Source organism: Amblyomma maculatum, chromosome 3 (assembly GCF_055883805.1).
Source record: "Amblyomma maculatum isolate TAMU_Amacu chromosome 3, ASM5588380v1, whole genome shotgun sequence".
In the NCBI taxonomy this organism is placed as follows: Eukaryota; Metazoa; Arthropoda; class Arachnida; order Ixodida; family Ixodidae; genus Amblyomma; species Amblyomma maculatum.
Genome location: NC_139346.1, coordinates 50473942 through 50546030, shown reverse-complemented (window position 1 = coordinate 50546030; position 72089 = coordinate 50473942). Strand labels below are relative to the sequence as shown.

At 46.5% G+C, this 72089-nt stretch overlaps 1 protein-coding gene across 1 annotated transcript; it reads left to right on the top strand.

The window, feature by feature from the left end:
- Nucleotides 1-15932: 15932 nt before the first annotated feature.
- On the top strand, nt 15933-61656 carry LOC146194729 (uncharacterized). Its single transcript, XM_084596627.1, has 9 exons — nt 15933-16092; nt 28246-28385; nt 28982-29074; nt 30764-30902; nt 35762-35802; nt 48303-48372; nt 48747-48783; nt 49513-49576; nt 61483-61656. Exons 1-9 carry the CDS (start codon nt 16056-16058, stop codon nt 61654-61656), a joined length of 795 nt encoding a protein of 264 aa, XP_084452753.1. The 5' UTR covers nt 15933-16055.
- The last annotated feature ends 10433 nt before the right edge of the window (nt 61657-72089 follow it).

The following is a 72089-nucleotide window of genomic DNA, read 5'->3' as shown; positions in this document are numbered from 1 at the left end:
GTTGTCTTTCTTTCTAACGAGCACGACAGGAAATGCTCAGGGGCTGTTCGAAGGTTCGATGATATCGTTGCCCAACATCTTGTCGACCTCCTGCTGGATGACTTGGCGCTCAGAAAGGGACACACGATAAGGCCTCCGATGTACAGGCTTTTCATCGCCGGTGTCAATGCGGTGAGTCACAACTGATGTTTGGCCCAGAGAACGGGCAGCAAAGTCAAAAATGTTGGAGAAGGATAACAAAAGGTTGTGCAGGTCCTGAGCGTGTTCGGGGCTGAGGTCAGAGGCTATCATTGCGGAAATAGGGTCGGTAACTGTGGTGGAGAGTACGGGTGTTGGAAGGACGCTTGAATGTGGGCCAGGAGTGAGTGCACGAATGGTGCAGTCTGTGAGAGGGGACAAGGTAGCAAGGGATATTCATTCGGGGAGAACTTGGGGTGACAGACTGAAGTTCAGGATAGGAAGGTAGGTGCTGTTCTGTGTAACGCGTACGATGAGATGAGGAAGAACGACGTTGCGGTCAAGAAAGACCTCGGTGATAGGGCAAGCAAAATAGTCGCCGTCAGGCACAGGCGGGAAAGGTGACAGAGGTAGGTAAACAGCAGAGTCAGGGGGCAGGCAAGCGAACTCAGTGGAGCGAAGGCGGGGTGCAGATGGAGGACGTTCTGAGCAGACAGGTAGGTCTAAATGAAGAAGGCCGCTGGAGCAGTCGATAAGGGCAGAGTGGGCCGTTAAAAAGTCAAGGCCGAGGATCACATTGTGAGGGCACTGGTTGAGGACGGTGAACAAAACAGGGATGTGATGACCGGCAAGGGTGACTCGGGCAGTGCACTGCCCAGTGACGGCAGCAGTACTGCCATCGGCAACACGAACGGTGGGCGAAGCGGCGGGGGTCTGTACTTTCTTGAGGCGGCGGCAAAACGATGAGCTCATGGTCGAGACTTGGGCACCAGTGTCAATGAGGGCAGAGACGGGAACACCATACACGAAGAGGGAGAGGAGGTTACAGGGCGAAGAAATGGGCGAAGCAATGTACAAATGAAAGAAGATACACGGAAGGCTCATAACCAACCTTTGTGGGTCTAATGGAGAAATCGAATCCATAGACTATTTTTTCCTCTTCTGCCGGCGTTCGGATCTCTACGCAAAATTTGCCTAACGACTCCCCTTTCTAGATTAGGGCTTCCTCTAACCATTCCAGTTCTCCTCTCTAACGGGGCAAGCGTCACGGGATATCCCTTTGAAACCAGTGTGCAATCCTGTTCATGATTACATTGCTTCCTCAAGCAGATTCCTATACTAAATAAAATCTTAGCGCTTTTTCTTTTCCTGTTTATTTTTCAAAATTCTAGTTAATCTCCCATATTTATATACATACTCCAATCCTTGATCGTATATATTGTTACCTGATGACAAGCAAAGAGACGGCACAACATGGCGACAGGATTTAATGTCTGGTCTAGCGCGAGGGCTCATTTCGCACCACTGCCAATTTTCTTCTTCGCAAAACTTCCTGGGGCCACCGAGCGATCATCCCGATCGTTTCGTTGAAGTCGATGGTGACGTGATGGTGTAGATGTTTAGGAAAGGAGAAAAGAATGATGCTCTTTCCCAGAACTCTGTGCTCTCACCACTTTTTGTAATATATTATTGTGCGATATTCCGGTTCATCCTGATGTCATATTTATATGTATATGCACATGACATAACATTCTCGACCTCTGCAAAATATATTCATGACATCTTTCGTTCACTACAGGCTTACCTAAGTGCACTTGAGGTCTGGTTGGAGAAAATTAAATTAGTTTTAAATTTATGCAAAAGTAATGTGCTAGTTCTTAAAACCAAAACACCCTTATATGTTTCGTTAAACTACCGCTCAGATGTTATACCTCAAGTAGAATCTGCGCGGTATTTAGGCATTACGTATGATGCTAGTATGAACTGGAGGCCTCACATCAAGCCTAATGTTCGGAAACGTGAGCGTGCCTTTGGTAGGCTCATACGGATAATCAATAGGAAATTTGGTATGCGTCGAGATACTCTTCTACTTTTGTACAAAGTCTATGTGAGACCGATTCTGGAATTTGGCTGCATTCTTTTTTCTGGGTGTCCAAAATATAAGCTGCACCCTTTGCTGCTTTTAGAGAGACGTGCGCTGCGCCTCTGCCTAGGGCTTCCACAGTCAGTCTCTACCACTGTTTTGTACTTGGAGGCCCGCATTCCGGACCTTAACTACCGTTTCCGCTTTTTAACTGCTAGCTCATTCTTGCGGTCATTTGAGGCTGCTCCCGGTGTGGTTATACCTACTTTTGTGTCAAACCCAGCCCTCTGTCTCACTCACCAGTGGCCAATGTTCTGCATGCGCCATGTTCGTTTCACGCAGAGCATTTTAGCAAACATTGGTGTGGACCACGGACGGTTCTATATGTTCTATTGGTTGCTCAACGTCCTTTGTGAATATAAATTATGATTCTATATTTCCATCTAATGTGAAGCACTTACCTTCAAGTCTAATAACCAGTCTCCTATGTGATCACCTTGAGAAGTTCCCTGATCACACTGTAATTGGCCTTGATGCGTCTGTGACTGCGCAGAAAGCAGCGATAGGAATTTTTTCAGTCTTTTTCCTGGAGTTTTTCGGTGCGTGTCCCGGATTACACACCGATATTTTTAGCAGCGTTTATGGTAATTGGGCTAGCACTACTAAATGTTCCCTGCAGTCAATCAAAAATAATTTTTCTATCAGACTCTCTTTATGTTTTGTTGTCACTGGAGTCAGCACGGGATGCTCTTTTGAGCCGCTCAATAAAGTATTTCATACCGGGGTGGGTGAAAGAAATACGCTTCACCTAAGTGTCCTGGCTCCTCCTGGCTCAATCAGCTCTTGATGCATCTGTTTCATATGCAATCCCTAATATAACCATTTTTGGAATGTCCCGTTTCCAGCGATATCAATACCTAGCCGCTTCATGCAATGACCCCTTGCTATCTACAGCCGAATACCAACATCTCATATACTCATGAAAGGTTCGTTCATGTAAATCATGGTAGTGTGAGGTAACGATGACTCTCATGAGATGCAGGATTCCCAGCCTAAATCTTTATTTATGTAGATGCGAGATCAGCCCCACAAACCTTTGTGAGGCTTTAGAAGGGTGAAGGGTGTGAGGGTGCATTTAGAAACTCCAATTGCACGCTTGGGATTTACGTTTTCGGTCCCGCTTCCACTCTCCTTCGGTGAGAGTGCGAAATGATTTGCGTTGCCTCAAATTTGTCAGTACTTACATAACTACATCACAGCTACGGACAGATTCCCTTGCTAATTGTATTCCAAACTTACAAATGTTCTGCTTGGTAATTTTTTTTCAATCAATTTTGTGATCTTAAGCGGTATGTTTTTGTTTAGTTGACAATTACTTTAATGCACTAATTCAGTAAGTGTAGGACATGTTGCAGTCCGCACTGAACCCTGACCAAACCCCCTTCGTGGGTATGTGCCATATATCAAGGGAGAAGAAGAACAAGAAGAAAAAGAAGAACACGATGATGCTTGGGTGATCTGCCTCCCCCGGAGCTGTTCAACGATCCGCCACCAGAGTCCATGGGACCGACAGCTCGAGGTCGCGACGAGCGGCTGGACTGTGGTTGCGTGTACATGTCCGGTTCCTTTGGGTCCTTCGGGTTTTTCGAGTTCTTCGTCTCTGGTCTGGTTGGTCTGTCTATTCTGCTTGTCTTCAGATCCGTGCTGGGGGCTGGGCGGTGGTAGTTGGTCGAGTCGGGTCTGGGCAGGAAGGGCTAGGGCAAAGCTGCTCGACGATGTCCGAGGGCCCTCGGTCAATGGTCCCGGCTTACAGACGGCATCGATGCTCCAAGGCGAGGATGGGGATGACATACTCCGCATCCTTAACCAAAATGTTACGTTATGACAAGCAAAGAGACGACACAACATGGCGACAGGATGAACAGTGATTTAACGTCTGGCCTAGCGTGAGGGCACCTCTCGCTGCACTGCCGTATTTCTTCTTCGCAACAATATTTTGTATCTGCAATTTGTCCTGTATCTGCAATCCCCCACCGTGGGTATGTGCAATTTCGATAGAGGCCATCATCATGGACAGGAGCACTCGCTACGCCCAACAAAATTCATTTAAAGTCATTCCCCATCGCCATCGGTTATGTTCCGTTTTCCTGTTTTTACAGGCTTGCCGCCGCATAAAAGTATTAAAGGGTGAGCTACAAATTGATCTCACGGGTGTCTTTTAAGCAGGGTTAGAAGCTTCACCATTTTGAAAACGCTGAGCATATCTCTGGTAGGTGGCTATGATGATGACAATTAGCTCGAAACCTTCACCTGAAAGAAATATCGACAGCTACAGGAAATGGCACCTGATTAAAGTAATCAAAAATTAGATTGCCAGTACTTGACAAATGAATGTCAAACGAGCAAGAAACTTATCTAATGTTTTTTGAGAATATCGAAAGCATTCATTTTCCAAGCTCTAGAAAAGTAATGCTGTGTTGTATACGCAATGCTAAACTCATTGATAACCTTTGAATACTTTTTAGCGGTTGTTTGAAGGAGGCGTCAAAGGCAGCGCGGCAAAATCTAAGAATGCGAATAGAAGCGCTTCTTCATTAAAATTACATAAACACGGTAGCTTACTTCCACGTTGAAACTCATGTCATTCAACTCATGTCCAATGCGCATGCAAATGCGCATTCGATGGCTGTACATATGTGGACGGTGTATGTTTGGGAGGGACATCAGAAAGGTCAAATATTTTTGGAGTTTGCAGTTGTTTCATACGGTGGTTGAGGGAAACATTTGGAAGATGTTGGTAAGCGGCGGCTCGTAGGTTGCGCACGAAGGTTTACTATTAGGCGCCCCAACGCGAAACAATTTGCTACGCAAGTGGAGCCCCAAGACCGGAAGGGGGCGGATAATGACCTCCACTATATTCAGTCACTAGGTGCGCTTTGATAGAAGGTTCACACACAAGCACGCACGCACAGATATTGTGCGCACATGATTTTCATCGAAATAGTTCCACTGAAACAGTAAGGACCAATGACTACACCAAATGCTTGGTCAGTCGAACTATTCGTAGCGTCTATACATGCTCTGGCATGCAGACAGCATCAGGTTTGTTACATTTGGACGTGGTTGATTCGAACAGATTCTCCTTATGACTTGCAAATACACTTTTATCGAAATCGCACATGAATTCGAGTTGTATTCTAGGAACAGCGCTGGCGAATCTTGCTTCGAGGAATTTGTCAACGAGCGCAGCGTGAGTGCGCGCTTCTGCGTTGACGTCACAGGATGAGTGGGCTGTAGCCGAAAGGATGAACATAAGGCCCAAACTTATAGCAGCTTTGGCGTGTGTTAACCACAAAGTCTACCGATGCAGAAATTACCAGAACTTGCACCAGTGCCGAATTTGTGGACACTCGCACTACCATTGAAGGTGCCAGCATCTAAGGGTGTGTAATGTAAGTTTTAATTTTGAGAGCCTACTAGAGTGCTGCTTCGTGTTAACGGCTCTCGAAGTCGCTAGTACCGTATTTGGGCACTGAATGTAGACTGACACATTTATCTTGCATGTATGCGTAATGGTTGAAGAGCTAGACTTGCGCGAATAACAATGAACGTATAGTGCTAGCACTGGGTTGGGTGGTTCTAGCAGAAGTATTCCACCTTGTTTCTCTGGAGCACCTTCGCGGTTGCAGCTGTCCTACAAAGTATTGCTAGGAACCAAAAGTCAACGCCTCTGCTAAAATGTGACGTTTGAGGTGGACGTGATGTCGAAGTAGCTATCCACATGACAGACACTGTAAGACAGGTTCGCTATTACCAGTATTTCTGCGGCTTTAGTGCACTTCGGCACAGGGTGTGGTGAAGGCTTTTAGTCTGCGTTCGGAGAAAAAAGTCGGAAACATGTGCTCATAATTATTCCATGGTACCTACAAAGTATGCGCAGAATATGCCCCTTTGCTGAAAGATAGGATCCATCTTTCACAATATGTGCATCTCATTGTGTTCCTACTTCATTGATGAAGCTGTGAGAGAGGAACGGTTGAAAACGGAGCAAAGAGCACTCGTGTGAAACGTTGATGAGTAAAAACATCGTTGCAACGAAATTTACCGAGAGGTGAAGGTACATACTAAAGACACAATGGCTCTGGCTTTCAGAACATATGAAGGATGACATATCCGGAATGTTTTACTGTCTTTCTGCTGGATGACATTGGTCGCGGTTGAAAACTGAAGGGTTGCAAAAATGAAACAGCTGCGCACCTTGAATGAGAATTCTTATTGACGCTGGTGATGCTTTTACTCTCCGTGAGGCTCCAAATCTGTAGAATATGTGCGGACGTTAGTGCATTAGCCACTCTTCTGTCACCGCGGGCATGAAGTTGTGTACACGTGTGCCAAGGAAACCGCAGGTGACAGTGAGCATTGGGGAACCAGAGACAAAGAGATACGTTGCAAGGATTCAGAATAACTGAATATAGGGCCGTCAGGGCAGCGTCGATATCTGTTAGCTAAAATGACCTTAGATTCTTGGAAGCAATGTTTGGTTTGTATCTATCATTATCAAGTATATTTTAAGAACCTAGCCATAAAGCATGCGACCGCCTATATCGACGATGTCTTTCCGGTATTTGGCCTCCAGCAGGTTGTAGTTGACAAGAATTAAAGGCAGAACCTGAAATAAACTTGATAATACCTCCAGGGTTTTACTGTCAGTTGTTATTGTTGTTAGTTTCTTGAAACATGTCATATATGAAACGTGGCTTATAACTATATTTTAAACGTACAGAACAAGAGAATTAGTCATCGAAAACTCGGCTCAGTGAAACACGCAGACACATCAATGAGCGAAGATTTCTGCCAAGCAATACGCAAAATGAAGAAAAATTAATAGACTATGACAAATAAAAAACCACATCACTCCATACTAAGTTACAAAAAAAAATAAATTTTGGTGGAAAGAACTATGGGTACGGCGAGAGAAATGACACAATTTTTGTTTGGAATGCGCAGCTCTGAAAAAAAAAGAGAACATACCCAAGACATAATTTTTGGCTCTTGCGGTGTAGTATCGGTGACAATCAGGGACCACCTGAGAAGTGATGCCCTGAAAGTAAAAGCAAAGGAGTGCTCTATTCTTTTTACTAATATTCGTAGTTTTCTCTATAAAAATACGAACTTCTCACCATTGTTAACGATTGTAACACCGACATTATCGCCTTCAGAGAAATATGGCTTAACATCAAAATAACAAACCTTGAATTGGTCAAGTGCGAAAATCAATGTGCCCTTTTCCGAAGCGACTGAACAGGTAGAGTTGGCGGTGGTGTTCTGCTCGCAATCAATGATTCTATTGATTGTTTTACATTGCCTGTTAAAACGAATATAGAATTAATTTGGTATAAAGAGAATTCATTGAGTACATACATACATAAACGCATGTTACAGACCAAAACACTATAAAAAACACAATAAGATACATATACAAATTAAACTCGAAAACATGATTCCCCAGAGAGGGGAAAACAATAGAAGTGTGAATGAGGGGAGGGGGGGGGGGGAGTTCAACAAAGGACGAAAGGCATCGCAAATCTACTCCCCCATACAACATAGAAGCGCATGTGCCAGCGCCGCAGAAACCGCGTCTTGCCGTCCGTTTCTAACGGTTCAGACATACCTCCAGGTGACGAGGCGCAGCCTCTGCAAGGCTGGGTACATTGCGCTAGCGGGAGTGCGGCGCGCCTCAGCGAGGCAGCGACGACGCCACAACACAAACAGAACCGCAGTGAACACAAGGTGTTCAAAAGGGTTGCGCCGGCGCCTGACGCCAGGGTTCATGCGGACGTTAAACATGCTATATGTGAGCCGCCACATTGTTCTCGCAACTACACATTCGACAAAAGCATGTGAGAGGCTCTCGTGAGCACCACCGTTGGTCATTGGGTACAATACCCCATCTGGCGAGGCGCTGTCTCGTGGAGAGGACGTCCCAGCGCCTAAGCGAGTCAAAATATCCCACTTCATTTGGCAGCCGACCAGCTGCCCACGCTCGCCATTTGGGGACAGCGGTCTCTCGTTGCTCATCAGCTGAAAGCCTGCGAACGGCAACTAGTTCGCTGATGCGTACGGCTGGTAGGTCGCCTTCATTAACATCTGACAGGTATGCATCGAGAGTCGACTTTGTCTCTGTAATCTCGCGGTTAAAAGGCAGAGGTCTGTCTGCCGGTAAAGCTCAAATAAATATCTTAGTGCCTTGAAGTCAGCCAAATCATCTTTTTTTTTCAATTGTACACTTCCTAATCTACGAAAAATAACCGCATGAAATTTCGAAACACCGTACGAGGGATTACCAATAAGTCCGTAAAATCATTACTCACAAGCGCAGGGTAAGTCGTGGATGTCCATTCGTGTGCCAGAATGTTTAACGATGCATTCGCTCAATCATTTTCATCATTCTCAGGATCCCTGACTAGACGCCTACACCAGTTATCATCTCATGAATCCGATCATATTCGATATCATCACCATCAGCCTGACTATACCTACTGCAGGGCGAAGGCCTCTCCCATATTTCTCCAATAAATCCGGTTCTGTGCTAGCTGCATCCACTTGACCCTGTGAACGTCTTAAACTCATCCGCTCAACTAACAATCTACCACTCCCTGCTACGCTTTCCTTCCGTTGGAATCCAGTTTGTTACCATAAGCGACTATCGGTTATCCTGTCTTTGCCCTACATGTCCTGCCCATGCCCATTTCTTCTTCTTGATTTCCACGTCAGTAACTTGAGTTCTTTGACGCACTCTGCACGATTTCTATCTCTTAATGTTACCCCTACCATTTTTCGTTCCATGGCCCTCTGGGTTGTCCTCAACTTAAGTAGAACTCTCTTGGCTAGCCTCCATGTTTCAGCCCCATAGGTGAGTACAGGCAAGATGCAACTGTTGTATACTTTCCTCTTGAGCGATACCACTATGCTGCTAGCCATAATCTGCGAGTGCTTGCCAAATGCACTCCATCCCAATCTTATTCTTCTTGTTACTTCCTTTTCATGGTCCAAATCTGCGGTTATTACCTATCCTAAGTAGACATATTCACCTACTACTTCCAGTGATTCACCACCCAACATAAACTGCTGTTCCTTCCCGAGGCTGTTGAACATTACTTTAGTCTTCTGCATATTGATTTTCAAGCCTACCTTTCTACTTTTCCTGTCTAGGTCATCAATCATTATTTGCAGCTCATCCCCCGAGTTACTCAGCAAGGCAATGTCATCAACAAATCGCAGATTACTGAGGTATTCTCCATCTACCCTTACCCTAACTGCTCTCATTCTAAGTCTCTTAATACTTCCTCTGCGCAAACTGGATAACACTGGGGAGATCGTGTCTTCTTGTCTAGCACCTGTCGTTATAGGAATTTTTCTACCTTCTTTACGCAGAACTATGTTTGCTGTGCAGCCGCTACATAGTTTACCTTCCATTACTTTCACGTACGGCTCGTCCACACGTTTATTTCGCAATACCTTCAAGACCGCCGTTGTTTCTACTAAGTCAAATGCTTTTCCGTAATCAATGAATGCTATGTATATGGGCTGGTAATATTCGAAGCAATTTTTCTATCACCTGGTTGATGGTATAGATATGATGGATAATAGAGTACCCTTCCGAGACGCCGTAGTGGAGGACTCCAGAAAGTTCGACCACCTGGGGTTCTTTAACGTGCACTGACATCGCAATGAAAACGAGGTGTTAAAGGCTTTGAGGCAGATACTGCGTCTTCCTTTCGCCTGCCTACCTAAGCAAAAATATAAAGCTATGCAGGGAATGAAAATGGGATGTTAACTGCGATATTGTGTCTATCGGAACTATCAAGCGTCGCGTTAAATGACGCTTGATAGTCCCCTGAGTTTTTAAATTGTGGTCAGCAAGATAGTATGCAAGAAGAATAAGTTATAGGAAGCATGTCCACGCCCTAAGCTGCAATGAATCACTTGCGCTAGGTTTGAAACAATCTGAATAAATATTTTCGTGTATTTTGTGGTACATTCTTTTCGGCGTATTTTGAGGCGTTTCCACTTCTCGGGAGCAGTTAAAACTACTTGTACACTGATATTTTTCACACGTTTCTGCAATCCGTGCGCCACACTGTGGACGTATGCAGCCGAGGTAGTGAACTAGTGTTCTGGTTCATGAAATATGCTTACAAGGTTCTTGGGATGGAATATGAAAGCTATCTGTGAACAAAATTGTGCCCGACAACAAAACACTTGGACGGAGACAAGACTACCCTGCCGTGAAGAAGAAATTCCAGTACCCTGACTTCTTCTGGTGACACAGTTCCATAAAAGAAACCGCAATTTTGCTGACAAGTGATCTGGAAGAAATAAAAGATTCACATTCGTCATTGGATAATTACGCGAGATTTTGTTACGCTCCGCAATCCAGTCAGTGCATTTGTCAATAATATGCAGGTTAGTAAGGCGGCCTGCAGTATTACCGGAAATACGTTTCGCTTCTTAAATATCTGCTCTGGGTCATCCCGTTTATGCGTCCCATGACACAGCGCTTTGTTCCTTCTGCAGGCCTGCTATCTTGCGCAGCATGCAGGGTGCCTGCCACTGCTACAATGGGTATAGGCTATGCCATGGCTTGGCTTGCTTGTGAAACGTTTTATTTCCTGAATCAGAGGACGCGAGCCAGCGAAGATGGTGAACGCCTGCATCAGTTGGTCAGCAGCCCTAGTCCGGGACGCGGCAAGTGACAGCCGCCTCGCGAGCCTGAGGGGCAAGACCTTTTGGGCCCCGACCGACGAGCACCCGAGAAGGAAAGCCTCCCAAGCCTCTTCAGTGGGGCTGAGATGGGGAGGAAAATGGGCCTAGCAAGCGACTTGTTTTACGTTAAACGGTTGTGAAGAAGGCCTTAACCTCCCACCATCTACGTTAGTGTAAAACACGCAACATTTGTAGCTACATTGGGACATCATCGCAATATTAATTAAGGCGGATGTGCTTTACGCCCATGGGTATACGCAGAAAATGTCCGTCTAGAGAGGGTGTCACACCGTCCGTGTCGACGAATGACGTGATTTACGAGTAAAATGATGGTTGTATGAGATAGAAGGCGAAAAAATGTCTGCATATGCAAGATATTGTTGATGGGGAGTATTTCGTTAATTATAGCCAGAAAAGCCAATTTGATGTCGAAATACCACGGGCATCGAAGTCGCGCAAAATACGACAAAAGTGCGATAAAAAAGTGCAAAACCTTAGCAAAACTGTAAAAATAAACGATAAGAGAGACTCAAGAGAGAAAAAGTGGCAGATGAGTGCAAAGAGCAACAGAAAAGACTTTCGCCTTGTCGCACTTAAGAGAGATATAAGTGATATATGAGATATAAGTTCCGCCAGCAAGTTTTTAATGGTGGTGACCACGGCTTGATGACATTGTTTGCTCGTAAATGTGTGACGGTATCTCCCTGTTTGTGGTTTATGGAGACTGTCAAATAAAGTCTCCTCCGCGAATTTTTACTACAGTATATTAGGCTCCAAGTGCTGTAGAGAGGGTTTGACTGACTAGGACGGTGGACGTTAACTATTTACAGTCAGATAGCAGGTTGTTCCTGATTTTATGGCTGATCATGAAGGTCACTAAGACAGACGCATGTTGTAAAGTGGCCGTTTTCTTTAAACAATGAGCTCTGTTGTAATACTGATCTTTACTCTTCCGCAAAAAAAAAAATATATAGAAAACATTTCAGTGCAAGAAAGCTAGGACCTCAAACTCGGCTAGAGAACTCCCGGCAAGTTGGACGGGTAAAGATGATGAAGCCACACGAAATCACGTTTGCGTAAACCTGACGCTTATGACGCTTCTCTCTAAGGCTGGCTTGGTTAATTCACTCTTCTAGGAACTAATATCACAGAAGGCAAATTTTCATATCAATTACACGGCTGTATCACTGAAGCTTCTTGTAACCTAGTAGATGGTCTACTTAAATGAAGCCAAACATGGAAATTGCCTAGTAAAAGCACCGCCCACCTATACAGTCACACGAAGAGCAAAGTTAGCACGCGTAATTTTTAAAGTGCGTAGAACGCTATCTTACGTTTAGTGTACTCACCAAAATTATGACCCTAATTATATTTTAATGTTGGAACGCCAGTCAGTGAAAACAATGCGCGAGATATAGTATTGCCTCAAAACAGGGCTTGTTAACGAAGTAGCAATATTCGCTCAGATGTACACGACTGTTCGCAACAATGAAATTATTGCTGAGTGCTTTGTCATGCTGAGTTTAGGCAAACATGCACTGTTTTTCACTTATGCATAACATTTAGACTAAAACGAATACAGCTCTCTTAGAAATAAAAGCATTTTGGAAAGACGAGACAACGCTCTAAATTGGTAGAGTTTAATGTTCACCTATATAATTAAAACTGCAAACTGATTTTTCGAGAATGCGCCTGTATACCTTTAGGTAGCCTGAGAGTAGAATGCGGTACATAATTAAACCCAATGTTGCTGTTCTAGCTTTATTTTATTGCAGCGAGAGGGGCTGACTGTCACTTGGTTAAGTTTTCATTACTTCACCATTTATACGTGGTTGTAGATGCAACCTACAACGACTACTTTCCGTATTTTGCGAAACTTGGTATTGGCACGTGCCCCTTGGTGTCAGGTGCTTCGGCGACTAATCAACTTAATCGAGTGATTCAAAAGCAGTAGCATTGAATTGAACCTAGTCTTGAATAAGTCAAAGCTAATGTTTAGAATCAAGAATAACTCTCGTAGTAACTTGTGAAAGCTTCCATACATCGGCTGTCCATCCTATTTGACCCACATGTGAAATTATTGTGGGGATTTAAGATAGGCTTGAATCTAGTGATAGAGCATCAGCTTTTCAATCCGCAGGGCTTTCATATTATCATTAAAATTAGGGTTTTTGGGAAAAGGAAGGATAATAATAATAATAATAATAATAATAATAATAATAATAATAATAATAATAATAATAATAATAATAATAATAATAATATTAATAATAATAATAATAATAATAATAATAATAATAATAATAATAATAATAATAATAATAATAATAATAATAATAATAATAATAATAATAATAATAATAATTGGTTCACAGGAAAGGAAATGTGCTGCCCCGCCGGGGTGGTGCAGTGGTAAGACGCCCGACTACTGTCCGGAGTTCCCGGGTTCGATCCCGACCTCGGTGGCTGCGTTTCGATGGAGGCGAAACGAAGAGGCGTCCGTGTGCTGTGCGATGTCAGCGCAAGTTAAAGATCCCCAGGTGGTCGAAATTACTCCGAAGCCCTCCACTGCGGATCCTCTTTCTCTCTATCCACTTTCACCCCCACCTTCCTCCCTTCCCTTACAGCGCGGTTCAGGTGTCCACAGCTGCAAGTGTGACAGATACTGCGCCTTTCCCTTCCTATGAACCCCTTATTATTATGTATCTGTCGCACATGTTCTGTAGACACCTGAACTGATATATTTAAAACTGATTTATTTATAGGAAGGGAAAGTCGCGGTAACTGTCTCACTTGTTTTCTGTGGACACCGCAACGGCGCCGTAAGGGGAGGGAGTAAGGTGGGCGTGAAAGTGGAAAGAGAGAGAGGAGCCGTAGTGGAGGGCTACGGAGTAATTTCGGCCACCTAGGCATCTTCAACGTGTGCTGACATCGCACAGCACACGGACGCCTCTTCGTTTCGCCTCCATCGAAACGCAGCCACCGAGGTCGGGTTCGAACCCGGGTACTCCGGCACAGTAGTCGGGCGTCTTACCACTGTACCACCCCGACGGGGCGTCTGTAGACACCTGAAGAGTGCCGAAGGGAAGGGAAGAAGGTGAGAGTGAAAGCGGAACTAGAGAAAGGAGTGCTGTAGTGGAGGGCTCCGGTGCCTTATACTGTTGAGTAAACGCCTCATGGACACCTACACCTAACCTGGTCAAGATAATATTTAATATTTTTTCTTCTATATTGTGCGCAGTAATGGGAGACTACGCTGTCCAGCGACCGCTGCTAAAAGCAGCAAGGCCCATTACAGCGAGCTCAACGGGTGGCAGTGGCCAGCGGAGCCCTGGACTGAGGGCAGCCGACCATTGGTTGGTAGTGGACGAGGTCGACGGAGAAGGCTCTTGGGAATTGACCGAGGAGACACCTATGAATACGCCCCAAAAACCGCCGAAAAAACCATCGGGCTAAATAAAGCTTTTCCTTCCTTCCTTGTATATTGTACTGCATTGGTTTATTATAAAGGAAAGGCGCAGTACCTGCCCAAATTGAGAGATGGATGATGGGAGAGGAAGTGGAGAGAGAGGTCCCTTAGTGGGAGGCCAAGGAGTAATTTAGCCACATCTGGGCTTTAACGTGCGCTGACATCGCACAACCCTGGGCTGTCTCTCCGTTAATAATAATAGTAATAATCGTTTCACAGGAAGAGAAAGGCGCAGTTTCTGTCAAACTTGTTTCTGTGGACACATGACCATGCCGTAAGAGAAGGGAGGAAGGTTGGAGTGAAAGTTGAAAGGAGAGGAGCCGTACGAAAAGGCTACGGCTGGCTCAGGGTTTTCAAAAGCGCAATGGCATCGCACAGCACAAGGATGCCTCTTCGTTTCGCCTCTATTGAAAAGCAGCCTCCAGCGGTCGGGAATGCCTCTGCGTTTATATTTTTTTCGACAATGTTTGGGACATTACAACGAGAAAATGGTGAAGAGCTCCCCTAAAGCGGGAGCGCCATAAGGGGGGGGGGGGGAGCGTCTCCATTGCATTGACGTACAAAAGACCCGGCCGCACAAGAGATGAGCCCATCGAGCAGTGTCGAGACGGCGGCGTGAAGAAGCGGTGGTGGAGCACCGCTCCCCCTCGCGAGCCATTCAGGGCACCCAATCATCTGACAGGCAGGGGAATCCAAGCACTCCCGAAGAGGAAATATAGATAGGTGGATTTATTTAAAGTCAAAGCAGAGGGTTTGGCCGGTATGATTAAAATCTGGTCTGCTACTAACCGAAGGGAACGTTTAAAGGTTGCCTTTACGAGCAAAGGCTTGCATAGAATCCCGGCCCCTGACATCAATCAAAGTGTTATTCTGAGCTAAAGGCCGAGAAGCGATACTGCCTCTCCGTTTAAGTTAGGTTTTGAGGAAAGGAAGTTTTAGTTGAACAGCATAAAATTGTGGGCACCCACACTTGAATACGTCAAGGTCTCTAGAAGGACAATTTAGTGTCACACAAAGACCTGCTTTCGCTTCCATTGTAAATTGTAAATTGGTTTATAAGTTTATAACAAAGGTAAGTCACATTATCTGTCATGGTCACCTGAAGGTGAAATCCTTCGTAATGCTGAAGGCTCGAAAAGCTGGCGTAGTGAAGCTTTCGCTTCAAAAAGTACATTGCATCGCCATTACAAAAGGGGATATGGTGCTTTCGTCTAACCGCCAGATTATTTCTCGGCAGTTCGTCTGTTGACCCTGAGCCCGAGAGGCTTCTTGACTCGTTTAATTCGTTGAAGTCAGGCGGGTCTTAATGCTCTGAATTCAGTGATTCAGTAAATTCAGCTCGCTGTGTTGCTGCCTTGTCAGGCGGTTGTAATATGAATTCCTGTACTAATCACTAGGTAGCCCGTGTTTCTATTTTTGCTACGCAGCTATCACTGCCTCCTCACACGATTGTAGCTCGTCGTGTGGATGCAAGAGGAGGTATTGACCGATGAACAGTTATTTAGAATAAAGGTGGACATGCTGCACAAGGCTGCCGCCGGTCTTGAACTGATAGCGCGGAAGGCGTACGGTGTGTGAGGAGGGGAATACTTGTGTTTGCTCACACGTGGATTGTAAGAAAAACAAGATAAGATAACATACTATAGAAGAGGTTGAGTGTGTAGTGGGGAGCAGAGTTTGTACGGACGTGTTTGTGGTCGGTCGACTGCGCTAGGTCATAGGATTCACTGCCTCATTTCGGGGTACAAGTTGGACCGAATATTCTGGCTAACTTCGGACATGCCGGACTTAAAAGGAAAGGTCGCTTTGATAACAGGTAAGTCTTGCTTACATGGACTTCAGCTCTGTGATCTAGAGATTGTGTAGTGTGGAGTAAGCTCAACCCCAACGACCGCGCTCAAAGAGAGAAACTACCACGATTCCTTCCCACCTAGCCACTGGCATTGAGACCAAGTATTATCCCGACAGTTTTAAGGTTCCCATTCAGCGGAAGATAAGCTTTGCCGTCGGCTTGAATAAATACGGTGTTATAACTGTGCCCGGTGGTCTTTCATATAGATAGCCATCTTACGACTAGATGCTATTGGGTATGTTCGAGATAATAGAGGCACGGTAGTTAAACGAATACCAGAATGCATGTACATGAAAGAGGATGTGCAGTTGAGAAGAGCATGTTGCTGGGCAGGTTGGTGATCCATTGAGTAAACAAATTCATTGTGTTTTGCTTTTGCGCTAAATGTTTTACTTAAAGGATGTGCAAGCTAAAGCCGCAAGCGGGAGCCATTACGGCTGTCGTGTCTTAAAGTGTATCTTAAATGGATATAAAAAGTTGCTTAGAATGGCAGCTACCTATAAAGGAACAAAGGCTCCCGCAGTTAGTGGGGGCTTGAGAGCAGTGTGCGCCTATGCAATTGTGAGTGCGAATGACGCCAAACTGAATGTGCGAGCCCTTAGGGATGTTAAATTGACAGATATTTGTAAGGCTAAAGAAAAAAAGAGAAAAACAGGATTTTGTGGTAATATTGAACAAAAATTGGCAATATCAGGCTGTGTATTATATTCAAGATGCCGAGATGCGTGAAAACAGCAAAAAGTGTTTCTTGTATAGCTTCTTGCTGCTCGTGCATTTGTTGCGCCACTTTTCCTTGTTCATTAATAGACTTAAATAACAGTTTTCATTGGTCTAGACGGTTGATGCTTATGTGTTACGGTCCCCTTTGCCGCATGTGAGATGGAGTCGTCAAAGTTTAGCTGTGTGTACGCCAAGAGTAGGAATAGGCTCAAGGGACAAGTAGTACAGGAGCTGTTGTTCATTCGTTCGAACTTAGAGCTGAATGCTTCTCTAATTTAAGTAGCAGTGGCGGAAGTGGCAGCACCAGCAATTAGGAGTAGTGCGAGTGAAAAACGTTCTGGCCTTGCTCCCATGCCTTTTTTCTTTGGTGCGTTTGTTTTCGGCATATGTTTTAATTATTTAAACAGTACCTGCAGCACGCCAAGGGCATTGTTGTGACAAAAACTTAAACAACTAAGCGCAGTAGATGAAAGCAACAAAATAACAAAATACATAATACAGATCGGTCATCTCGATGGCAAACGGTCTTCCTGGCGCCGTGGTGCAAAATTCATAACGCAGTAAGTGAAAAAGGTGCACTATCACACGAAGAGTAATGCCGTGGTGCAGAATTTATAAGTCAGCAAATGAAAAAAAGTACACTATCACGCGAAGAGCAATGCCAGCCAAAATAAAGGAAATAAGCTGGATGATATGCATCTATGGCAGACTGTGTGGCAATAAAGACAAATTCCGAACGCATTATACATTCACCAATGCTCTTGGGAAACATATTTCAGTGTGCGGAAGTATGCGGAGAAAATGAATTACGGTAGACATCCGTTCGATAGCGCATTTCAAGAGCTTTCAGCTGGTGGTCATATCGTTTAGAGATAAAGTGGGGAGGAAAAATGTACACGTTCTTGTTTTTTTCCTGTGAGACCAGAGTAAATTGAGACAAAAATTCTTATTTGGCAGTTATTCGGTGGTGTGGTAGTATTTTCCAACCAAGGTTCTCTTTAGCTAACGTAATACTGCAATGGAAGAGATTGTTACGTTAGGCGATGCATGCGCTGATATGCGCATAAGAAGGAAAAAGAATCTGAGTAGTCTTGAGTGAAGACGACGACGTTCGAGCAGCGTCGGCTGGTGCCTGCAGGAAAGGCCTGTTCTGTGAAAGCCTTGTATTCCGTCTCCGCTCTTTGAAACCTCAAGCTGAGATACCCCCGTAACATATTGGTGGAGGCGCTTTCGATCCCCTTGCCACAGCTCCTCGTATTTCCTCGCCAGAAACCTGGATTTACGCAGTGGATGCCACCTCCCCGAGCTCACCCCACCGACTGCCAGAGTAAGCATGGCATCCGAGGACGTATCAGCCGCTACGAAAACTCCACCTGCCCTCATGGTCTTAACCAAAATCCGCCATCCGCCTATTTTTAACTGCGAAGAGAAGACGGATGTTGAAGATTGGCTCGATGAATACGAAAGGTGCAGCAAGAACAACCGGTGGGATGCTAGCGTAATGCTTGCCAACATCTTCTACCAAGCGGGAACGGCGAAGACCTGGTTTACCAATCACGAACAGGAGATGCCTACTTGGGACACCTGCAAACAAAAACTTCAAGACTTATTCGGCAAGCCGACTGGGCGACCTCTAGCAGCCAAAAAAAGACCTGGCTACTCGTACTCAATCGTCAACCGAATCATACCTTGCCTATATACAGGACGTCCTTGCCCTGTGTCGAAAGGTGAACACCTCTTTGACCGAAGATGATATAGTGGGCCATATACTTAAGGGTATCGCTGATGACGCATTCAACATACTTCCCTGCAAATACTGCTCTACGGTGGACCCAGTCCTGCAAGTCTGTCGCCGTTTCGAACAGGCGAAGCAGCGCCAAATCGTCCATCGGTTTGAGCACCTTCCCAACACGGCGACTACATCCTCATGTGACGATCTGCCCACTTTGCAGCAGCCTTCAAGTCAGAACAACCTCATTACCATCGTCCGCAGAGAAATCGAGGCCTTGACCTGTTACACTTACATCACCTCCTCCAGAGCCAAGAATAGCTATGATACAGGCTGTCGTCCGCCAAGAATTCGTGAATGTGGGCCTCATCTCCAATCTTACCACGCCACCTCCTGCACCACAGCAAGTACCAGTGGTTGCTGCTGCTACCACAAGACCGTCCTACACACCGCGCCACCTTACCCGCAATCCTGCGGAGTGGCGCACACCTGACAATAGGCCTATTTGCTTTGTCTGCTGTCGGGCTGGCCATACGTCCCGCTATTGTCGCAGCCGCTCGGCTCCCTCCTCTCGCCCCTACAACAGCCCTGTTCGCCATGAGTACTATGCACCACGGCGAGTTTCTGTCACCCGAGCACAGCTTTGTACCGAGAACATTGAGCAAGCCCGTCGTCCCAGCCGTTCGCCATTGCCTCAGGCCCACCGTTCCTGATCACCTACTCCTCGCCGCAGCTTGTCCCCAACGTACCAAGGCCTTTACTCTGCAGCGTCCGGACGGGACGCTGCGTTACCAACCCGGACAGCCCACTGTGTTTCGACCATCGCACCACGCCGCAACCTGATCAATGCCCTCGTAGATAGAGTCCCTATGCCCGCTCTCATTGACACTGGAGCCCATATTTCAGTCCTCAGTTCTTCGTTCCGCCAGCGCCTCAAAAAAAGTTCTTACGTTCGCTAACACCTCTACGGTTCGTGTTGCTGATGACAACATTGCTACCATCATCGGAATACGCACTGCGCGCGTTAGCATCGCCGGCTACCACATCCCTGTGCTCTTCGCCTTCCTTACAACTTGTCCTCAAGACGTCATTTTAGGCCTAGACTTTTTAACAGCCAATTCCGCTCTCATTGACTGTTCCTGTGGACTTCTACGCCTAGCCCTGCCGCACTGTGTTCACGACCCTAGTGCTGACCATGCAGAGCCTCGCCTTCGCTCCGGTACATTTACTCGCCTACCCCCCCCCCCCCCCCCCCCCCGAGGCGGCAGTATACGTGCCCATGTCACCCTTTCCTTCCCTTCCTGACGGCGACTACGTTGTCAACCCCATCACAGATGTCACTCTACAGCGCAACATCGTCCTACCTCATAACACTGTACACGTCGCGAATAACCTCACCCACATTCCCATACTGAACTTCAGCCTGTCTTCGCAAGTTTTCCCGGAGGGAATTTTTCTTGCCGAGCTCTCACCTTTGTCCAGCTTTACTATATCTGCAGTGCTGTCCGACCGTCACGCCGAGGTACCTGCCCAACCTGTCCTGTCACATAGTCCGGAGGACCGCATATCAGCCATGGGTGCTTCTGACCTGCGCCCCGAATATGCCAGTGCCTTTGCCGGCCTTTTGCGGTCATACAACGACATATTTGATTTCGATCACGGACCTCTAGGCCAAACGTCCGTCGTCACACATCGCAACGATACTGGAGATACCTGCCCTGTTCAGCGACGGCCTTACAGAGTTGCTCTTTCCGAATGCCGGGTCATTCAGGAAGAAGTGGAGAAAATGTTGGCCAGCAACATTATTGAGCCGTCGAGCAGCCCCTGGGCGTCTCCGGTAGTACTCGTCAAAAAGAAAGACAACAGCTGAAGGTTTTGCTTTGCGTAGATTATCGACACCTAAACAAGATAACATAGAAAGACGTGTACCCTCTTCCAAAGATCGATGGCGCCCTGACTGCCTGCATGGTGCCAAATACTCTCCTCCGTCGATCTCCGTTCTGGAGATTGGCAGATCTCTGTTGATGAAAGAGATAGTGAAAAGACGGCTATTGTCACCCCGGATGGCCTCTACCAATTCAAGGTGATGCTTTTCGGCTTATGTAATGCTCCTGCGACCTTCGAACGCATGAAGGATTCCTTACTACGCGGGTTCAAATGGACCACATGTCTGTGCTACCTCGATGACGTCATCGTATTTTCATCAACCTTTGAGAACCACCTCCATCGTGTTTCGGCTATTCTTGGCGTCTTCCGATGAGCTGGCCTTCAGTTGAACTCCTAGAAGTGTAGCTTTGGTTGCCGGGAACTCAAGTTCCTAGAACATTTGGTCAACACCCATGGCATCCAGCCGGATCCCGACAAAATTCGCGCTGTAAGTGGTTTTCCTAGACCGAAATCTCGCAGCGACGTGCGTAGCTTCCTCGGACTTTCCTCGTATTTCCGGCGATTTGTACGAAACTTCGCGGAGATCGCCCGTCCACTTACGCAGCTTCTGAAAAAAGAGGTCTCCTTTTTCTGGGGCCACGAACAATCGGCCGCCTTCGCCGCTCTTATTGGCCACCTCACCGCCCCGCAAGTGTTGGCTCCCGTCAATCCGTCAGCGCCCACAGAAGTGCGCACCGACGCCAGTGGCCATGGAGTTGGTGCCGTTCTGGCACAACGTCAGCTCAGTTCCTCTCGCGTCATCGCCTATGCCAGCCGACGCCTCTCTGCGGCCGAACATAAATATTCCATAACTGAACGTGAGTGCGTAGCCCTAGTTTGGGCCATTACGTAGTTCCGCCCTTACTTGTATGGCTGGCTATTCACAGTAGTCATTGACCACCACGCATTGTGTTGGCGTTCTACACTCAAAGACCCTATTGGCCGCCTTGGATGTTGGGCCTTGCGGGTTCAGGAGTACAATTTTTCAATGGTCTATAAGTCTGGCCAGTTGTATCGAGATGCGGATAGCATGTCCCGTCATCCAGTCGACCCGCCAAGCCAACCTGATTGTGACAACGACGCTTGCGTGCTCTCTATTTCTGACTTTTAAAACATTCGCCGTGAGCAACTCCAAGATCCTCGGCTTCGCGAAATTATCAATCGCCTCAGCGCCGATCACCATGACCCTTCCCTTCGTTTGTTTGTTCTCCATGACGGCACCTTATACAGGCACAATATGCGACCTGATGGCCCCGACCTTCTACGAGTAGTCCCTCAGCACCTACGCACAGCCGTCCTTGAACAGCTCAACGACGTTCCCACAGCGGGTCGTTCAGGCGTCTCTCGCACGTACGACAGTGTGCGCCGTGGGTTCTTTTGGCCAGGCCTATACCGCGCAGTCCGGCGCTACGTGGCTGCCTGTGACCGCTGTCAACGTCGGAAAACGTCATCAGTTTTACCAGCTTGACTTCTGCAGCCAATCGGCATCTCCATAGACCCATTTTCTCGAGTGGGTCTGGATCGTTTGGGGCCTTTTCCACTGTCCGCATCGGGGAACAAATGCATTGCGGTGGCCGCTGTTTACACCACACGCTACGCGGTCACACGAGCAATACCAACCAGTTGTGCAACTGATGTCGCTGCTTTCCTTCTCAACGACGTTATGCTTGTCCATGGAGCTCCCCGCCAACTGCTCACCGACCGTGGCCGTTGCTTTCTTGCGCGTATAGTCGACGAGATCCTACGGTTGTGCAACGTTCGTCATTCTTTCACAACTGCCTACCATTCACAGACGAACGGGCTTACCGAACGCCTTAACCGGACACTAACTGACATGCTGTCAATGTACGTTTCTGTTGACCACCGCGACTGGGACATAACACTGCCGTTTGTGCCATTTGCATACAATTCGTCGCGTCACGATACTATCGGCTACTCCCCCTTCAATCTTCTATACGGCCGTGAACCTCTGCTTCCTTCTGTTGCCACTGCCAGCTCAGATGCTCGTGACGCCATAGCACGAGCTGATGCTGCCCGCGTTGTTGCTCGCAGCCGACTCGCAGCCTCCCAGCACTCCCAGAAACGTCGCTATGATTTCTGTCATCGCAACATCCAGTATTCTTGCGGGTCTCTCGTGCTGCTTTGTACCCCAGGTCGCCGCGTCGGCCTAATTGGAAAAACGTTTGCCCCGTTATACAGGACCCTACCGTATTTTACGACAAGTGACACCAGTGACATAAAATTGCGCCCTTGCATCCCGCATGCCATACCTCTACACCGCGCACCGAGACGGTCCATGTTGCACGCCTAAAGCCGCACTGCACGGACCCTGGTTTGGACGCTAGTACGCACACGGTGCTTTTCAGCCGGCGGGTAGTGTTACGATGCATGCGCTGATATGGGCATAATAAGGAAAACGAAGAATCTGAGTAGTTTTGGGTGAAGACGATGACGTTCGAGCAGTGTTGGCTGGTTCCTGCAGGAAAGGCCTGTTCTGTGAAAGCCTTGTCTCCCGTCTCCGCTCTCTGAAACCTCAAGCTGAACTACCCCCGTAACAATATTGTAACGTTCTTGATGTCACGACGTAAGGCAACGCTACTGCAACAAAAAAGACAACAACAGTGCACCTAAGCAAGACAGCACCTCTGCTACTACACACATCTTCGTCCTCCGACACTAAGCTCCTCTTCTTCATCCATCTAGTCTGTAACATTTGCCCCCCTTTCGCAAACAAAGTCCTCCAGGTGAATCAGTTGTCACTACTATGACACTATTTCAGGCGGGCGACATGGGTCACCTCAGTGTTCGTCGAACGACGTCCACTGGCCGTAAGGCGTCCAATCTGGTAGTTTAGTTCGCCGAGTCGGTTTAAAATCTCATATGGGCCGGTGTAGCGTGCCAGCATTTTCTGTTGTAAGCCGCTTCCTCACAGGTTTCCAAAGTCAGACTAGGTCATCGGGGAGGTAGGTGATCTGGCAATGCCGCTCGTCATACCGAGCATTTGATCTGTCTTGTGATGCCAAAGTCCGCAATCGGGCTATCCGCCGCGCTTCTTCAGGCAGACGGAGAGTTTCCGCTAAGAACGGGTCGTTGTCACTGGAAAATGGGAGGATAGTATCTAGGGTCGGTCGGGAGGAGCTGGCGTACAGGAGGAAGAACGGACTCTATCTTGTGGTCTCATGCCTGGCAGTGGTGAATGCATATGTGATGAACGGGAGAACACAGTCCCAGTTTTTATGGTCCGAATCGACGTACATTGCAAGTATATTGGCGAGAGTTCTGTTGGTACGTTCTGTTAAACCATTTGTCGGAGGGTGGTAAGGGGTCGAATGAGCATAAACAGAGATGTTCTTTTATTACATCGACAGTAAACTGACGGCCTCTGTTACTCAGCACAATTCTCGAGGGACCATGTCGCAAGATGACTGAATGCAGCATAAAAAAAGACACTTGGTGGGCTGTAGGGGCGGTAAGAGCGGCCGTCTCACAGTAGCGAGTAAGATGATCCCCACATACAACAATCCAACGATGCCTTTTTGCGGCTTTGGGAAAGGATCCAGAAGGTCAACTTCGGCTTTCTCAAACGGAGCCTTTGGCTGCGCTACAGGGTGAAGCATTCCGGGGGCTACACCAGTAGGACTTTCGTGACCTTGACACTCAGGATAGCTGGCCACATACTTGTCAATCGTGTGGCGCATCCGGGGCCAGTGGAATTTCTCCTGAGTGCGGTGCAAAGTTCTCGCTGATCCCAGGTGTCTGGAAGCTGGACTGTCATGCATGGCACGTAAAATAGACAGACGGACGCTTTCAAGTACTATCAGCAAGAACCGACGGCCAGTGTCTGAGTAAACCTTTTTGTATAGTAGGCCATCGCGTACACAAAACTGGCTGCTCGAGGTTGGGTCCTGAGCAGCATTCAAAACGGCTTCAGGTGCTGGTCGATGTGTTGATTTGTTCGGAAGGTGCGAATATCGGGAATGCTTGTAGATAAAGCAGCGATGTAATGCTCGAAGTTATCCGCGTCACAATCTGTCGTGGTAAGTGGCAACCGTGAGGGCGGTCCGCATCTGAGTCCGACTGGCGTAAGCAATCACATGTTCGCGGTCATCATAGCGCTGACCGAAGACAGCACCGATGGCTATTCCACTTGCGTCAGTATGCACTTCCGTTAGAGCAGAAGGGTTGAAGTGCCGTAAAATAGAATGCAATGTTAATAGGAACTTCAGTTGCCGGAAAGACAACTCGCACTCAAATGCCTACTAGAATGAAGCATCTTTATGTAGTAGGCATGTGAGCGGGTAGGCGGCGTCTGCATAATGAGGAATGAAGCGCCGAAAATAGGATCGAAGCCCCCAAAATCTGCGGCTCTCTTTCCCATTTCGAAGTTGCTGAAATGCAGCAACGGCTACGTTCTTCTGAGGACCAGGCCGGACACCCACACCATCGACGAGGTGACCAAACACCAATGCCTGTTGCTCTCCAAAACGGCACTTTGAATTCAGAATGAGGCCAGCTTGACGCAAGCAGTCCAGAAGGAGCACCAGGCGGTCGTTGTGCTCTCGGAATGTTCCGCCAAAGATGACTACGTGGTCCAGATAGCACATACAGACCTCCAATTTCAGTCCACGTAGTATATAATAATGAATCTTTCAAATGTCACAGGCGCATTGCACAAACTGAAGTACTTTACATTAAATTCAACCCCGCCGGGGTGGTGCAGTGGTTACGGCGCTCGACTACTGTTCCCAAGGACGCGGGATCGAATCCCGGCCTCGGCGGCAGCTTTTCGATGGAGGCGAAAAGCAAGGCGCCCGTGTGCTGTGCGATGTCAGTGCACGTTAAAGAACCCCAGGTGGTCGAAATTTCCGGAGTCCTCCACTACGGCGTCTCTCATAGCCTGAGTCGCTTTGGGACGTTAAACCCCACAAACCAACCAACGAACCAACCATTAAATTCAAACCGTTCGTCGGGAGTGATAAAGGCGGTCTTCTCCTTATCTGCTAGGTGCATAGTAATCTGCCAGTATCCCAACCTCAGGTCTACAGATGAAAAATATGATGCAGAGTACAAGCAGTAAATAGCGTCATCAACGCGAGGAAGCGGATAGACATTTTTTTTAGTGACTGAATTCAGGCTGCGGTAATCTACACAAAATTGCCACGTGCTATCTTTCTTTTTCACAAGAAATATTGGAGTAGCCCATGGAATGCACAACTCTTGACTTACACCCTGCTTCAACATTTCACGAACTTGCTCATTGATCACCTTGCGCTCGGATGGCGCCACGCGATAGTATTTGTAGCTACGATATCCAGTATCAATGCGATGATTGGTGCGTGACCAGAGTAAGGAGAGTGAGCTCGTGGCTTTCAAGAAATCAAAAACTGATGAACACTCCGATAAAAGATCTTCCAGGACATCACGCTCTGTGGCATTAAGGGAATGACTAATCATACGACGCAGTTCAGCATTCACTGGGGATGCTTCGACATGCCGCTCTGGTACATCCGTAATCAAGGCCACTGATACAGGCACTTCACTACAACACGCCATCTTTTTACCAGTTGCTAGAAGAACTGGCTGCGTGGAGCAGGTAATTGTCCATAATAGCGTGCGGCCTTGGGTTATCGACTCCAAACAATGAGGAATTAGAAGAAATGTTTCGCGAAGTTCGAATAATTAGGCGTCACGGTCGCATCAAGAGCTTGAGTCGCACGACGAGAACACGAAACCGGAACACATTGCATAGACATCGAGGGCATATCGGTATCGTCGCACACGTAAAGCACGACATCCTGAACAAGAGGTGGTTTTAACCAGAGCAGGGCGGTACCGGTAAGGAAAAATACGACGTTGTCGAGCTGAGTGGTGGCGTCCCAACGGTTGTAGCGGCTCACCCGTTGGTAGTGGCGGAGCGAGGCGTCAACATCCTCTCCCGCTGTGCCAGCGACAGAGCGGGGCTGCTGGTGCGGTGGATAAAGGGTCGAGAGCCTGACTTGAAGTGATGAAAAGCACAGAGGTAGACTCAGTTGGCGGCAGCATGGTAATGAGCAGTGGCGAAAGTTTAGCAAAGCGGCGGCTACGACGAGGCTCCAGGGGAGCGTCAATGGCGGGGGGATGCCTGGGAATCGAAACCACTCTCCATCAAAATGTCGAGCTCTTGCTGTTACGACGTAAGGCAACGCTACTGCGACAAAACAGTACACCCTAGCCAGACAGCACCTCCGCTATCACACACTTCTTCTTCGTCCTCCTATACTAAGCTCCACTCCTTCATCCATCTAGTCTGAAAAAATATGAATCAGTTTTCCTGTTCCATTTGTTTTTTCTTGTGAAATGTAATGTGCTCTTCATTCTACATCTTTTCTTTTTGCGATAATTGATGTGGGAATACGTTTGCTGACATTCTTATGTTTTCTTCCTCGTTCGTTTATTCCAATCTTTGACATTTACATTAATCTGCTTTTTTATATCAGGTGTATATTTCTTTCCTTAAATCATACATGTGACCAACTGCATGGGACAAACCTCTGTACCTTCCTCTTGTGTTTTTAATCATGACTATTCTTATTCTGCCTTTTTTAGTCGGAACTTTAACATTACATTCAAAGTTTGCCACTTTCCCCTTAGTCAACCCGACCTCATGGAAATAATTATTGGACTTGTTTCTGCCTTTTTTTGAGCTATGTCCTAGTCATTTGTAGCCAACTGCTTTTCTCTTATGTTGTGAAATCTTGGTAATTCAGAGTTTATCCCTTTCTTGTCTAGTGACCAATTGTAAATAATGCTGGCCCTTTTTTCGTGTGTTCTCCTTATTAGTTTGTTCTATTCATATAGGTGTAACTGTCAGTTGTGGTTATTTTCCCGGAAAATTTCTTAGACAGGTAAAAGCACATCGCACGTTTCATTAATCAATGGTATGTCAAGGATTATTGGCGGCTTTTTGTGTTGACTTGTGTTAGCGCCCGTGCGCTGAGCGATGTCGGTGCCAAGATACGTTGTCGGGCGAGTTGGTACTTATTCATTATTAATTTAAACAGCGCGAACACGAAGACAAAGGACAAGGTAAAAGAAAGCCACAGTACAAGCGCTGACTCACAGCTGTGCCTAAGCCCTTTACTCCAAGGCCCAGAAAAAACAAACATGAAGAAAATGAAGCAATCACCTGAAACAGCTGATTGCTCCATGACGTGTTTCACGTGATTGCTTCATTTTCTTCATGTTTAACGTGCACCGACATCACATGTGGATGTCGTTAAAAAACCACAGTGGTCGCAATTTTACGGAGTCCTCCACTGCAGCGGGTGGCATGCATAGTCTGAGTGGCTTTTGGACGCAGGCATGTGGCGCAGGCATGTGGGATGTCTCGCCTCGTAATTGCTGCGGTATCTTCTCTTGAGCCTATGATGCCGTAATGGTACCGCGAAGCCAGGGCATTCTAATTGAGGTGTTTGCAGCACTAGAAACGCCATTTGACCACCCCTACTACTACGACGATAAATATGCGTTGGCAAAAACACGCGATAAAGGCAAAGTTTATTTTCAGCGCTCAGCGCTATAAATTGTATTAAGATTGTTTTTGTCCAGTGTATTAGCGTTATACAAGCGTTTTCGTCTGGGCAGAGCAGGAAGTAGTAGGCCCGACACCGCGTTATACTGGTGCCGCTAGAAATGCACATTACAAGAAGGCGCTGCTGTGGTTCTAGTAGAGCTGTGTGAACAGGACTGTTTGTCCTTGACAGGTGCCTCGTTGGGAATTGGAGAAAGCACTGCACTGCACTTCGCCTCCCTGGGCTGCTGGCTCTCCTTGATGGCCAGGAACAAGGAGGCTTTGGAGAAAGTAGCGGCAGCTTGCTTCGAAAAAGGGCTGCCTCGAGACAAGGTATGCAGAACAGTTACTTGTTCATTGCTTTGTTCTTCAGAAGAGAGAAGAAACTAAGAGCTTCTTTACGGAGAAGGAACAGTGAGTACATGCTCGCCCTCACAGGTGCAAGGAAGCAAATAAGTGCATCAGCGCCCAAGTAATGCTATTAAACTTGCCTTCCTGCCTGCTCGTATTTGTGCTTGTCGGGAGATTTGTTGATATATGCAGGAAAAAACTAGCATATTGCTAGGGTGCGTAGTGGAGAGACGATAGCGATATTTTGGATGGTGAGCTGGACGACAACGACGCTGAAGCAAGGGCTGGTATATTGGTGCGTGAACTAGTTCCTTGGGGTGTTCTTGACTGTGGAGTGTCACTTCTGCCACTTGGGAATACACCGTAACAGTATTTTTACGAGGCTGCGCTTCATGTAGCTCTGTCTCAAGCGCTATGCACAAAACCGTTCTGTGCAAATAGTGGCGCAAGTGAGCGCACTTTTCCGCAATGGCGCCGAAATGAAAAGGTTAAACTACTCAATGCAAAACTGCATACGGGCAGGGAAAAATCGTGAGATGCATCTTACTTTTCTGAAAGCGATCTTCTGTCCTTTCTAGGTCCTCGTCGCACCTGGTGACGTATCGGTCGAAGAAGACGTCACTGCTGTGGTGGAGAAGACTGTTGCGCACTATGGGAAAATCGATATCCTGGTTAGTCTTTTAATGTTGCCCCTTAATAGGGAACGAAGACGACTAATGAAAACCAAAACATCGCAAACAAACTTTGTCAGTAAAATACTCTAAAAGCACTTTCATGACTGACTGGTCCCTCAAGCAGCTATATCGGTTGACACATGTACAAACGCAATACGGCAGACAAAGTAGAGAGCGAGAGATAGCGAAACAGTGAGACCAGAAATCAAGATGGTTATATTGAAGGCACACGATGGAATCGAACATTGTGAAAGAACATACTAAGTGGGTGTATTATAGAAGTAACGGCAAATTGTGCAAGTTAATTTGACTGGAAGTAAGAGGTGTGCGCACGCCTTTTATTGGCTTTGAATGACTCGCACCTTTGGAGCAGCCGTTTATGGCCGAATGCAATGCGGGGTAAAACACAGGCAGTTCGGTTTGCGTTGTTCATTTTGATGGCTCTCTTCACTTAACGTGGATTAGAAAAAATCAGCATAGAAAGTGCTACATAAAACTTCACAGCAACAGACAAGTGGAAGGAGATGGGTGTGGAGAGGTTGCTATTTATCTTTACAACATCGTCAAGGCGATGCGCAATTATTCTTTCACGAATATCCAGATCTTTGGAAGTGCGTACGTTAGATAACACTGAAATGCTGTTGCACATTTGCATAACCTAGCTAAAGATAATAATTTGGGAATCAGGAATATTCCAAAAGCTCTCCGATGATATATTCTCATTTCTACGCAGCGCCAATATATTTTAGGTGTATTTTCTATAACCTTGGAACCTTACCGCAATGACTCACTCAGAGGGCAACTGTTCTTTGCACGCTATAAAGAATGCGGGCTGTTTTATAGAAGCGATGCACGCGATTATAAACCCCAGAATATGTTCGCCGCTTATACGGTGACAAACACCGATGAATTCATTTCGAGGCTTTAGGCTTAACTGCTACCGGAGACGTAAAAAGAAAAGAAAACTTCACTGAAAAAGCCTCTACAGTACAGCAGGTATTGCTCTATACTGAAATATATAAGAAAATACTTCATGCTGCCTTCCTTTGGTCTCATGCACGAGTGCTTTTGAAAGGCTGCATCAAACACTCAAAACGCCGCTCAGTCTAAATCACTCAGCAGGGCGTGTTGTCGATAAAATGTTAAAAACTCTTGCGTCAGGTAATTTCTGATTATGCCGAGAACGCCTCAGACTGCAATGAGCGTACGTTGCATGCCACAGACAGTAGGCGTCCAGGTTGCCCGGAACGGCCTAGAACACTGAAGCTGCACTGCTGTTAGGTCACATCAAGTATCGGTAAACCTAAAACGTGAAACGGCTGTCGTGAAACTTGTGCCAAAATAGATTACTGGCGTGAGTTTATCACGCCAATATTCAAAACATATATTCAAATAATTACGTACTATAGCACAGCCACAAAAAAAAAAGAGTAAAATTGTATCGCTCTCTTTAAGTGTTTATGGCAGCGATGATTTCAGCAATCATATTTATTGTTCATATGAAATTTTGAAATATCTGCAGAAGAAAACCTTCAGACAGGATGTTCTGCAATCGAGTATATGCATTGAACATCAATAATGATAGTTCATGCTCACATTTCTCTATAATCACGTGGCATAAAAGCGCAGGTCATTATCACTTTCGTAGAGTTTAGGGCTACTCCGTCCATTCCCTTCAACCCGTAGGTGAACAATGCCGGGATGTCCATGCGAGGAAGCACAGACGGGGCGCCCCTCGAAGACTTCGACCGCGTGTGGGCCACGAACTTCCGCGGCCCCCTGTGCATGATACGCAGTGTGCTGCCTTACCTCCGAGAAAGCAAAGGTACGTGCACGAGAAAACTTCCAACTTATCAGGGCTATACGGTGAGTTAAATGATTTTGGCTTCCGTGGCTTGTTCCTTAGCAGTAACACAAATTAGCCCCACTATGCAAAGCTTGTGTCAGAATGCACTTTCTAAAGCGTATAATGAACTGTAAATGCTATTCCCTACTGCATGTAGCGTCTTCAGGCTCTAAATATTAACAATAGAATGAACTGTTAAATGTTGCAGAGTTCTGCGGGGAGAATACCAATATCTCGCAGAAAAAACTGGAACTGTTCCAAATACTTAATTTCTAGAATTCGTACTAGTCCTTGTATCTTCGAAATCGTATCATGGTTTAGCCTAAGTTCTCACTTCCGTTATGAGCATTCGTCGCGTAATGTACTGACACATTTCAAGGACCTCATAGAAGTATCGAGGACAAACTGATGGTCACCCGTATCAAGGCATTTCTGCATTGTAGCGACAAAACACAGCTCTAGCAAAGACGAAGCTTTTATAAAAAATCTAAACAAATTTTTTTAACTCTACAAAGCAGAAGTTAATTTTGACAGCAGACTACGGTGTCTCGGCAAAGTTTCCTTTTCGCACATAATAGATAATAATAATAATAATAGATAAGGTTGCAGTAAAATTCATAAAAAACTGTAATAAAGGAGCGCTGGTAAATGTTAGATACCTCTGATTTCATTCCAATGGGGACAAAAATTTGAAATACAATTATTTATACAATAAATGTGGCTTTAGTTCGCCAGCATGAACACATTCATTAAGAGCTGTGCTATGATTGCTCACAAGAATCAAATTTTAGATGGAGGTGTCCGCTGGGCCCCTTTGCAATATTAAATGCTTAGGAGGCGCAAAAGAAAATTCTGAATTAGCATAACGTGCTAATCGGAATTAGAAAATGCGATGTGTTTGTTTACACATTCTGACAAATCTTGTCATTGTTGTTGGTTTTGGGTGGTTCGCCACGTATAAAATGATTTGACTGATTCAGCGCCCGGAGAAAATATTTGGATAAGGGAAGGGACCATGGTCCTCAACGGTGACCAACGTTTCACCAAGAGCCCTGGTCCTCGTTTGGACAGAAACAATTGTTCTTGTTGAAACGTGACAGGGATAATGTTTGGTTTTTAATTGGGTACAGTTCAAGCTTTGCGTGAAGAACATTAGGTGTCTATTATGTTAGAGGGACAATCATGTGTTTCAACATGTCGAAGTATCTGCAAGGTGCTTAGGCAAGCAGTAGTGTGACATTTGACTTTTGTTCAGTTTCAACGATTCCTTAGTAAGCAAATAAATATTCGCATACGTGAGTGTTGCTGTTGGTTATCTGCTTAGTAAAATGCTTCAGCAGTAACCTAGGCCGCTCTGGGACAAACTCTGCGCCTAAGAACTGAACGCTCTCTTTGTGAGGTATTATGAATTTACTGTAAACAGGTGTAGTCATTGTATAATAGTTCTGGCTGAAAAGCGGTAATTGCTGCAAAAAAAGAACATATCCGGAGCCAATATACTGGCTGACACGGAAAGGTTTTTAAATATTTGAGACGGGTGGCTCACCTTTAAACTACAGTACATGTCTGTAAAAACAGAAAAAAGAACATTTTGTACATAATGTTGCAGTGCTGATTCTGCTGACTAGTGATGCATCGTCGTTTCTTAGCGAGATTCTGGATTTCTCCGTTGCACTGGGAGCTCTCTTGCATGGTCGTAAAACATTTCTTGAATTTTCGTGTTACGCTATGCACAGACACACAAGAATGCAGGAACCATGCAATTTTAGGCAAGCTGAGACGGCGTATTAGCTTCTTAGGTTAGGAGGCACTGTATTAAGTTTCCTAAAATTGCTGGAAAAATACCTTAGTTCAATAGTTGTAAATTTCGGTACATACAAAAGAATGGTATTAGCATAAAATCTTGCATAGCACAGGTCATTTCTGATATTTACATGGCAAAAGGGAATCGAACTTTGAAATCAAGTTTGGCATAATTTGATTTACTGCAGGCGTTTAGATTTGTAGATGATTTCTTGCGTTGCTTCCCTGTTGTGAAAGCAAATTGTCTGACCGTAGACAGTGTTCCAGACGCCTTTCGCGGTGTTTTCATTGGGCTGGATTTCACGTTCGAGCTTCAACGGGATTTGGTGATTATGTTCTTAGACATAGAGATTAAGGTAACTGAGAAGCACACGTCTTGGACATACCTGACGAAATCGGAGAAAAACTTGTTAAGCTATCATTCCGCGCATTCCAAAATAGTGAAGTCTAGCATTTAATAGTTTATCGCAAATCATGTTTTCATCAAGTAGAGCGTAGCCTCACGAGACAAGTTGAAAGGCTAAGGACGAGTGGACACCCTGACGCACTTTTACCATTGGTTGCAGAAAAGCACCTACAGATTTTGAGTGACGACAAAAGGATGCGGAAAAAGAATTTAGGGCAAGCTAGTAATGTTGTCACTATTTCGTACGTACATAATTTATCCCATGCTTTAAAGAAAGTAGGTAGTAGGCAGGATGTTCATCTTAATTTCACCACTCCGAAAAAGTTAATGAGCCTGTGCCGTAAAATGACGAAACATCGGAAAGACAGAGTCAACACATGCGGTATTGCGTAAAAAGTAATATTTGTTGATTGTGATACTGGCATAGTGTACAACATTCCCTTATCACGTGGAAGGAGCTACATAGGCCAGTTCGGCAGGTGTTTGCACACGGTTAAATGAACACTGTAATGATATAGGTAAAATCACTGACCCTGAAAACTTCTTACCCCATTCCGCAAAATACAAATACAAGCCAGAATTTGAAGAAACCACCATCTTAGGCCGTTCAAAAGGAAGAAAAGAAAGAAAAATAATAGAAGCGTTTCAGATATGAGAAGCCGGAGAACAAGTCGTGAGATACAGATAAAAAAAGGGCGTAGGTGCGTAGGAATGTGACACTGCCTTTGCAGAGAGTTTGCGAGATTTCTTGTATCAGACAATGCGTGTGGACAGTTTTAAATGTAACCCTGTTAGTATACTTTTCAGTACAGCGTCCTCCGTTATCGCACGTTTGGTGTTGACCTAATGAAGCGTTCGGTACAAGCTGCAGACAAGACCAAATAACGTTCCAAAATATTTTGTACTCCAAGTTGCATAAGGATATCAAATGACACTCTTCAACCGTTTTTAGCCCATCGTCATTGGCCCTTCTGGGCATTAGTAATGTGTCTCCAGTGTAAATGTGAGAAGTCTCATCATAAAAGCAACAAAACTTGCACAATAGAGGTGCTATGCAAGCCATAAACGTCATATGAAGCTCACTACTTGCACCATCTAGGCCACCAGACTTCACATCCTGTAAATCAGGACACCGACTTAAGTAATTGGCTCCTGAATGACATCAGGTTGCTCAGTCGAAGAAAGAGTTTTGTTTAAAGAGGCTGTAATGGGAACCACAATTATGATTTTTTCAATAACTGCAAATAAGGATGAATAAGAATACGAATAAATAACTGCAAACAAGAATGAAACAATGCACATACTACGCCTGGTACATGACTGGACGTTTTACCTTCCTTTTTGAATTTCTTGAACCTTCATATAAAAAGCAGCCTATTTTTGCATCCCTAAACGCACAGCGAGATTGTTGAGTTTGAAATCTCCATGTTGACAATCTATTCGAGGTACTCTTATATTTTTCTGTGAGAAAATGCGGTAACTGAGGTTCAATATTTTTCATGTAAACATGAGCAAGTATGGCGTAATTCTGTCTAGCTGATTAAACTAACATAGGATGCAGTCCATGTGACGAATATGATGTTGCTTCAGGAATGTGTTCCGCAATGATGACTAAATAGTCTAACTGTTATCTCCTGGCTTTAATAGGTCACACACTTGAAATGCAGCAATCTACGTGCACTCATGTAACTTTCATGCAAGTATCATGTATCTTTCATGCATGCTGATAATGTTCACCTGACTGTAAATAATGATTAAGATTTCGATCTGCCACCGTGCTTGAAGTATTTGCCAACAGGAAGTAGATACTGCTGTGAAGATCATTAGATATGCCATTGCCTTATCCTATATATGGTCTCACATTTTAGTCTGCCATTTTGAGCAAGGCTGTGTACACATGTCAGTGCGAACAGCAGAACCTGGTGCATAGCACCCATGATACATTGATCGATGTCCATTGCCACCAGCACAACTGAAATATTAAAACAGTGAAACTTTCAGATCTATGCGCAGGAGATTATTCAAATTATAAGAAAATCTTTTTTCTCCTTGCTTTACATGCGTGTACACACGAACAACCCGAGGTACAAAGTTATCAAGATAGTGCCTACGCCTGCTGCGGAGGGAGAAAAGTTCGACAGTTAGTATTATTATGAAAGCTACTTATCTAAAGATATAAAACATATTCTATTTAAAGTAGTGCTATATTTGTAATTATTGCTTTTTTCTGTCTTGGATGTAAATGACTTTTATTGATCGTGCCATGTTTTTGAAGATAACAAGAAAGAACTGCTAAACATTAGACACGATTTTGTGCGAATTGAGCATAGCACCAGCTGAGCTTGTTTCCAGGCCACGACCAGCTTCTGAAAGGTGCTAATTGTTTTGGGTTGTGTTACATCTCCGGCAGATACACTGGCCAAGCTCTTTATTAGAACAACCTTTAATCCTCTCAGTTGTGTCTCCCCCAAAACGCAGGGAGGCACCTTAAGGGAGGTGCTTCAATGATTATCTCACTTTGCACTTTGTCCTTATGCTTGCAGTACTGCCGTATAGCCTTATTTAATGTTTCATCATCTGCGCGCCGTGCGCACCCCCTAAAATGTTCGCTGTCTCCTCTCTGTTTCAGGAAACATCGTGAATGTTTCGAGCGTCGCATCGCAGGCCGTGGTAGGTGACTCTCATGGACGCTCCTTTCCATTTGTGTAGAAACTTGCTACTAGCCGCCACATGGCAGTAATGTGGCGTGACGATGAGTGATAAATCACCCTAACAGTTTGAACTACTTTTTCGAAGCCTGAAATTATTCTAGACTGGGACGTAAGCTTTCAGAGCATATAGTAGTCCATTGTGGCAACAATAGAAACGCGCCACATGTAAGCATGTATAAATTTCCTTTAGCTGTTGATTACTGAAATGCCACAGTTTATAACTCCGACATGTAGGAAGTTGGTTTTAAATTATTTCTTACAACGCATTCTAAACGAAGACGTTTGAGTGTACAGGAGCTCACGAGAGTCGAAAGGAGTTGCTCATTACGTTTTCGTATTATTTACCACAAAGTAAACTTCTCAGAATAAATAGAACTAGCATTTTGAAAAGACAGATATTGCCTGTTCGGATACAAACCTCGAAAAATCTTTCGAGGTTTTGTTTGCAACATCGTGAAGATATGCCGGCAGTGGAGAACTGAACATTTTAATGGAGACCTAAAATAGGTGGCAGGAGAGATAAAAAAAAGGAAACAAAGAAGCGATAAACAGTGATGCGCCAGAGGCAAAAAACGTGTCCATGAGAGAAAAAAAAGCTGTTCGTAAGAGCAATCGCGAAAAGGCAAAAATGGAGGCACACAATTTCCACCGGATGCACATATTTTCCTCGAGATCTTAATGCTTGTAAGAGGAAAATAAGTTGAGCCAAAGGTAATTTCTTGAGACCATACATTCATAAAATATGTCAATGTACCATTTAAAGATTCAATTGTTTTATTTTTGAAAGCAGCATGAAGTCTAAGCTTCAAAATACATAAAAATGAGAATATAAACATTTCAGATTATCTCAATTCATTTTCCTTCACGGTGTTTGGAAACGAAGAATAGTTTCAGGTATAGTTTTATATTCAGTTGTGATGAACTTTATGCCTTAGATGGCGATAAACACGGACTGTGCCTCTACAATAATTATTAATTTACTGACGCTTTATAGACGGCAACCCGATGGAATCACTATTAAAATTATTTCGGTGTACCTAACTATTTCGTACAAATATGTCCCTGCGGGTTCCTGAAAACGTCGGTATTGAAAGTTACCCTGAAGACGACCTCTGTAAAATAGGTGCGAAGTTCCGTGGGCCTTCGATGCAAGTTTCATCGGCCAGTCTAGGTAGCTCAGCGATAGCTCGACTTGCGGGCTATGTGAGCCGGGTTTGATACGGCCGCGGTGGCCGCGTTACAATGGAGGAGGAATACAAATAGCTCAGGTTGGGCGCAAGATGAGCGCTAACAAAATAGAGGGTCTTAGACGTCTTTTAAGTGGAGAATGGTGAAAGCCTACCCTTCCTCTTCTATCATTTGCCTCTCGTCGTTTTGCTCTTATCGGTGCTCGTGGCAGTGCTACATAAAATTATAATTGCCCAGGTGGTCGAAATTACTCCGTAACCCTCCACTACGGCTCCTCTTTCTCTCTTTCCACTTTCATTCCCACCTTCCTCCCTTCCCTTACGGCGCGGTTCGGGTGTCCACAGAGCAAGTGTGACAGTTACTGCCCCTTTCCCTTCCTGTGAACCAATTTAACTATTTAACTTAACAGGAAAGGAAAGGCGCAGTATCTATCCCGCGTTTCCTAGCAAGTGTGTTTGGACAGTGCACCATCGCTCCTGCCGCGTGACGTTCTATGGCGCGCGTTCAAGTGCGGGATTGCAAATGGCAGCTAAGAACACGTCTCGCGGAATCTCGTGTGATATGGCAGATCTCGCGCACAACATTAGCGCACGGGATTTCGTTTCATGAGCTTGGAAAGGTTTTAACTTAAATTTTTTTGAGATCACTGCAGAATCAGCACTGGAGAACTGCCTAAGCCTGAGCGTTGCTGTTTGTCAGCAAAATTTACCAGCCGGATTTCGCGAGTGACACATACTGCGCCTTTCCTATTTTATAAACCAATGTAAAATATACAAGAAAACTTATGAAAACATGGCTTGGTTAGGTGTAGGTGCCTACAATTCTGTGGCGTCCATTCGGACTTTGAGGCTTTGCCCAAAGCCTAATTTAAATAAGAATAATGAAAGAACCGCGGATTGAAAAGCGGGTACTAAAGAGGCCAACGCTGCAACGCTCGCAACTTTCTATCACTAGGATCAAGCCATGCTTAAGCCCCCACAATGTTTTTCACCCGCATGCTATTTGACATTTATATAAAAGGCTATAAAAACTTGGTTGCAACGTAGTCGATGGCTCCGAAGGTCTCGGTTCTCGACTGAATCGGCTGTTGGCGTGACGAAACAGCGCATAAACGCCGCACCACTATAAATGTTGTTGTTGCGAGTGGAGGAAAAAGGAAAAGAAAATGCACGAACCTGCTACTGTCTCTGTAGCTGAGCCACCTCCGCTGCTCGTGCAGACCACCGTAGTGCAGACAGAGGAGAAAATAGAAAGAAAGAATAGGGAGAGAAAGGCGCGCGTCGCAACAGCCGTCGTCCACCACCGAAGCGGTGGCGGGTGCATTGACGACCTACAACATATAACAATATGGTGGCAGGTTAGTCCGCGCCGCAAGCGGTAGTGACCTACCAGTTCCAGCCCCGTAGGGTCAGGAGCAGCAACCCGCCTACCCCACTTAACTTGGAACCACAACTCCTTCACACATAAGTTTCCCCAACTGCAGGGAGCTTTCAAAATTGGGATCACAACTTCGGGACACATAAGTTCCTCAAACTGCAGGGAGCTTTAAAATTTTGAAAAGGTTTTCTATGTACGCATTTGCCACCTCACATGGTTCCCTCGTAAATAAGCATGCGTGCGGCACACATGGAGGAAGGTCGTCTGCTTTCTGAAATGTATCGGAGCATGGCGGCGTCTGTGCTCCTCGCGGAATGATGTCTGCAATTTTTGCGTCTGATCTGTGTCACGTATTCTCAATAACAGCTTAGTACAGGTGCAGAAATGAAGCGCGAGCTCCATGATGAGAGAAGGTATGTCTGGGGATTGAGTCAGAACTTTCAGAATTTCGAAGCATAACTTCGACACTTCTGAGCGTTTTCTCATATAACTATGAGATTGTGCTGCTTGCTTGACCGGTTGTACCAGGAGTGTTTGACGTTGTGATCCAAGCCAAATTGCGTCAGCCCCATGGCTGGGAAAAGCCCGAGGCCGAATCCCCGAAAGAGTTCGCTTTGGAACGTGTTCGCTTTCTCTCTCGCCACCTCGCTCCATTGGTCGCACGTCGCCACCACTGGCGGTGACGCCATTTCACGAAGGTGGGACCACGGATTTTGTAGACGTCACGAGACATGTCAATCAAATGAAATCGAACGCGTTCGGTCGCTGTGTGTGGAACCCGGTAAGTGGCGTTCGCTTCAGCGCGAGAATCATACCGTACGTGCCCCCCGTCGCCCCGCTGTTGTTCGCATTGCTCAGCGAATGTGATGGCAGCTTTAGCGGTCGCGCGCACATGACGACCCTTTCGACATGCCTTACGATGCCTTCCGAAGGCACTTTGACTATCGAAGGGGCCGGCTATGCGAAGAGCTATAACCCCACCTTGGCCCAACGAGAAAAAGCGCGCTCGCAGCAGAGCGGAAAGTACTCTGCGCGCGGCGGTTCTTTGCTACCGGAGGCTTCCAGGCGGCAGTCGGCAGCGAGGTAACTATACGGCTCCCGAAGACGTCGGTGAGCGGGACGATTTTGGCCGTCGCTCAAGCAATCGTGCGTGTAGGCACTGAGAAAAACTGGGTATCGTTTCCTTTGACGCCCGAGGAGAAGGCCCGCGTCAAGGCAGAGCAACCAAGATGGGACCGCCCAGCAAAGCTGATTGGCTGTTCTCTACCCCCAGCGTTCATCCTACCCTTCTCCCCCCAGTGCCTACGTCAAATTGACGTCACGGCAAAGCGAACGCGTTCCAAAGCGAACTCTTTCGTGGATTCGGCCCCTGCTCTCCGAAATAACCCCTCCCACCGCCCCTGTGGGGCGGGAGGCCCTACCTGTGGTTGCCGCAGGATGATGATGATAGCTGGTTGAGGTCTGTACCCTCATAAAAGGACTGCACATGGTGCATCCTCCCTTCCGTCTGACAAAGCAAGTTGTATTGTTCGGGCGTCCGTGCGCGTTTCACATTAGTGGTGTTTCGTGACATTGTCGCCATGGCACGCGCAACGCCATGGAGGCCGTGGAAAGCTTTGGGTTTCGATATAGTTGTCCCTGCGGTGACCAGTCCCGAGATCGTCGTCAACGCGGTGGCCTCAATGTGTTTACTTGAAGTTGACTGTGTACCGTGGGCGGTGGCACTGCGAACCCGCCCCGGCGGAGCGAATCCAGATTGCATGAGCTCCTTGGCTGGGATAACGCCCGCTCCCCGAAAGAAACCCCCCCCCCCCCCACCCCTGTGGGGTGGGGGGCCTTGCCCCGGGCTGCCGTAGGATGATGATGGTTGTTGGTTGAGGTCTGTGCCCTCACAGGAGGGCTGCACCCAGTGCACCCTCCTCTCCATCTGACAAGGCAAGGAGGCATCCGTGGTTGTGAACGAGGAACGTGATATGGACGATTCCAGCGGCTCTTTCAGCCTTGGTGTTGGGCACTCGCCGACGCTTTCTAGACTTTGCGAATTTGACATGAATATGCAACTCCAGCGAGATGGGAACAAGCGACGTGTTTCGTCGCCCTCAGGATCGGACATGGCACGAGAAGGTCGCCATGAGGAACATCCTCCTGAGAAGTTGCGTCCTTCTTCTGGAGAACCGCTAAACCCCGCTTAATATGAGTGCAAAGCACCTTCGTGGTGCGACTTCAGGTCGCTCAATCTGCCTTATTGGCTGCCTAAACGCCATACCCGATATAGCATTAGGACTCAAAATTGTTTCTTTAAATACCCAGGGATTTGGGAACAAACGGAAGCAGACTGAAATAGTAGATTTGGCTTTAAGAACACAGTGCGATATCTTGTGTCTTCAGGAAACAAATTTTATTACTCTTTCTGATGTATTCGCTTTCAAGCGGCAGTTTCATTTGAAGTGCTTCTTTTCGTTCGCCACGTCGCGCTCGACTGGCGTAGGAATTGTGGTGCTTAACAGATCTTTTGCGCGACCATCACTTCACGGGCATGTGCTAGCGTTCGATTGTTCATTTTCGACTGTGAGGTTGCGCATCTTGTGTATTTATGCGCCGGCGGACGCAAGCCTTACAAATAACTTCTTTAAAAGGTTGGATGTTTACGCTTTGAATGGCCGTCACGTAATAAGGGGGGGGGGGGCGATGTTCAGTGCGCTGGTCAAGGGTGACCGACTTTGGAACGCACGTGAACTGCAATGTCTGGTTCAGAACTTTGCGCTTCTTGATGCGCACGAATTCATACGCGGGCAGCGTTTGTGCTGGACTTTACGTCGTGGTTCATCAGCGAGCAGGCTAGACCGCGCGTATGTGCCCCACTGCCTTTCTACATGTGTGATGGCTATGGATGTTCTGGCCTTGCCTCAGACGCCGATTCGCATTTCTGACCATCGGCCAGTATTGCTCACTTTTTCATTCTTAGAGGCGGCTAGGTGGTCGAATGTTCCGGAGTCCACTACTGCGTCACCCATATCCTGAGTCGCTTTGGGACATTAAAATACATAAACCAAACCTTACCATTTCAACCGTGGCGTTTAGATGTGCGTTTAGATGTTCGCGTGAGAGCTTTTCACGAACGTTGCGCGTCTTGCTCAGTGATAGCGCTAAAATAAGTTGGATACGCTCAAAGCAATTTGGCGCATGCATAGGTCCGTAGAGGCTTAGGTCACGCACTAAGACATCGCGCGTCTCAGGAGCTGGCAGATACTGTTGCTAAGCTTCGCATTGAATATGGAGCGGGTTAGCATATCCCTCTGATGCGTGCCTGGTGTGACGAGTTACATAGCCGGTATTAGTACCTTTTTGGAGCAACGTCCCTTTCGGCGGCTGCCTGGCGTGGAGGCGTAGTCCATCTGCACATCCCGAGGTGCTTCGATTGGAGCGGCGAACTTAATCCATAGTTCAGCATTGAGCTGAGCGATCCCCTCTGCGTCCCATCAGACTCGTGACTGTATGCGTTTCTTGGCGCACTTTAAAGATATGGCGTCATCGTATAACAGGATTGAAGTAGGGGCTGTAGAGTGGCATCTAATGTTAGTTGGGTGGGCCCTGAGATGCGTGATGTGTTTCGCGCACTTCCCATTCAGCCTTAGAGCCAATGAAACGAGGGTCAGCGCTTGGGCCTGATGGGCACTCTGTAGAATTTTATTTAGATTTTTGGGACGTTGTCAGTCCAGTACTGACCAATGTTCTTTGCCAGTGTTTTGAAAATTTAAATCTTCTTGCCAGGTTTCGGAGAGGGCGAATAATTTTGATCCCAAAACGCAATCCCGGGTAATCTCGTCCAGAAGAGTGGAGGCCAATAACGCTTCTAAACATGGACTACAAGGTTCTCGCAGCCATCGTGGTTCCCCGCTTCAGGGGTGTGATGGTCACTCTCATTGCCTGCCATCAGGTGTGCTCTGTGCCTGACAGGGAAATGCATAGGTTGTCGTATACAACTCGGCACATTATTGATTACACACAGATGCGCTTAGCATGTGGTATCCTTATTTCTTTAGATCAAGAAAAAGCTTTTGATCGGCTAGAACATGGGTACATATTCGGCGTTCTGGAAGCTTTTCAGTTTCCGTAAAATATCACATGTTTAAATAAAAGCATCTATGATGACATTCAAAGTCCACTGGCATGGATGGGAAATTCCTGTGACCCGCGGTGTCCGCCAAGGGTTTCCCTTCTCGTCTTTGTTTGCTCTCAGCTTAGAGCCTTATTTGAGGGCTATCATTACAGACCAGAGTATCCATGGCTTTCCCTTCCCAGGGTGTCAGACGCTGCGAGTAACTGCTACGTGGAGGACATTACGCTGTATCGGTGTGATGAAGTGAGCCTGCAGCGTTGCTTTCTTCGTTTCGAGAGATAACGGCAAGGTGTCTTGGACTGCTCTCAATTTTGGCAAGAGTAATTATCTTTTATTCACCAGTCCGAAGTACGCCTAAATGGTGCCCTGCAAATTACACACAGCAACATAATCCGCATCCTTGGCATTGATTATGAGGCACTTGGTACAGCATCTTCGGTATGGAGTTATGTCTTAAACGAGCTGCGCAACAAGGTGTCAGGTTAGTGCTTTCGAACTGCCGATGCTGGAGAAACGCTACCTTGTCCACACTGTATTCTGCGGCCGAATATGGTACCTCGCACATGTAACGTATCCTCCTGATGGGGTTTTGCGTTCTCTTCAGTCTCTTGTGAGCTGATTGTTTTTGGGCAGGGCGCACGGAACTGGTATTCCATGTGGCAATCCACCAGCCGCGTTCGAAGGGTGGATTCGCCCTCCCTTCGTTGTGTGGCTGCTGCCGGCTGTTGGCTCTGCGCTACCTACTTCGCTTGCTGCAAGCAGATGAGTGCCCAGCGCAAGTGCTCGCCTACTATTTTTTAGGCACAAGTTATAGGGCGCTTGTTCCTGATATACCGCTCAACAGGGGTCCATAGGCTTTCCGGATGCCGGTTATGTATTCGCGCACTGTGGCATTTCAGCGCCACGCCCGCCATGTCTCCGTGGATTTTTAACATCTCAACGAACAGAGTAGTAGAGTCAATGGGAACTTTACTTCTTCCGCTAGTGCCTGCAGAACGCCGGCGAAGGGCGGATTCCAATCTTGGCTACCACTCACAGTGTTGTTTCTGCCAGGGAACTTACGTGACTTTAGGTGGCTTTTGGAGCGGGATTTTTTTTTTTTGCCTAAACGAGACCGGCTGCAACGATGGGGCACATGCGGACATCGCAGTGCCTCAACTGCCCATTTCAGGAATCTAATTGTCACATGGCCCAACAATGCGTTGCTGCTTGTGTTTTTTGGAGGACAGTTCACGTCGGGCGTCCGAAGTCTTGCCGTCAATCGATTTCGCATAAATGGTACATATCCGCGCGGTCGCTTTGCACTATTACTAATTGTACATGGCGCTTTCGCGTTATGGCGCAATCGTTGTGAGGTTACCGCCTCAAGCCGGCACCGACGTGCTCTTTTCAAGGTCGTGGCGCGTATGCAAAAGGAGATAGTAAGTTTTCTGGCTGAGGAACTTTTCTACCTTGGGGAACGAAAGTTCCTTCGCCAATGGTCTTGCCCTTTTGCTTCCGTGTGGGATGGACGCATCCGGGTGGATTTCAGTCCACCTTGGTAGTTGTTATATAATGTAAATATTTATAATTCACAGCTGTATACATCCCAGAACACACGCGCAGTACACATTGTGCATGCGATTGCTGTAAAGTTTTGCACCTATATTTACAGGTCGAAGTATTGTACACTATGTATAATTTCATTTGCATTGTCATTCGAAATTGTATATATCATCATTCCTAGCTTCCAATTCGTTTCTGCAATGCAAATAGTGAAGTTTAATGTATTCTTTCGACATGAGGGATGTTATGTGCGGTGTCTCCTGTTTTTAATCATGTGCGCGTTCATTTTTAGTCATTTATCATCACACATGTCAATATATAATGTCTAATAAAACGTTTTCCAAACACGCCTACTCTGAGTGTAAGAACAAAAAAAGTACTTTCATTGTGATCTAGATAAATTTGAAACAAAAAACCTCCGAGATAAAGCGTAGAAACCGCACTGGAGAAAGACGCAAACTTAAGTGTTGCTGTGTTGTCCGCGAGACGTGTCAGCGGGATTCCTCAAGTGAGAGATACTGGATGTTTCCTTTCCTGTAAACCACTTATTAATTCGAAAGTCTTGCCTCGACGTTGTCGACAAAAGGTTGTCAGCAGAGGTGTGACGCTTTTGAGAGCGATAGATAAAAATAAATTAATAATCCTTGTCTTCAACGGGAATCGAATCTGTATCCCTTGGATCCCCAGCTCAGCGCTTTACCATCTGCGCCACGCACCGTTTTTTTTTCTTTATTGCATGAATTGGTACAAATGCATCAGTAAAAGATCGTGGTTGCCATGCCCCTTGGCTGACAACCGCGTCTAATGGACTTTCATTACCACAAGTTCGCCCATCAGAGTCAAGACCTCCTCCGCAGCGTCTTGCTGCTTCAAAATGTCTTTTAGTTTATACACTTGTTCAACAAAATAATCACATACAGATCGCACATCGACATCACAGTGTCTATAAGCCATCCTACTCCTCCAAATACTGTGAAGGCCCAATAGCATGATGAGGTCATACTGAAAATCATCATTAACAGTTGTCAAGTACCGAATTCCACGTGGCGCCACGCCCCGTACCGCGAAACGCTGTTCACAATTCTACTTGTCTAGCGTCAGGATGATAGCGGGATTCCACGAGTGACAGATACTGCACCTTCCTTTCATTTCCTTTAAACGAATGATAGAACGCCGGTAAATATTGATGCGTTCAATGAAATGATGGTTGTGTTCGACAAGGGGCACGCGATGTACCGTCATGACAGGTCATGACATTGCCAGGCGATTCAGGCGTTGCGTCAAGAGGGCGCTGGGTCTACCCATCTCCTCCTCAGCGGACCGCCTGTCAGAAATATGAGTGCATAATAGCTGGACGAAACTTACTGAAGAGGCAAGAATCGTCCAATATGATAGATTAAGTAGGACAAGCACAGGTCGAACCATCTTAGAATGGGTGGGCCGAAAAACATATAGGAGCACAGCCGACAAGATTGCCCAAACCCAATGTCGTGAAAACATTATCGTCCCTCCTCTCCTCCGCCTCTGCCCTTTCTGTGGAGAGGTGGCTGACACCATTTCCATGGTCTGGGAATACCATAACCCCTTCCCCTACCGGAGAGGACTGGGAGGAGGCCCTGCTCGGCTGCCTGGATCTAGCGGCACAACAAGCACTGGTCCAGCGAGCTCGTGTGGTGGCCCATGCAAAATGGAGTCCCGGAATAAGGAACTCCACCTAGTATTGTAAGGGGAGCGGCCCACTAGAGGTGGCTCCCCAAGCTACCTCTCTTTGTGTAATAAATGCTTTCCGCCACCACCATCCTCCGCAATATGCACCCAGAATACCATAAGGAGAGATGGGAAAAGAGAGCAGAAGCGCTGGTTAATAGAGCAAAAGAATTAAGATTAAAAGAAGTCGCCTACATAGACGCTGCAAGCGGTCGATTGGGGCGGAAGTCGCCACGGTAGTCGATGGTAGCGGGGCACTGTAGTAGGGGCGCACCAGTCGTCTCCGCCACCATCCGGAGCAGAAACATAGACGCGGCTGAAGAGGTCGCAATAGCGCTTGCTTGCGTCGGAACGAAGGCTAGCTTGATCTTTAGCGACCGTAAAACTGCTATCTGGAATATCAGAGAAGGCCGGGTCTTGCAAGAAGCCGCCCAAACTCTATCGCCTGGAGCTGAAATCGATCGCAAGATCACGCTAATTTGGGTCTCAGCACACGTGTCCGTTCCCGGCAACGAGGCGGCCCATGATTTAGCCCTAGATCTCTACTTGCGGCAAACGCGGAGCCACCCTACTGCCAGGAGATGGACGAACGTTTGAAAACCTATAAAAATATCGTCGAATAAGATAGATTAGAAAGACGCCACCGGATCCTAGCTTAAATAATAAAGATCCATAGCTTGGCAGCGATTATAAGTCGGAAACTTCCCAAACCCTTTCTATTTGTTTCACACCGAGATAGATGAGAGAAAAAAATGATACATGTAAAGCCTGAGAAGCGAGGGGGACCCTCGACCATATACTTAGGGAATGCCTTAAATCTCCGGGCGCTAGGGACAACATTATTGGTAGAGACGCCTAGTAGACCCTGCTGCGAAGCGGCGTCCCCGCTAACCAGCAAAAGAGCCGTCCACCTGGCGGCTGAGGCCACGAATAACCAACCAATGTATTTTCGGCAGTCATTAGTCGCGGAGGTTCCAGCCCCCTTTCTTCAGGGCTGCGTGCGAGGTGCTTAGAGTAGCGGGTGTCATAAATGGGTGGAAACAGTTTTAATCAATCAATCATGCATATACGGAGCTGACCCCACTGGGCGTCCGATCCAGGCGTCGACGCGATGTCTTTCATTTGCCACTTCCTCGAACGCCACAGAACACAGAAAACACGGAGAACAAGAGGTCTAGGAGGCGTTAGTATTGCAAGCATCAGCGGCGTTTGAAATTGATTTACAGGGTTCAAAAAGGCCCAATATTTATCACAATTCTCCGCAGACACATGAACCTAGCCGCAAAGGAAGAGAGAAAATTTGGAGGACGCTTAAGCTTCGCCTTCAAGAGTGGAACGCGATGGCGTTATTGCACCTCATTCGCACCGCCCACTCATTCGCTCGGTATTCTCTTGAGTGACACAGACATAGTTTTCATACTCAACACTTCTAAGTGCACTCTACAACTTTTTAACACACGCGTCTCAAAGGCGAACGCGCAAGGCCCTGCAATACAACACCCGTCGACTTGCCAATGAGTGTAAGACAATGCGCTACGGCGCAGCAATCACTGATGAGGCGCCCCGCGTCAGACTTTGCACTCACGAATCACGCGGTGAGCGCCGAGCAACGCAGCGTTCGGCGCGGCAACAAAACGTGCGCCTGAGAAAGCGGAACGAACCAGAGAACTCGGTGTCTCGGAGAGAGAAAGCCGGGCAGCGACGCGCCATGAAGGCGACCGCGATCATGGGGCTGACGTCTTGATGGGATCGTCCTCTATCTCGCTTGGGAGCACCACGCAGAAGCATGATTCCTCGCAAGCAGCTCGGCACACATCGCAGGGCCCCGCCGGGGTCTATAGCGATAGTATACGTCGGCTACCTACTGCTATAGGCCAGATGTCGGTGGCGTCTTCTCCTTGCTCGATTTGGATGCAGCCCACCGCGCAAGATATTTCACTGCGAGGATTTCGCAGTGGAAGTCAACTACCTGGAGGTCGGAAAGCAGGCGCAGCTTTCTTGTCATCCACAGCTGCTCGGACTACCGTGCAGCGAAGGGGAAGCGAGAATGCGCCTTTGGTGGCAGGGAGCAGAAGCGGAAACACGAGACGCGGCATACGCGCTTCCGGTCAAATTCCCCGACTTCGGCGAAGCAAATATTGTTGCTCCATGGAGCGATCCGGGAGCCACACCGGATCCCAATCTGCCATTGGAACAGCCAGCTCTCACTCCCAATCTGCCATTGGAATACAACAGCCCCAAACGGAGCAGAAAAGCCTGATCCGGATCATTAACCACTGCGCCACCGAAGCGGGCAACAGCCCGGCAACATCGCTATTTGTGGCCTTGAAGCTGTCTCACTGGTATCGCAAATATTGAACTTTAAAATACGTACGTGCTGTCTTCAGCTAATCAATAAATAGCAGTTTTTCTGCCATATACAAGTGGGTCAAGTGCGTTGCATCATTTTCTTCTTTTCAGTGATTCTCCTCGTCCTCCTCTTAGAGCTCGTCTCACAGACCTTATAATTTTTTTGTCTGCAGATTTATAACATGGTACCTTACAGCGTTGCAAAAGCTGCCCTGGACCACCTCACACGAAATGCCGCCTTCGGTGAGTGTCTGCTCAGCGCAGTCAGTGTAAATAAAGCAAAGCAATTATAAAGAATTTGGGCTAGCACAACGTAGACATCAGCAGCATTCGTGGAAAGAAACAACAATATAGTTTTAAATACCAAGACAACTGTACATCTTAGACACAGAACCCGGCTGTCCCACTCCCTTTTTCAATATCTCGGACTTATTGCTGAAGGTTATGTTTGCATTTACCCTTTCCGCTTACTTGTTGAAAACGGTCTTATGATACCCACATCTACAATTTCATGACCGCTTTTCACTATTATTAGGCATGCAAGTTGAGTGAAGTAATGGGCGCTTGTAAAGTCCCTCCGAGTAAGCCGCCATTTTGACCCCTTGCTTTGATTTCAGAGAATGCCCCGCATGGAGTTCGTGTGAATGCTGTCAAGTAAGTGAAGCCGTTTTGCTTCTACCTCTGTGAACGCTGCAGACGTGCGAGTGCTTGAACTGCGGCATCTGACGAAGGAAAAGCGCAGGTTGACAGTTGGGCGAGTGCTAATAATTCCAGATTGCAGGAGGGCGAATGCCGTTAAAAGGGGGCTACCATTTACATGCGAGCGAAAACTGGGAGCAGTTTTGTTCCTATGGGTACTGTAGATCTCAGTACTAACTTCCAGTCATTCATTGAGACTCGACGTTATTGGTGTAGATACACAAAACTGACCTTGCAACAAAATTTATATGTCACATATTATGATTGCCGGTTGAGACTAACGCAATTGCCAACATGGACTTTCGCAGCGTCAATATCCGAGATAGCTTGTAGCACAAAAAGCTTGAAACACTTCTTGCCGCAATAATATTTTCGTTAGGATAGAAACTTAAGGCACGAACTAATAAGGTGACAAAGCCGATTTGTTTCACCATAGCCAGGAAGCTCTCCGCCGAAACACGCCATAAATATGTGCCGAAGGCGGATCGCAAGTACTGGCTTTCTTTCTTCGAAATGCTCTACGTTGTAGATGAAGGTAACTTTGGCTGCTGTGCATAAAGCAAGACGTTTCATGTGCTGCTTTTCTTGGTGTTTAATTCTAAAGAACTCAGGACACGAGGATAAGATAACGATGCTGTGTCCGTGACTTCTGTTGATTCCCGTGGATGTCACTCCTTTCTGCAGCCCAGGTGTCATCGCTACAAACATAGGCCGTCCTGCTGGCGTATCTGACGAGACGCAGAGAGAGGTGCGTGCTTACAGTTCACCACTTTCGCATCGAGGAGGAAATATTCGGGGGAGAGCTAGGTACCGCCTTGTGGGTATTACGCGATGGCGTGGTTGAGTGTCTACTGTGGTCTTTGCATATCGCTCCACGAAAATGCAGCCTGTGTTATTCCTAATTTATTTACTTATTTTTATTATTTTAAATTTATTATTACGTTCTTTCATTTAGCACATGACAGACAAGGTCTCTTTTTATTAAGCGAGTTGAAGGAAAGGGCTCGATATTCTGAAGTTGCGTGTCTTATTTCAAAACTTGTTCGGTTCACATCCTACTGCACCAGCCTTCCTTTTAGCGTAAGTTTTACTTCACACTCATATGTTTCATATCGGTGGTTAAATGATAATGCTGTGTTATGATCGCAATGTATCTGATATTTTAATCATTTTCAATTTCGGATGACGTTGCGGCACTCTTGATCAATGCAGATTTTCTCAACACAACTCTGACATCAGCTACAATTCAAGGTTGTCCCTTCAACAGGACCCTTTAAACTCTTGTAGTAATAGAGCCTAACAAAAGGGACACTGAGCCCATGCTGCTACTCCTTACCGGTATGCTGTGGTGGCAGGAATGAAATGTGCTGCAAATGCATTAAGTCCGGAAATATCCATGTGCGACTCTGTTGTACGAGCAAAACAGTAGATATAAAAGCGTTTTGCGCTTATAAACATGAATCCGGACTACAAAGTTGTGCGACCACCACTGTGTTGTTGGCAGCTGCCATGAAAAATACCATCATCGTTAAGAACGACCTGCACAGGCACCTCAACACCATCGACAGCAGGGACATACGTATGGGTGGAAGGTCTTTTATCCTGCTGCTCAAAAATATTGTACAATATGAAGCACGTTCTTAGGCGAAAGCGTTTATAGGTAAGTGCGTCTGCGGAGGGTGTCACACCGGTATTGTCAAGAAATGAATTAACTGGCGAGTAAAAGAAGGCAATGTAGGGTGTAAAAAAATGTCTGTGCAAAATGATGCGAATGTAGAGTAATCATTATATTAATTAGGGTCAAAAAGTTAATTACACATCAAAATAGCTAAGGACGTCGATACACTTCGCAGAAGTCAAAACAGCGACTGGCGACGAAAGTGAGTGAAATACGTCAGAACTGTACAAAAAATGCGGGAAACAGAAAGAAAGGGGCAAACAAGTGAAAGTCGAGAGGAAAAGAAGGCAGTTAGTGAAACAGCTGCAAATGAGTGCAAAGAGTCGCAGGAAGGCTTTCACCTTACCGCAATTGCAAGATATCTCATCATCATCATCATCAGCCTGACTATACCCACTGTAGGGTGAATGCCTCTTCCATATTTCTCCATATTAATTCGGTTCTGTGCTAGCTGCATCCACTTGACCCCTGTGAACTTCTTAATCTCATCTGCCCACCTAACTTTCTGCCGCCCCCTGCTACGCTTTCATTCCCTTGGAATCCAGTTTGTTACCCTAAGCGACCATCGGTTATCCTCTCTTCGCACTACATGTTCTGCCCATGTCCATTTCTTCTTTTTAATTTCCGCTAGAATGTCGGTAACATGAGTTATTTCTCTGACCCATTCTGGACCCTTCCTATCTCTGAATAATACCCCTACCAGTTTTCGTTCTGTAGCCCTCTGGGTTGTCCTCCACTTAAATAGAACTCTCTTGGTTAGCCTCCACGTTTCAGCCCCATAGGTGAGTACAGGTAAGATGCAACTGTTGTATACTTTCCCCTTGAACGATACCGGTAAGCTGCTAGTCATAATCTGCGAGTGCTTGCCAAATTCGCTCTATCCCAATCTTAATCTTCTTGTTATTTCCTTCTCATGGTCCGGATCTGCGGTTACTTCCTGTCCTAAGTAGACGTATTCGCCTACTACTTCCAGTACTTCGCTACCTAATGTAAACTGCTGTCCCTTCCCGAGGCTGTTGAACATTATCTTAGTCTTCTGGATATTGATTTTGAAGCCTACCTTTCTACATTTCTTGTCTGGGTCATCAATCATTATTTGCAGTTCATCCCCCGAGTTTCGTAGCAACGCAATGTCATCAGAAAATCGTATATTACTTAGGTATTCTACATCTACCCTTATCCCTAACTGCTCCCATTACAAGTCTCTGAATACATCCTCTAAACAAGCTGTGAATAGTATTGGAGAGATTGTGTCTCCTTGTCTAACTCCTTTCTTTATGGGAATTTTGTTACTTTCTTTATGCAGAACTATGGTTGCTGTGCAGCCACTATATATTTCTTCCAGCACTTTCACGTACGGCTCGTCTACCCCCTGATTTCGCAATGCCTGCATCACCGCTGAAATTTCAACTGAGTCAAATGCTTTTTCGTAATCAATGAATGCTATGTATAAGGGCTGGTTATATTCTGAGCATTTTTCTATCACCTGATTGGTGGTATGAATATGATCGATAGTAGAGTACCGTTTCCAAAAGCTTGCTTGATCCTTTGCTTGATTGCAATCTAAGGCTGTCCAGATTCTATTAGCGATTACCTTAGTAAATACCTTATACGTAAGAGACGGTAAGGTGATTGGCCTGTAATTTTTAAGGTCCTTAGAGTCCCCTTTCTTATGAATGAGGATAATGTTTGCATTCTTCCATGGTTCCGGTGCCATCGTTGACACCAGGCACTGCGTACACAGGGTGGTCAGTTTTTCTAGCACGATATCCCCCCCGTCCTTCAACAAATCTGTAGTTATCTGATCTTCTCCAGCTGTTTTCCCTCTTTTCATAGCTTTTAATGCTTTCTTGACCTCGCCCCTCGCCACTAGTGGAACGTCTGACATGGAAGATGTCTAACTGCTTCTAAAGATTTGTTTACTGGAAGAGTCTTCCTGTTTGTCTGCTTCGGTTAAAACAGTTGGCATCACGTCTGAACGGCTCATGAAGCTGCGGTTCAACACAAATACCGGAGCGACTTCTCTTTCTCTGAGTTTAAATACATTGAAACTGGACAACGGGGTGTGGTTTAGTAGATATACTGAGGGGGTCGGTGGCATAAGGAGCTTGAACAGGTTATGCTCCTTGTCCGACGTAGCTTTTATGCCGGCGGTAGCTTACTAGAAAATATTCTTCACAGTGAAATCATTTTTATTAGTTTCAAGCTGGTAGGGGAGCCGATACTTTCTTTTGCCATCTTTCAAAGCATATGTGAAACTGGTAGCGTGTGAACTGAAGAGCAGTATAATGTGTGCTCATACATGCTGAGTACAGCGGCAACTATCGTAAGTAACACGGGGAGCTTCACAGCGCCCGACTAGGTGCACGACATAGCTCAGAGAAAACACTCTCTCTGGAGCGCTTACTGACATAAAGAGTGCGTAAAGAGTGAAATATAAAAATGTAACAAGCCAAGAATCAAGCAATTAGTGTGAAAAATATAGCAGGGCCTTTATTTTACAGTTTCTTCCTGTTTTCTTAGCTGTTGTAGCTCGTAATATGAGTTATCCGATCTGTTTGTTGTTGACCCAACACTGGCTTGTTAACACGTTTAGAAGGTTTTTTGGGCGTCATTACCGCCGTTACTTCGTTGATCACATGCGACCATATTATGCCATGTATTAATGCGTCAAATACATCTGCGTGGAGTGAGCAATGCGTGTATCCTAGGAGGAAAATAATCAAACATTGAAAAATGCTGATAACCTGGTGTGCCTCAAGCAAAGCCGATGCTTACGCTAGGTTTAACATATGTTTGGCGACACCTGATGGTCTGCACGTAGCTTGAGTACATTTAGAGGGCTATGGGGTCGCTACGAATGGAAGTGCTATACTGGAAGGTCTAGTGCAGTTATGAAAATGACGCGATTCCCAGCGGCTGCTGTTACAATTGGCGTGTTCCGAGCATCCGTCCGGAGGAGGTTACCTTCCTCCGCGAATATGGAGAGGTAGTTTCAATGCGAGATGCGACCGAGGTTCGTATTTTGTTTCATGAAATCCACCGGACGAACTACATGTATTGCCTTGAATGATTCGGAAAACTGTTCAGGCTAGCAGTTCGCAATACGAATTTAGCGGTTCGTGAGGCCAGCTGTGGCTCAGAAGGTCCTTCGAAGAATAGAAAAAGCAAAACTGGATTTATTTTTATCTAAAAGCTCTTATTGTTTTCTTTAAAATCATCATTAAGGTATACCTCAAGGCTTTACCAGCTCCCATTTTTTATTCTTCCAGTGGCTCGGGCTGCCCCTAGAACGCAGTATAACTCAGGCCTACGTTGATTCATAACTGTCCCTTTGTTAAATAGTCCGATTACCTAATCATGGACAAATGTGATGTAAAACGTTTAATCGGGCAGGGCTATTTTGCGTCTCTTAAAGCTGCAGGTGACGCTAATGCCTTGTAACCACTCAAAGACGGTTTTTACCAGGTTAAGCGCTGTTCTGTCTCTGTGACCGGGAGAGAAGGAACGATTAAAAACGCAAAAGGCATATTTAAGCTAGGGCCAATGGTGAAGGTCACAAAAGGCAGAAAAACTGACAGATATTGGTGGGCGGGAAACCATTTCGATGCAAGCAGGTAAGCGAACTATTTAAGTCATGGCACTGTGAATGAAGATGCCAGCGGCCTCCGCTGGCCACACTACCAGGGGAAGATTCCGCGAAATGGCGCTGTATTTATTTCTTGTAAGGGCACGTATCGGGAAGAGTTTAGCTGCTGATAACACTTCGGGATATGAATACATGAAAAAAAAAAACAGCTTTGAGCACCGCGTGAAATCATTCACATTCCAAAATAAATGTGCGTGAAGGCAATGAGAGTAAGGCCCAAAGTACTAGCTAGAGAACTAGCTATATTGTATCTAAAACAAGCAGGTAATTGGCTACTAAAGTAAACTTTAAAAACGTTAGACGTACGCTTAAGCTTAGCCTTAACAGTTGACATGAAGAGCCTTTAATACCGTCTTTTCATTGTGCGAACTTTTAAAAAATTCTTTTTTATATCATTTCATTTTTATCATTAAGTAATAGTGTAAAATCAGTGCATATCCAAAAACATTGACTGTGGTTTAGCTCTGGTTAAAACGGGCTGAACTGCGTTAGCAATAGCTCCATGGCTGCGCTTATGGTTCAGCATGTAGTGTACCTCATGGTGTAGCTAGAGATGTTAAAGCGGGGCTTTATATGTGGGCTGGAAGGAGCTTCCAACTTGCGTCTCTCGTTTCACATGGGACGGTTATGTCAGATTCAGCCTGCCAGGACCCTGGCATTAAGGTTCACCCTGTAGGCCACTAAGGCACGTTCAAACGGCTTGGTTAAAGCCGTATTTGGCTCGGCTGTGGCTCAAGGTCAAACGTGGCCCTTCCGGGGACTACGCGACGGGCTGAAACCTGACGCATTATTGCTAACGCAATAAAAACATTTGTAAAGCCGGAACTGCATGGAGCGTTTTTCGCGAGCGAAAAACGTGACGCGCGGCCGCGTTGCCGCCGACGCGCGAGCACCCGCACGAGAAAAATTGAGCGGCGGTGCGGCGGTGTCGCGCCGCGTTTTCCGGGTTGCCAGACCACATAACTCCCAACGAGGTGAGTTATCTCTGTTACCGCATATATATTATGCCCTTTAAATTACAGGACACTACAATAAAAACAATCATCATGTAATTATACAGCGACATTTCCTCCAAAGTGTATTTATCAAACTTAATTTCGAACAGCAACATTCCGTGCGAAACACTACGCGCGAACGAACACGATACGTGAAGCACGTGGCTCCTTGGACGCGCGCACCAGCTTTACCAAGGCACGGCCGGTCTCGAGGGAGAGAGTGCGCGAGAAGAGAAGCGCTCTCTCCTTCGAGACCGGCCGTGACCGAGGAAACAAAGTTCCGCCGAAAAGATTCCGCCGAGATGCGCGGAGAGCAGAGCCATCTGTCGGCAAACCAAAAAACCAAAATGACACGTGACTGCACGCTGATTGGTGGACGCCGGCCTTGACGTCAGTGGACGCGCCGCGCGAGGCGTTTTTTTCTACGAAGCGTAGAACCACGCGGCGGCGCGATTTCATAGTGGGAGCTCGTGGGAACGCGTCAGAATGACGCGCGCGTCCCACCATCGCGCGGCAATCGCGCCCTAAATCGCGCCATGCGGTTCCGGCTTAAGTCACACGCACCGCAACGCCTTCATTAAGTGACCCTAGTAACAATCTTGGTGTTAACGACTCTTTGCAGCCTATGTGTTGCGTACTCGTCTGGCATGCAGATAAACTATGTTTAACCCAATGGGTACAAATTTACTTCATAAGATATACTTCGGAGCTTTTTCTTGAATACGAGTTTTTTGAAGTTCCCGGACAAGACCACGTGGTTGGCACGCCATACCGCTGTGGACCAGTCAGGTTCTCTCTTCATGAATACGTCCGACACGCTGGAGTCGACAACTACTAATACGATGGCAATGGGTTTTCAACCAAACTGGCAGTGTACGCTTGGCGTAAAAAGGTGGAAGGGAGCAGCAGTTTACGGTAGATCTTGATGATTTGGAAGTTTTGAGGAAATATAAACAGTCGGGGTAGGTAGTGAGCATAAACATTAACATCAAGGTGAAATAATAGATTCCACAAGAGTGGCGCCGAATTTGTTCCGCAACAGCTAGCTCTAAGGCGAAGAAAAGTTTGTCAATATATAGACACTACATAACGGCGACATTTTACCATTTTTTTCAGCTGCAAAGAAAAGCGGAAGCTTATGTAACTACTCTAATAAGAGCACAGTGAGCCACGAAAAAGATATCTCTTAGGCTGATTGAGGAAGATTTGAGAATCATTGAGAACCAAAGAGTTGAGAGTTGAGATTCATTGCTGAACAGCAAAGACAATGCGGTTCAGAAAACAAACATAAATTATCAGCCGGATTATACCCACTGCATAGTGCATTCCTCTTCCATATTACCACAATTAACCCAGTCCTGTGCTACGTGCGCTAACGTAACCTTTGCGATCTTCTTAACCTTATCGCCCACCTAACTTTCTGCCGCCCCCTGCTAAGCTTTGTTTCCCTTGTAATCCATTTTGTTACCCTAAGCGACCATCGATTGTCCTGTCTAGGCACTACATGCCCTGCCCACGCCCATTTCGTCCTCTTGAGCTCCGCTAAAATGTCATTCACTCGAGCTGTTTTTCTGACCCACTCTGCGCTCTTCCTATCTCTTAGCATTACCCCTACTATTTTTCGTTCCATAGTCTTCTGCGTTGTCCTCAACTTAAGTACAATCCTTTTCGTTTGCCTCCACGTTTCTGCACCATAGATGAGCACAGGTGAGATGCAAAAGTTGTATACTTTCCTCTTGAGCGATACTGGTAAGCTGCTAGTCATAATCTGCGAATACTTGCCAAATGCGCTCCATCCCAACATTATTCTCCTAGTTATTTCCCTTTCATGGTCTAGATCTGCTGTTACTACCCGTGCTAAGTAGACGTATTCGCCTACTCCATTCAGTGCATCACTACCTATTGTGAACTGTCGTTCCTTCCCGAGGCTCTTGAACATTATTTTAGTCTTCTGCATGTTGATTTTAGGCCTATATTTCTCTTTTTCCTACCTTGGTCATCAGGCATTCAGTGCAGTTCATCCTCTTAGTTACTTAGCAAGGCAATCTCATTAGCAAATCGCAGATAACTGAGGTATGCTCCACCGAGGAATGTGATGAGGGGCTAGTTGGTAAGGCATTACACGGAAGACATAAACCAAGATAGGAGACATTGCACAGAAAACAGGCAGACAGGGCAAGCGTAGTTTCTTTGTCCTGCCTTCTGCGTAGTTTTCAGTATAACCCTTCATCAACTCTTATTTGTAACTGCCTCCATTCCGAATCTCTGCATACTTCCTCTAGGCAAGCTGTTAATAGTATTTTGGTGGTCAGAAAAAAAAAACATGAATTCATGCAACCCAGATGGAAATATGGAAATACAAACCCATTGCAGTGCTGGGCATATGCAGTAACAAAAAGATAACATATCGCCTTTAAGACAGACTCCGTGCGTCACATGTTTCTGTATGTTTTTGAGTTTTTATGTTTCACTGTTATGCACTAAAATGAATTTATTGGTTTTTCAAAACCTGTATGTAATGCCGGTAAAGGGCCTTTAAGGTGCGGGAGCAAAAAACAACACAAAACGCAGATGGGAGGATGTAGCAAGAACTGCGAGATGATGAGGTGGCTGGAATTGGCACACGAGAGGAAGAGTTGATTAGTAGGATGCTGGAGTGCCTTTTATCCTATAGTTGACGTCGATAGGCTGGTGAAAGAAATTTTGACAGTGACCTTATGGACTAGAAAAATATTGAAACGTGCTAGATGAATCGAAAGTCGCATTAGCAATAAGTTTAACTGTCTGCTTCGCTGTGCTTTCGGAACGATCTTGACTTGAGTTCGTGAAGAATGGGATATAAAAGCTTGTTTTACAGAATGCTTGCCTGAACCATACACGCTGTTTGCATTCATTGTAGCGAGGATTAAAATGAAAAGAACGGTGCACCGCAGATAGGTTAAAATGATCATGTATTGTTTAACGTCCTGTGGCGCTCATAAACGTATTTCTTTAAATCCGGCGATTATTTGATGCTAAGAGTAATTATGCAATGCATGTATTTACTTCGAGCGAATTGTGCTGAACTCTACAGTAGTTTAAGAAAGAATTTATCTCGTTTCGTGCATCAGTGTTACTTTTTCGTGTCCCTATGTAACGACAGATTGCTTTTGGCTCGAGTGGCAGAGATAAATAATGATGCAGGCTAGTAAAAATCACGAGAAAAAGTGAGGAAAAGCGCTGGTCAAACATTTGCTTTTCCTCCATGTTGTCTTCTAGCACAGTTTCAAGTAGCTATTCAAGGTACGCTTTAAAATAGGCCGGTGGAGTTTACTTGAGCTATTACTGTACGTATTTATTTATGGCGCTGAGTTTGCCACACGGCATAAAAGATGGTGGTAGAGATACATAAATGTGTGGAGTGCAGCCATGTGCAAGAAGTCACACAAACTGCGTGCATAAATGTTCATTATTTGTAAGTGGAAATGAGAGTCATTAGTTGGTGAAAGTCCAGCGTTTTGTAGAATGGGGTTGCGCATATGCGAAGTTCCTTGACCTGTCCACATTAGTTGCCGGACAGTGGTGTCGCTAACGGGTTCTTTGCAGTTTGGGCATTTGTCAGGAACCGGAAATGTAGGACTTTGCCTCCGGTGTCGAATTGCGGGGTTAAGGCTCACTCCGACTCTCAGCCGTCTCAGAGACACCTCCTCCACCCTTGTTAGATTGGGGGAAGGGGGTATGTACACAGGGGAATTAGAGCACGTGTACGTTGCCGGAGGGATGCTGATGATGTCAAATGGGTCAGAAGTGGATCCGGTGGCAAGGAATCATCTGCTGCATGAGGAAGCACATATGCGGCAATGGTAGTCACATTTGTGTTGTCTTGAACCCAGTGCATGTTTATAGTCACTGGGTAACGGTAACAAGCAGCATGTATAGTATGTGCGACCCTAAGAGTGCCATGGACTTTCTTTAAATGCTTTAGGGCTTCTTTGGAGTGAGTCATTATGTGTAATTGTTTACACATAGGGTCGGCAGGTAACGCTTCTATGGCGTTTAAGATAGCTTGCAGTTCGAAAGAAAGAGTTGATTTCGTATTGGTAAGGTAGGTTAGAGTGGTGTTCAGGTGAGGGTGAGTTGAGCTTATAAAAGCAACTGAACCACCTGTTAGGGTTACGGCTGCATCTGTGCAAATAATTCATTAGGTGTTGCGCAAGAAGTTATTGGGAATGATTATGAGAACTACGAATTCTTGGTGAGTAGAGGCTTATTAGAAGCAAGGTGGTAGTAGTCCCATGGAGGTAGCTGGTTCTCGCATTCAAGACGAAGGGAAGCTGTCGTTGGGCTCTTAATTCTGCCAACGTGTTAAGGTGGGCGTACTCCTGAAGTAAACGGATAGGAGTTGATTGAGGCTGCCCAGTAATGACCCGCATGGCCTTGTGGTTGAGTGCCTTGAGTTTGGACCATTGCCGTTTTGTCAGTTTCTGAAGCTGTGACTGGTATAGAAGCCGCGGTTGAAAGACAGCACGAACAAGTCGGCGAGCGGTATCTGATCGGGTACCACCAGAACGATTTGCAATTTTTCGAATAAGTCCAAGTGTGTTCATGGCACTTTTGCGCACATCTGATAACCAAACTGTGCCTTTTCTTGAAGAATGTACATGGCACCCCGACACCTTTGTATATTCCATTTCATGGAGGGGTGTGCTATCAATTGGTTAGCACGAAGAGATTTGCTTTCAACGTTCCGTGGCCGGCCTTATTGCTCACATGGACGCAGCATGTTTTGGTAAAGTTGAGGGATAGGCCTTTGTCGTTTGAGAAATTTTTGAAGGAGATTCATGGCCGATGTGCAGCTCCGGCTGATGTGCAGCTCGATGATATTAGTACTGTACTTAGTTAGTCTATCTTTCACCCAAACAACTGGTGGTTGCTATATATACCGTAGCCTCACGTTCTCTTTTCCAGATGATCTGCCGTGGTCTGCACAGCTTGTTAACTGCGTTCAAATTAAATGCCAAAGTACGAAGAAGGGATGTTTAGCGGCCTTTCCTTAGCAGCGAACATCGCATGAGTCCCCCACAGCCACGAGGCTCTGCTGCTTCGATTAGGTTGTTTTTCATTTTCTCTCAACCCCGCAGCCTAGAAATACCACTGTCAAGTTGTAAGCGCACCTGTCGAGCTTATAAAATCAATTGAGTTCTTAATTTGTGCTTCTGGCGACTGTAGTCATGGCTCTCTTATTTTAACTGCTTACTGTCCCATATTGATAGATCTATAATTTGCCTGTACATCGCTCTTGTTTTGCTTTGCTTCAGTCTAAGCGAGTAATGTGTTTTTGAACACAAGCATGATCATGTTATTATGCCTCTTTAGGTAAATAGCGCGGACTTTCGTGTGTCAACTGATAAAAAGTTGTGCTAAACATCAGCCCCCACCCTTCATTACTTTTTTCAACTCTGCAGAATCTTGCATAACACTACCGAGTGAGTTGGCAACATCTGAAATGAAGATCATAAAATACTATAGTGTGCACAGCCCACTACTCACTGTTACATGTCGGGCGCATCATTTCAACACTTTCGTTCCTTGATCAGATTGCGTACGAGTAATAATGCGTAACTGTAGTTAAGCCAGGATGGAACTATCTTCAACGAGCTAGAAGGAAAGTACCTCTGTAATCACAGCCGCGTACTTGATGGCTGTCAAGCTACGCCTCTCACTTGACCTGGCTCGAACTGGTTCGATGCATTCTATGAAGAACTACTAGCATCCACAAACAACATATTTGATGTAAAAATATGGTTGGATTTGAAGGCACACAGGTATGATCTAATAGTAATACGATCATCTTCTCTTGTTTTCTGCGCCTTGGCTCCTTGTTGTTACGAGCAGGTTGTTTATGTTAGCAATGGTTGTTTATTTCTTTCTGATAACCTCTTCAAGACCCGTTCGTATATTGTATTTTCTCAGTTAGGCATATCAAATGCTTAGTTTTAACGGCCATATTTACGCATGTGTTCTCGCCACCATGTGAACTATATGTTATTGTAGCCATTGCTTCAATGTAAAGGTTCTGTATGCCCCCCTGCTTGGGCTTCATACGAGGGCCTGCAGTACTGAAAAAAATTAATATGAAATATGTTCTTTTAACTATAGGGCGCGAGGGAGTGAGAGAGAAAGATAGGAGATGAGAGGGAGAATAAAACGAAAAGCCACGCACGCTATACCTATAGGCAATGCCCGGCTGGTTGTCATGGGGTGAGACTTCACAAATAGGAGCAGAAAACGTATTCTCCATGCGAACGTGTAATTTTCTTTTTCTGTCGCCGGCATGATTCTCGATTGTGCAGTACTTGGCGTCGACGGGCCGACTGGGCCATGCCATGGGCCGTGTGGGGACTCCGGAGGAAGTGGCCCGCTGCATCGCTTTCCTGGCGTCGGAAGACGCTTCCTTCGTCACAGGTGCCACATTGCCCGTGGATGGTGGCATGCTTCTCCTGTATTGTCTGTCGCGAGGCTTATAAAAGGGTTTGATAATTGGAGTCGTGATGTTAAAAATAAAGCTGGAGGCAGCAATCGCAAGCCGCCTGAGTGGCGGAAAGCAAAAACAAAATGTAGGTGGCTTAGCTTTGGTTAACCCTGGAGGGAAGCAAAAGATTCATGTACATGGCTACGCTCATTGCCAAGACTGGATCAAATACACTGTGCGCTTCTCCAAACGTAAAGCCCGTTCTTCATCGGTCTTTTCGGCACGTCGCCTATTCAGGGCATCATTTCAATGTGCCTTCTTCGCGTTCCGACGTGCTAATGTAAAGGGTGTTCATCCTCCATCTCTGGCAGTGTTTTAGCCTAGGCAGGAGTTCGGGGGCTCTTATTTATACACGTATCGCCCCTCTAGCGCCCTCTACTTCCACGTCACAGTGATGTCACTTCATGTGACCTTGACCTTGACAGTGCTCACGGACCACTTGTCACAAAGTTACATGGCGACCACCAGGTCATGTCACCTTGACCTTGACAGTGACCATGACAGTGATCAGGGGCTACTTGGCGGCCTACGTGACTATGCCATCTAGTCGCATGGGTTGCACAAGGCTTACACAGAAGCTTGACTTTTAAGTCTCCCTCAAGGTGAAAAACGTGCATACCCGACGCCTCGATCTACCTGGCGTAGTGAAGCTTTTGCTTCAAAGGTAAACAGTAAATGTTTCCTTGCTCTGTGGCCTGTGTTGCTTTGCGTAGGAACGATTTGACTTCAACGATTCAGTGAGGCCTCATGTATGTCAGCCTTAGAGTTCACGCTGTAATTTAATTGGGTGCTAGACCCGAAATGGTGCAATACTTTGCTAGTTTGAAATGGTTTATATTACAATGCTTAAAATGTAACAACATGACTGAACTTGTATGCGGCGTTTCCGGCGGTTCGCTGGCAACACTCAGTGCATGTGACGGTACAAAATTTGCGAACGTGTGAAAACTTGAACGCCTTAATGTTAAGTAGCAATGCGTCTTTATGTAGCTAGCACCATTCGCGAGCGCTGAGAAGTGCTAGGAAGTGTTTCTTATGCGATCTTCCCGATTCCGCTTAATTTATTAATCACCACTGCAAAAAGTGTTCCCGCTGACTCCAGCCTTCTTAAAGCTGACAAAGATATAGGATATGATGCAAAAAGGCAGATTTTAGGATATATATATATATATATATATATATATATATATATATATATATATATATATATATATATATATATATATATATATATATATATATCAGTCGAAGAAAGCTACAGAAAAGTGTCAAAAATATAATATACTTTGTAGTTTTGTCGTAAAAGTCCGAATTTTCTGTAGTTCGGCTGTACTTGCTTGTGGCACTGAGGGTTTTTTTCTGTTGTACTTTTCTGTAGCCTGTAGTACTTTCCTGCTGAAACTACAAAAAACTCACTGTTTCTAAATACATTTCTGCTGTCACAACAGGCTAACTGTCAAACATCGCCCAGAAATTCTGTCACAACAACACAAAATGTTCGGTCGTTTTAGTGCGTAGCACTACTAGTCTCAATCACGGATTTCGCCGATGTCTGCCCGAAGCCGCTCACTCTCTCTTTCTCTTCGTGAACTTGAAGTGGAGAAATAGAAGGTGGCTTCGAGCGCATCGCGCGGTTCAGCATTGAGGAGGCGGAGATGCCGCACAACTGTAGCAGAAGCCGCCACACTCTCTCTTTCTGTCCATCCGTCTCTGGGAACTTGAAGAGCAGGAAGGGAAAGGGGCGATGCCCACATCATGCGACTTAACACTGAGGGGGCGGTGCGACCGCATAGATGCAGACAGTTAGAGAATAAGACAGAGAGGGGCGTGTCAGTAGCGGACATGGCAGCCGCCACTGGGCAGCGTTGTACAAGCGTGTGTAACTCACGCTAAGTCGTGTGTCGATCGCGTATCGTCAACTTCGGCATCTCTTTCCTCGCATCAGTCACTTCGCAGCCTTCACAGACAGCAGACGTGCATGCGCGGTGCTTCCTGAACCACAGCTCCGAATCGTTCGCTGCGTCGTGAAGCCTGGGGGGGGGGGGGGGGGGGTGATGGGCTCGACTTGTCCGGAATTTGGACAGTTGGTGCCAAACCGACTGAATTATGGAAAGAGAGGTCGGTTGCTGCAGGAAAAAGTTTTTGCGCTTGTTTACAAGCTAACATCTCTTTCGGAGAAGTGTCTAGGTCGCGCGCACGTGTTCCCGGCGACAGCCCGTTGTCCCTTGTTTTGTGGTCCAGGCGCCGCCTGCGCAACCCCCTGCGGTCCGGAATCAGCCGGTGCCTCTTTTGCGGTCGCGCAATCGCTGCTGCCCGCTTCGGTCAGACGACACTGATCGCGTACCTCTGCCTTGGAAAACGGCGACTGTGTCAAAAGTATTGGGGCGACAGAACCGGGGAGCCGGAGGCTCATAAATCGACAGTCGGCGAAGACGCGGCCGTTTGGACGCTCATGGTCATGCAGAGCTGACAGCAAGTTGACAGCAGACGAGCATAGATCGCCTTCCTCGGCTCCGAAGAATTTCTATTCCAAGGGGTGATGATACATCACTCGACCAGCGTCGTGGTGGGATAACCGGCGAGAGTGTGAAGGCGACGCCTTATCGGGGGAAGGGTTTGGTCAACCAATGTGATTGATTAATTAGGACACAGAAAAATTTCTTCTTGCAGTTCGGAAGATTTCAAATGTGATGTCAAGGAATTCTTGAACCATATTGATCCTCGATCTTGATCCTGACTCGTAAATATGTAAATTATGTCTATCTCGTCTAATATCGGTCAATCGGCTGTATCCTATTCTGCACTTCGTTGGGGAACCGAGAAAGTTCGGAGACCATCACAAAGTACGAACCATCACATCCTGCGTTTATTATCAAAGCAAAACAAAGTATAACAAAGTGTATAATGCATGAAAGGTATAGCGGGTATAAGCGGTGCTACGCACCTACTTCGTAGTTGATTAACTAGGCAAATCAGCCGTAATTGTTTCCGACCATCGGACCTCTCGGAATTGGGCGGGAGGTGTGGAAAATAGTTTACTTCACAAATAGGACTTTTTTATATATGTTCACAGATTAGTATTTTTGCTTATTAGGTAACCACAAGAGAAACCACAAAGCGAAGAAAGCAAAAGCCGTCAACACAAGAGATTCGTCAAAAAAGCATTCCATAAACTGGGCATCTTTCTCAAAGGTGCCAGTAGGGGACACAGAAAGACAATGGGGCTCTCGGTTTTTCTCTCAATGACATTATTCAGCAGCATGAGTTTTGAATTCTTTACTACAGCCTAGTTAAAATAAATATCGATACAAGTATAGGCAAATGTATATGGCACAAAGCCTACATTCACACAGGGCAGTTCATGAAGGCGGTTTTGAAAGGTGGGGTTGTAAGGAGGTTTATCATTTACCATCGACAAGAGCATAGTGCTATCACTTATGATGCACATTTAAAAAAATCAGATTCAGGCACGTTTTATGCAATCAATTTCATTCTGAAAGAATTCGGGTTTTCTAAACCCGTGGCTTGTTAGAACTATGTTCAGTTTTTGTCAACCATCGCCAAAACATCCTCGCTCGTTTGTTTCAGAAACATGACGTTTTGTTCCAAAAAATGTCGGCAGGTATCTCTGTTAAACAGATTGTAATGCGAAAGCACTGTTTTTCTTCTTCCCATACCTTATTATTATAATAATAATATTGATAATGGCTCTAATTAATTATTTAAAATACATCATCCCTTTTGTCCCTTGCACAGCTTTTCTCGATGCAATATCCTAAGGCACCATTCTTTTTACAATATGCCAAATAGTTTATTTTAAAGCGCCGGCATAATTCATACATATCCTTACGCTCTATGCTATGGTACCATTCTTTTTTGGCCGCGTAGCTGGTTACGAGGGACAGCGGCGGCGCCAACGATTACGTTACTAGTTACTAGTTCCTGTTTGACTGCGCCGACAATCATGCACATCTTTCCTTGACGCTCTATCCTATGGTTCTATTCTGTTTGGCTTCGGAGCTGGTTACGATGTACAACGGCTACGCCAAGAAACGCAGGTAAAGGCGCCAAATTGGGGGGGGGGGGGGGTGAATGGATGAAAACATTTGGTGGAGCCGTGAAATAATATTTTTTGCAAGAACTGAGACGGCTCCTGATTACGGGTGGTGGCCGGTAGTTCGTGCCTCATGGAGACCGCTTCAGCCCAGCCGACCAGTCTCTTTTCGAAAGCCGGTTCCAAGCTGGAGACCGCGATCTCCCAACCCTCGTTCTCCGTAAGGCCCCATTTGGTCAATGGTTAAACCTCTGGGTGTCTGAAGATAATATGTTCGAATGTAGCTCTCGAGGCCCCGCAAAGGAAACAACATTTGGAATTATGACTAGACGGGGAGAAGAGTGCCAGCAGTGCTAGGGAGAGAAAAGTGCGGGCTTGGAGGTGTCTCCATGTTATTTGCTGTGTTTAGTTAAGTAGGGATGTGGGGGAAGGTAGTGAAGTCTTTCAGACCGGAAGTGTAGTGTAATGTCGCTGTACGTAGTCAGACGATTTCTGGCGCTGTCTAGGTTCTCGGTATCTGTTGTTTGGTTGACGTATTCTCGAGCAGCACAATGGGCCACCTCGTTACCTCGGTTGCCCGAATAAGCTGGTACTCAGAAAAGTTTTATGGGTTGGGGTGGTTGTAAGTTGATACTTAAGATTTTGTGGTTGGTTAGTTGGTTGGTTCACAGGAACGGAAAGGCGCAGTATCTGTCACACTTGCTTCTGTGGACACCTAACCGCGCCGTAAGTGAAGGGAGGAAGGTGGGAGTGAAAGTGGATAGAGAGGAAGAGGAGCCGTAGTAGAGGGCTACGGGGTAATTTCGACCACCTGGGGATCTTGCGCTTACATCGCACAGCACACGGACGCCTCTTCGTTTCGCCTCCATGAGATGCAGTATGTGGATGGCCTCGGGCGAAATTTTGTATGGCAGTTTTAGAATCGCTGAGGATAGGTTGGTTGGTTGGTTTGTGGGGTTTAACGTCCCAAAGCAACTCAGGCTATGAGAGACGCCGTAGTGGAGGACTCCGGAAATTTCGACCACCTGGGGTTCTTTAACGTGCACTGACATCGCACAGCACACGGGCGCCTTGCTTTTCGCCTCCATCGAAAAGCGGCCGCCGAGGCCGGGATTCGATCCCGCGTCCTTGGGAACAGTAGTCGAGCGCCGTAACCACTGCGCCACCCCGGCGGGTGAATCGCTGAGGATAAGGGTGGCAGCGAAATAGACTATCGCGATGGCATGAGGAGTAAGCGGCTGTCAATCACCTCTAGGTGTGGCATTTCTGATGTGGCCACGTTTACGTTCTCGTTGAGGTTAACGCGCCAATTTGTAAGGTGGTCTGAGTTCGGACCGCGTTACGAAGATCGCGAAAGCGATCTTAGTTGCCGATTTCAGTTTCCACGTTACATGGGGGTTATTGAGGCTAATGAGATAGAGAGGTCCCAATTATAGCGATGGCATGGGCACGGCAATGAAGTAGCATCCGTGTGCTGTGCGATGTCAGCGCACGTTAAAGATCCCCAGGTGGTCGAAATTGCTCCATAGCCCTCCACTACGACTCCTCTTTCTCTCTTCCCACTTTCACTCCCGCCGTCCTCTCTTCCCTTACGAAGAGGCGTCCGTGTGCTGTGCGATGTCAGCGCACGTTTAAGATCCCCAGGTGGTCGAAATTACTCCGTAGCCCTCCACTACGGATCCTCTTTCTCTCTTTCCACTTTCACTCCCACCTTCCTCCCTTCCCTTACGGCGCGGTTGAGGTGTCCACAGGAAACAAGCGAGACATTTACCACGCCTTTCCCTTCCTCTAAATCAATCAGTCCACAGAGCAAGTGTGCCAGATACTGCCCATTCCCTTCCTGTGAACCAATTATATATACTGATAAGCCGGGCTCAAATTTCGCATTAGCCCCGCCGCGGTGGTGCAGTGGTAAGACGCATTACTATTGGGCCGGAGTACCCGGCTTCGAATCCAACCTCGGCGGCTGCGCTTCGATGGAGGCGAAACGAAGAGGCGTCCGTGTGCTGTGCGATGTCAGCGCACGTTAAATTTTCCCCAGGTGGTACAAATTACTCCGTAGCCCTCCACTACGGCTTCTCTTTCTCTTTTTCCACTTTCATTCCCCCCCTTCCCTTGCGGCGCGATTGAGATCTCCACAGAAAACAAGTGAGACAGTTACGCGCCTTTCCCTTCCTATAAATAAATAAATCAATCAATCTACGCAGGCCCGTTGTCGACTCGCTATCGGCAGCAGTGGCATCAGTCAGTCGCTGCTAGCGCTGCCTCCGTCGACCCCCCCCCCCCCCTTTTCTTCCTCGTGTTCTCCCGTGGCTGCGCGCGCTCCAGCCACCATCCTTCGTCGCTGAGTGTACCCCCCTTCCTGGGAGGCTCCGGTTGCCGAAGCGCCGGCTCGAACTGGGGAGATGAAAGGGGCTGCGGAGCTGGTTACGAGGCCGAAGCGGTTGTTGCTGACGCCGACAACGATGCGAAACTCAGGAATGGGCGCCAATGAGCTGCGCTCTAAAATTTGGTGGCAGGCTAGCACCCGCCGCAAGCGGCTTTGACCGACTAGTCCCAGCCCGTAGGGGCAGGAACACCACCTTCCCCATCTCGCCCGGCCTCCGCTTTGGAACGTTCAACCCCAAAAACCAGTCCAATAATAATAATAATAATAATAATAATAATAATAATAATAATAATAATAATAATAATAATAATAATAATAATAATAATAATTGGTTGGCAAAAATGGAAAGGTGCAGTATGTAATACTTGGTCTGTGGACAAATCTGCGCCGTAATAGAAGGGAGGAAGGTGGGCGCGAAAGCGGAAAGAGAGTAAAGGGTGCCGTAGTTCCTCTAGATGGCGTTGGCCGTAGTCGAGGACTCCGGAGTAATTTCAACCACCTGGGGATTTTCAACGTGTAGTGATATCGCACAACACATGGACGCCTCTACGTTTCGCCTCAATCGAAGCGCAGATGCCGGCAGTAGGGGTCGAACCTGAGTTCTCCAGCACTGTAGTAGTTGTGGCTGCAGGAAGAAGGAAAAGAAAATGCATGGGCCTGCTAGTGGCTCTGTAGCTGAGCCACCTCCGCTGTCTGATTTATTTATTTATTTATTTATAGGAAGGGAAAGACGTGGTAACTGTCTTATTTGTTTTCTGCGCTGCCTGATTGATTTATAAAAAAACTGATTGATTTATAGGAAGGGAAAGACGCGGTAGCTGTTTCACTTGTTTTCTCCGCTGCCTGATTGATTTACAAAAAAACTGATTGATTTATAGAAAGGGAAAGAATAGAAAGTAATTTCGAACACCTGGGGATCTTTAACGTGCGCTGACATCGCGCAGCAAACGGACGCCACTTCGTTTCGCCTCCATCGAAACGCAGCCGCCGCGGTCGGGTTCGAACCCGGGAACTCCGGCACAGTAGTCGGGCGTCTTACCACTGCTCCACCCCCGCGGGGCCTAAATTGGTTCAAATTAAAAAAAAAAATGGTTCACAGGAAGGGAAAGGCGCAGTAACTGTCACACTTGCTCTTTGGACACCCGAACCGCGCCGTAAGGGAAGGGAAGAAGGTGGGAATGAAAGTGGAAAGAGAGAAAGAGGAGCCGTAGTGGAGGGCTATGGAGTAATTTCGACCACCTGGGGATCATTACCGCCAGGTGGTCGAAATTACTCCGTAGCCTCCACTACGGCTCCTCCTCATGCCGACAGAAGAGAAAATAGAGAAGAGAAGGAAGAGGGAGAGAAAGACGCGCGCCGCAACAGCAGCCGTCGTGCACCACCGAAGCGGTGGCGGGTGCAATGACGGCCTACAACAATTAAGTCGATGGCAGGCTAGCCCACGCCGCAAGCGGCGGTGACCTACCTGTCTCAGACCAATCAGGGGAGTTAATTATGCAAGTTATATCATGGAACGAGATCAAGCTCTCCCTCGCGCCCGCGGGGAACGAGGTACTCAGGTACCCACAGAACAGTTGAGAGAATTGCGCATTTCTTTTTCTGCGAATCAATTATTATTGATATTGGCTCTAATTAATTACATAATTAAACCACATCAACCGTTATGTCACTTGCACATATTTATTTGGCACTCCATCCCATGGTACCATTCTTGTTCCAATATACCAAATAGTTCTTTTTTTTACAGCACCGACAAGTTCATGCCCACGCAAAACCCTCCGCGGTTACAGAGCTGGTTACGAGCGACAACGACGATGCGATGAAACGTAGCAACGGGTGCCAAAGAGAAGTGCTCTAAAACGTGAGAGCCTAAGCGTAGCTAGGGCACACGGTGCGTCCCGTAACTAAATGCACCGTCATTACCACGGTCAACATTGTCGGTCAATGTCACCATTGTTATTATTACCAATTGCAGCGTCATTGTCATCGCTACTATCCTCCTCACGGTAGGCAAGGATCGCGATACAGGGCGTGGCGCATTTGGCTAAAGCACTCGGCTGGGAAGCCAAGTGATGGAGGTTCGATTCCCGGTGGACAGACAGGATTTATTTTTGTAGTGTTCTAATCTTCGCCGTTATAGCCACTAGCATGCATCACGTGGTGGCGCGCCCGAGAAAGGAGAAGTTGGGCGCTGTCTTCGTGGTTCGCTACTCCTGACGCTCTGATCACAGGTCATCTTGAGAAGCTGGATCCATTTGGGTCGCTTCAATAGACACACCGCTACATTTGGTGTAGGTGCAGGGTCCGTTCACGTCTAACCTAGAACTAAGAAGCCGCACATTGCCTTCATGCCGGATGAGACCACCTCGACATCGCCACCCCTTTCAACCACAATCCTTTGTTCTGGCGTCGTACGTCAGTGTGCCCCTTGTGTCTTCTGGCACGAACTGCTAAGATGTTGACGACTGGCTGTCGTCATATGAAATAGTAAGCAGCTACTAAATGGGATGGCTCTTATAAGGTCATTAACGTCATATTATATCTGACGGACATGGCGAACCTCTGATTTTGCAGCCATAATACTGGCCTGTCATCTTGGTCGGAATTCAAGAATTTCGCGGAAGTGCTCGGCCACCCGGCAGTGCGTAAGCTTCGTGCCAAAAAAACGTTTACATGACCGTGTTCTGCGCGCCAACGAGACGTTCACAAGTTAGATTGATGACATCATGCATCTCTGTAAATCCGTCGACCCGGTCGTGCTGGAAGCTAAAAATATCCGTCACATCATCAAGGGCATTATTGAGGATGCCTTTCAGATCCTGGTAGCGATAAATCCTATCACGGTTAGTGAAGTCGTGAAACTTTGCCAGAGCTACGACGAGCTCCGCAAGCAGCGCGCCTCTACGCGGCGATCCGGTGTTGTGACGAGGCACTATCCGCATTGGCCCTGGATGGTTCTTCAACTTCTGAAGCAAGTTCGGTAAGCCAACAGTGCGAATATTTTATACGTGAAGGGCTCGCATGTCAACCCTCACTCATCCCTCATTTTCGTGACTGTCCGCAACGTTCCTGAATTGCCTCCGTCTTTGACCTCTACCACTGTGAAAGTCCGAGCAAGCGGCCCGGCCCTCTTACACGCCGAAGTTAGCGGAAAAGTAGAGGGCACGCTTTCCCCGGAAGCATGAATCCGTTCCCTCAACGGTAGGGTCCTCTGAGCAGCGTCACCTAGCGACAGGTAGTGGAAATATTGCCAAAATGAATAAGAGCACATTTAAAGCCTGGCCATACTCGTTGCCTCAGTGCCGCAATGGATTAACATTACTTACCTGAGCACTTGGCGAATAAAATGTAATAAAATGTACTTTTTTCGAAATTTGTTTTTTAAATTGCAACATTAAAATAAGCTACTAATATCTTTCTGGAGGGTGTTCCCCTTTAGGTTGCATCATGTGATGTTTTTAATTCGTAATAGCCACAAAACCTGCCATGAACACAGCCGAGAGATAACAGAATGACAACGCTCACACTGTTTAATAATTTTCAACGTAGTCATTTCCTGCCTTTAGTGAGAGTATGTTACCTTTAGGTTGCTTTCAGACACATCTCTCAGTAACAATCGCCGTTTAGCCCGTTCACTGGCAACCAGTGACGAGAAAGAAGTTGCGGGACCCTACCGTTGAGTAGACGGAATTACGCTTCCCGGAACGGGAACGGAATTGGAGGTCACGACATGGTGTTGTGTGACGCTGTGCCCGCCTAGAGATAGACAAAGAAGAACGGAGGACGCCAGGCAAACACCACTTGCCCCGGCGTTCATCTTTTGTTCTCGAACGCTCGCGCTGGCGCCGCGCGCTCGTCTCGCGCTCGTCCCGCGCTTCTTCTTTTTCTGGCGCAGCGCTCCTCGGCGCGCGCCGTAACATCATTCACCGGGGGGGGAGGGGGGGAGAAAGTGTCGATGGGTTGCTGCAGGCGCTCCACTTATGGG

Excerpts from the sequence above, each read along its gene's own strand:
- LOC146194729 (XM_084596627.1), top strand. The coding sequence starts at position 16,056 with ATGCCGGACTTAAAAGGAAAGGTCGCTTTGATAACAG. Across the intron at positions 48,784-49,512 it reads GTTCGTGTGAATGCTGTCAA|CCCAGGTGTCATCGCTACAA; the intron begins GTAAGTGAAGCC and ends TCCTTTCTGCAG. Across the intron at positions 49,577-61,482 it reads CTGACGAGACGCAGAGAGAG|TACTTGGCGTCGACGGGCCG; the intron begins GTGCGTGCTTAC and ends TCGATTGTGCAG.